The sequence below is a fragment of the Copadichromis virginalis genome, linkage group LG22 (genome assembly GCF_057382275.1).
Source record: "Copadichromis virginalis isolate Kocher_CV1m ecotype Utaka linkage group LG22, C_Virginalis_male_GT1.1, whole genome shotgun sequence".
NCBI lineage: Eukaryota > Metazoa > Chordata > Actinopteri > Cichliformes > Cichlidae > Copadichromis > Copadichromis virginalis.
The window spans coordinates 8824840-8896928 of NC_140638.1; the positions used below are offsets into that span (position 1 = coordinate 8824840).

Consider the following 72089-nt stretch of genomic DNA (forward strand, 5'->3'; position numbering starts at 1 on the left):
AACATGGAAACATTTAGGAGTTCTGATTCTACACTACAAAGACTACAGATTGATGTCTTAAAAATGTAAAGTTCACTTCAAAGCCAGTCCCAGGAAGCTTCGACCCTCAACACATCAACAGCATTTTCTCTCGAATGATTTTTGGTTAATGCACGTCTGTATGAGATTGAAACAGCGAGTTTTACATTAAGTCCAGTAACAATCAAAGCTGCATGTAAAGACTTTATTTACAGTAACACAAGAAACCAGTGAATCATCCTTTTCTCCCTTACTGCAGCTCAACACTGTTCAAACACACCGCCCAGCAACTGTAATTAATACCATAAATAAAATTAAAAAAAAAGGTGACACTTATAGTAAAAAAGTTTCCAAACGCCACATATAAAAATCTAAACACTGAAAGTAATGCATCTGAACTGTATAAAATGACGAGCTGATGTATTTAAATGCTTTAAAACAAACGAAGGCAGGTCGACCCCCTTTGGGAAAAAGTGGGGTCAAGTGTTTCGGGCCTTCCAAGTGCAGTCACCGCGCCTGTACCCCTCCTCTGACAGTCTTTTATTATGTGCTCAATCTTTTCAAGTAATTCCATGTATCAGTGGCAAACCCCCCCTAAAAAAAAAACCAACAACTTTCTTTCAGTTTTTTTTTTTTTTTTTTTTTTTTGATTGTTCCAGTGTTTCCTCTGTCCATCACTGAGGACCAGTGTGTACAAAAAGTGCGAAAATTACAAAGCTCATTGCTGCACAGAACTACAAACCTAACAAAAACATAATCCCAGTTTGGCTCATGAGGAGAGCTTGGAGTAGCTTGGTGGTGAAAATTTGCGCTTCAGGTATTTGATTATGTAGAGAGGAAGACAGCTGACGAGTGTGATGGCGGACACCTTCCACAGGAAAGGCCAAGTCGTGATGAAGGACGAGTCTGGGAGAAGGAAAGATAAAGACTTTATCACAGCGACATGATCGCGCTCTAAAATTATGTTGGTGATTGCGTATTGGTCAAAGCATGAAAATAAAAACTTAAACACGTGAGATGAAAACGACCCACACGACAAAATAAACCCAAGAACATAAGATGATGCAAACATACAGATGCAAGACCAGATACATAATATCAGAGACAGATGAAGGAGAAAGGGGTGTGAATTCACAGGCTGTACACCTACCAAGGAAAGCTCCCAACGACACCCTGCCTATGCCTGTTGCCGACACACAGAAGCAAAAGAAGTGCAGCAGAAACAGTGAGTGCAGTGCAAAAAGTTAGCAGTGAAGAAAGAAATAAAAATAGGACAGACAGAGAGAAGAAAAAGACTGAGGAGGGAATAAAAGCACAGAGCTGAGGGTTTAAACAACAGCGCAACACTTAGGTGCCAAGTAGTGTTACATCAAACTAAACAGAGCGGGCACAGCGAAGAAGAAGGCGGTTCCTTGAAGTACTCAGACCAATCAATACTGGACGTATCAAACCAAAAGTAAAAGCCTCACACCAACTGTTCAAGCTGTTCACAAGCAGGTTAGTTGACTATTTAGCAACTGAAAAATAGCATATTAGCATCACTCTTCATGGTTGTTCAGACTAAGGTTTTATTTTAATGAGAAAATATTCAGTAGATTAAAGTACAACAAGAAGTTCTCATACAAGCTTTCATATAACTATTTGATAGGATTTTTAAATATAAAGATATTCTATTATCTCCTGAAACCTTAAATGTTTAAAAGGTCAGTAAACCAGTAGTGAAAAACTCAGAGGAAAGGTATACCTACCAAAGTACTCGTTGAGGAAGGCGAGTGAGGCGAGGTAGCAACCCAGGCTGAAGAACTCAGCCACCACCATGAGCCAGTGCCAAGTGCGGATCGTCAGCGCCACCATCAGCAGCTCAGTCAGGATGAGCGCCGTGAAGGAGATGGCAACCACGTGAACGAACTCCGACTCAAACAGCACCAACGCGCCGTACATGAGGATGCCCCCTGGTGGCGCCAAAGGAAACATGCGGACTTTAAAAACTTTTTTGCGCGATTAGGTCTGGTCTAAGTGTCTGGGCTTAACTAAAATTACATTACTCATTATTCATTCAGGACTTGCTGTGCACCAGATCTCCCTTTAAGAAATCACGATTGTTTTCTAAAGATTAACTGGCCCAGTCTATCAGTTTCATCAACAGTGGTCTGGGACACTGAGTTAAGGATTATGGTGTCTGCAGATAAGGACTGATTCAATAACATTATTTATGAGGCTGAAGGATCCACAATGACTTCCAGTGTGTCTCACTCTTGAGTGTCCAGACACACACTCATCTTTGGGCGCCTGCTGTATCTTGATAGCCTTTCATTTTATCATAACACTACACAAATTGAGCTTAATAGCCTATAACTGATCACGTAATTGCTTTTTCATATTGGCTTAATACAGCGCATTCCACCGACTCAACGTCTGTAATAAATTATGCCCAATCAGTTCCTAATATTTTCTTCCTTTCATATTGCTTTTTTTCCCTTTCCACATACCGAGTATTGGCCTTTAATTAAAAACCTCGAGCTGTCAGGAAGTCACGCTTGAGCAAGAACATAGATCTTTCTCACTCGCTGCATGGCTTAGCGATTACAGAAATATCGATTTACTGGACAGACAAAAGCTTGCATGTAAAAGCGGATGGCAGTTGGAAACCTTAGATACTGAGAAACGGACTGTGCAAGGGTTTGAAGGGGCCCTGGGACTGTGCTACTAGACAATGCACAAATGATGAAATGGTGGCTGAAGAGTTGCTCTGACAGTTTAAAGATAGAATCACGCTGTAGATGGTTCTGCTATAACTTGAAAGTTGATTTTAGGAAGCAAATGTGAGTGAATGATAAGGAAAAACACACCTTGATAGACACTGATCAAAACCCAAATGAGGAAAGTCTTGAAAGACAATGAACGTCCCTGAAAGAGAGAAAGACATGTTGTTACTTGTTTAAATTCTAACGAAGGAAAGCTGTCAAAACCAAAGATTAAAAAAAAATGGGATTAAACCTTAGTGAGGTCCTTATAAAGCTCTGGGTAGAGCAGGGCCATTTCTGGCTTCACATCTTGGTCCAGGACCAGGGAGAATACAGGAAACATGGTGTAGATAGTCGCATACCTACACACAAAGTATAAAAAAAATAAATAAATAAAAAAAAAAGAGAAAGAAATGAGAGACGAAGACAGGAGAGGCAACAAAACTGAAGGTTATATGATCGAATACTGTAGAAGCTTGCATCAGGGTTATGCTGTTGTGAAGCTGTCCTTACACTGGCCCCATGAGACTTCAGGTACTCACCCGACCATGAGGAAACCCTGGTACAGAGGCACAGAGGCAAAGTAGAAGACGGAGGAGAAGACGGCCTGAGGACAGGACACAAAACTGGTGTCATAAAGTCACCAAATGAGGAATTTTAATGTCCCCGCTGTGGGGAATTTGTAATTTCGTTTTAACCGCAAAACAACTTTCATGATGAACTCATTAGGAACGATCAAAAGCAAAATATAGGCTCAAAATATGTAACAAGAAACATACAGCATTTGTAGTGTTTTGTCTGTGTTTTAATTTAACTATCGCTGTACCTGCATGGTGGAGATGATCATGCCCCTGTGCATGACAAACTGGCCAAGCGCTGCAGAACGCTTGTAGCTGTTCCTGCCGTGAACCATGAGCAGGCGGCCAATGTGCTTAAACTGAGTGATGGAGAAGTCTGCAGCCAGCGACGCCTGCTTCCCTTCCTATGTGAAACAAACAGAATAAAGATGCTAAGCTAAAGTAGAACAACCGTTTTCTTTTTTCTTCACATTTAAAGACATGCCACTTCGTTTTACCAGTTTTATAACTGAGGGATCTGAGTCAAGGTTTTTAGAGTTTTTATGACCAAATTAAGTTATTGGACCTAATCCAGGATAAGACACACAAGGTCTGAATGAAATGTGCAGCAGGCTTTACCTTTCCTTCAATCCCGATGCCACAGTCTGCAGCCTGGATCATACTGACATCATTTCCTCCATCACCTGCCACAAAATTACAAATTACATGATGCAGTTTCTAGAAGTAGCAGCTGGAATGGGCATTTTTAAATCAGTGAGTTTTCACTGCCATCTTGTGGACACATGCAGTAATACTCTGTCTAAGACCACATGAATCTTCCTCTAACCCAACTAAAATCAGTGATGTTAAATGGTCACATCTGGGATGGGACGGTTAAGAGACTGTGAAATTATGTGTTTTTCTCTGAAGCATTTTACAAACCAGTTCAGCTTGTATCCCAAACACGAGTATGAAATCGGTCTGGTTTAATTTGTCTGTTCACCAGAGTTTTATAAATGGTAAACACTTTCCTCTCGAAAAGATGGGGCTAAATTCACACAGATATTTTCTCCCGCTAACAGATTTTCCCAGGCTGTCCGTGGATCGTAGCCAAATGCCTTGTGGGCAAGCAGGTCTGCCGCCCCTATATCTGTCAACACTTACCTATGGCGCAGGTTCTGTTGGCTGTGTGCTGTTGGAGGAGTCTGACGATTTGAGCTTTCTGAGTTGGAGAGCAGCGACAGCAGACCACCGCCGGACACTGACACGCCAGCTCCACAAACTCGTGTTCATAGTACCTCAGACACACCTGTAGCACCACAAAGGAAGTAGCATACATTTAAAAAAAACTAACAAAAAAACCAAAAAAAACCCAAAGGTTGTGTGACATAAATTAACTTGTTGACCAGAAAACACAGTGAAAATGTTAAATTCCTGCTTAACTTCATTTTTTTTTTTTTTTTTTTTTTTTTTTAAAATTCAGCTCACTGTTCCAGTTGTTTTTATTATCTTTCCCTCTCCAACTCCTCCACTTCTTGGGTGAACTCCAAAGTGTTCGTTTTGGCTAAGAAGTACACCCTCAACATCATCGGCTGTGCAAGCGTCACTGCACTGCGCTGTAGTACCTCTAAGGAGTCTCCTGAGATGACCAGAGCACAGTCATGTTTCCTTCTGAAGGCGTTCAGCTCCAGATGGGCCTCTCCTCTGTTTGAGACCTGCTTGAGAGCCACACAATACAATTATCCACAAGATCATTTAGGCTTTTTGTTATCGCACATTTAATCTTAGTGAACAGCTATCTGTTTTGGAAAATGCAAAGTGGACAAGACTGCCATAAGCTTTCCATTTACTCTTTGAAGTTTACTTATAGACACATTTCTACTAATCAGGCAGGCAGGCTTCTCTTACATGCAGGTAGACAGTCTGTATAGAGGCAAAATGCAATCGTGAAATGAAGAGCTAACATAATATATATGCTTTTAGAAAAGTGGATAGAAAAGTACCGTAATTGTCGGGCTATAAGCCGCTACTTTTTGCACCAGCTTTGAACCCTGCGGCTTTTAGTCAGGTGCGGCTTTTCTATGGATTTTCCATGATTTTTGTCATATCGTAAGACGATTTGTTTTGTTTGTTCCGCTGTTGTACGGCACTACGTTGCCTGGCGGAAGGATCGGGGTTCAAGAGTGGTATGTTAGTCACATGTCCGTCCACCAGGCAACGTAGTGCCGTACGAAGTAGCGCGAAAAACAAACTTCAAAGTAGCGCTACGCATTCAGCGGGAGGCGTGGATGACGAGCGGCGATAAACTTGCGAAAAGCAAGTTATGCCCAACTCCACCGGTGGATTCTGACAGCGTGGAAAAGTGCGAAAACATCCACGATCACCAACGGATTTTGAAGGGCTGGACTGCTGCATGATGAAGAGGACGACACCGCCACGGCCCTTCTGAGGGTGTTCGACTCTGACACTGACAACGAGGATTTCTTTGGTTTTGAAAGTGACAACGAAGGAGAGAAGCGGAGAGTGGATGACGAAGCCATCCTGAGCCTGTTCGTTTCCGACATTGGAGAAGAGGACTTTGGTGGTTTTAGAGCGCAGGAAGAAGAGAAAGATGGTGAATGACTGACTTTTCTTCTTGTTAAAGCTGTGTCACTGCACCTGAGCCTAAAAGGTAGTCCGAATCTATTTTTCTGGTGTGCTGTAGGTTACTGTTATGTACTACATGTGCAAATATGTACCCATAACTTGTTTTTCAAAATATTAATAAAAGGGGTGTGTCTCCAAACAGCAATCTCTTTCCTGACAATTCCCTTTGTGCATATTCTCTTACATATGATAAGTCAACATTGAAACACCTGCGGCTTTTAGTCAGGTGCGGCTAATGTATGTACAAAACAGGATTTTCCCCTGATTTTAGCTTGTGCGGCTAATATTCAGGTGCGCTTTGTAGTCCGGGAAATACGGTAGTTTTTAATACAGCCATACACACCTGCCCACTCCCTTAGGTCTGCCAATCAGCAGCTCTTTAAGGTGCCAAACACCAAGGGTAAATTTAGAGGTGACCGTGCTTTTGCTGTAACTGCTCCAAAGTTGTAGCATGATTGGCCCTTGCACGTTAGGCAGACCTCTGCTCTTTCTGAGTTTATAACTCTTCTTAAAACATATTTATTTGCTGAAGCCTTTGGCACATTTTAAGAGATTGACTCTATTTGTTTTACTATTTTTTCTAATTCCCTAATTTTTAACATGTTTTATTGTTTATGCTATTTGTATATGTGGTTCAGGGGGTTTGGAAGCTCATCTCGTAACCTGAAGGTTGCCGGTTCGATCCCCAGCTCTGTCTGTCCTGGTTGTTGTGTCCCTGGGCAAGACACCTACTGGTGTTGGCCAGAGGGGCCGATATGGCAGCCTCGCTTCTGTCAGTCTGCCCCAGCGCAGCTGTGGCTACAACTGTAGCTTGCCTCCACCAGTGTGTGAATGTGAGAGTGAATGAGTAGTCGAATTGTAATGTAAAGCACTTTGAGGGTCTCGAAAAGCGCTATATAAATGCAATCCATTATAATTATTATTATTACAGCGATTTAAAACAGTAGTTTTATTTTAAACTGCTTTAAAAATAAAGGTGGTATGGTAACCATAATCTCTTATCCACCCTCCCTGAAAAACTGAGTTACACCCAGAGTGTGAAGCAGCCAACTAGCCGACAGGTCCTTTTATGCAAACACTTCATGTTTTCAAATAAAACAGCGTACCGGTCTGAAGACGTGGATGTCTTGGTTCCTGGAAACCAAATGAGAGCTTTTAGCGATGCACGTAGCCGTCTCAAGCTTGTCCCCAGTCAGCATCCAGATCTGAGAAGAAAACAACATGAAGAAACACAAAGTGTTACAGAAACAGCACAAAAATGGAGTAAAATTAAACAAATAAGATCTTCAGTTATCTCCAACACTTCATGGTTAATTAACCTGAAAATACATCAAATTCTGATTAGGTGTAATATTATAGTTTTCCTGCTTTTTATCCCTCCTGAAGTAATTATTAAGCAACTTTCCTTCAAGGTATCAATATTGTTGTTTAAACATAATGTTAACAAGCAGCAAAATGAATTTTTCTTCAGTCTCAATTGAGAAAAATTAAGTTGTTTTAATCTTTTAATTATTTCTTCCACCTTTTTCTTTTACTCCCTTGCACTAACACTACCATGTCACTATTACTTTAATAGTTTTGTTGGACTGCAACAAAGTAAATAAATCAAAGTGGAGATGATCTGACGAAAAAAAAAAAAAGCATCGGTCTGGCGTCCAGTTTTATTTCTGCACCGACCTTGATGCCAGCATTTCTAAGCAGCTCCAGCGTGGGCCTGACGTCTGCTTGTAGCTGGTCTTCCACACCAGTCAGACACAGAAGCTCCATCTCTCGCTCGAGACTCTCCACCACTGCTGCGACCTTCAGGGTTCGATCGTGGATACTCAGTTTCGCTTGATTGTAGCGATTCTGCACAAAAAAAGAAGAAAGAACAAAAATAACGAATAAAATCATGAAGCGATTCAGAGCTTCAGAACCGCAAATAGTGGACACGCCTGTTATTCTCCCTTTAGAGTAGTTTGAACTGCAGAGACTACAAAAACCAATAAATGTATTTACAGGCAAACATGAAAGTGATCTGAGGATTATGATGGGTTTGTGGTTGTTTACTAATGTCAAAGAATTCCTTTTTTTTATGAGTTACTTAAACATTTGTTTCATCTACTCTTCTTTCATTATGTTGTTTATGACAGTTATATCAGTAAGTGTAAGTTAAAAGTCCAGAGGAACCACAAACTTCACCCTCAAAAATGACCGTACAGTGAAAACACATATTTAGATTTTCATTTGGAGGGCTGTCAAAGCAGACTATATTAGATTTAAAGAGGTACACATCGTTCCTTATAAACCAACAACTGATAAACCTGCATACCTCAAAGTCCTGATATTGCTCCTCAGATAAACACTTCTTCGCCACCACCAGAGTCCTCAGGCCCTCTCTGGCCATGTTCCCACACTGAAAGGAAGGAGATCAGAGATCTATTTCAGGGGTGTTTTCAGTCTCAAGTATCTTTCAAAAGCTTCATCGCTCTTGACTGAAGTAGAAGATGTTGTGTATTTACAATAAATGTTTGCGAATGTTTCCCTGAGATGAATTTCAATCAAATCTAGGGCAGATAAGTTCTTTTATTAGAGCAGCTGCTGTGCAAGTACACCATGCAGACACTACTGTCAATAACAGCATATTGTTACCAACACCAAAAGAAATCAATATTGAATAACATACCCTGTGGTGAAATTCAGAGGACACAGTAAAACAAAGGGATGGATGGCAGTTTATTTTTGATATGAAACACCAATAGGGGCAATCTGTCCACTTGATTGGTTATTGACAAGCTGAGTAACTGCAGCGCGTTGATCTGACAACGGGATATTACGGCCAACAGGACATCATTAGCACCATTGTTCAAGAATATGACATACTGTAATTACTTCAACTTTATCTAGGTCACTAATTAAATCAAAAGCTGCCCCCGGTGCTAAATGACTCAATAATGCCAATATAATTATGAACATATGCGCACAAGACCTTCGACCACCAAACTGGTGTAGGTGGCCTGTTGATCTTTTGATGAAATGTCCCCATTAATAGAGATGCCATAAGCAGCTAAGCTCTCGTATATTTGTTATTCATGTTGGTTATTTTATTACTTCACATAAGTAGAAACAAATGAGAAAAATACTGGCAGAGTTCCCACATGTGACAATGTTTAAGACTTAAACAGTAGATTCAACATGTATCATCTTTATTATAGAAAGACTACATTTAGTATACATTAAATTAACATGCCTTTTTAAGACATGAAATTGCATAATATATTTTTAAAGCAGGTGTTTTTCAGCATAACTTTTATTTATTTAGTTTGAGTTCAACAACTGTATTTAAAATCTTTTATATTTAAAGCTCCACAATCCCTTAACTATTATGTTATGAGAGAACAGCATGCGTCAACAGTTCACACAAAAATGTTTTGAGGATGCGCACAGACTGATTAGAACACGATGTTTCTTGTCCCTGCTCCAAAACCTGTAATTATGCTGTCTGCCCATCATTTTACATAGACTGTAATTACAAGTAGCCAAGAAGAAAAACTGGTTACATCAGCCCTAACTCCAATTCTGAGCCAGAGATATTGAGAATTTCGGGCAGTGACAATCTAAAAGATCTACAAATCGGGGACCTATCCGGGAGTCAGTTAAACCAGGTTCCTTCAGCATAAGCAAAGTTATATTCAAGACCTTTTTAATGGTGTTTAGAATGAAACTGAATCTTAGAAAGACCAATCAGGTAACAGTCTTTATCTGGCACTAGCTGAGGCACTAATTTGACAAACTGCACCAATCCAAGCGTGCTGCCTTATAGTAACCGTGTGCAAACACATGGAACACTTAAGAGTGCAGGAATAGTGTCACCGACTCACTGTTGTGATTCTCATCCTGAACCAAAATTTGGTTAAGACTAACTTTAATGGAATTTGCGCTTCTTTGATCCAGTTCTGTCCAAACTATATTTACAGGAAGTATCCAGTAAAATCTTTAATATGACTCAAATTTGTACCTCTTCTTCCAACCAGTCGTTATACTGGACGATGCTCGCCATGGCAACATCAGCACCCTTCATGTAGAAAGTGATATCCCCCGTTGACTCCTCCTAAATAGTTGGAAAATAAAAATAGCTACGTTTCTTCTAAATTTGAAGGCATTACTGTGGAAACTAAGCTAAACAGAAGCAACAATAAACAGAATTACAAGATTAGGTTCAAACCTATCTTAAAAATTAGCCCTCATTATGTGCAGGAATAACAGAAACAGGCATGACTCAGACCACACAACAAGGAGGATATCATTATACACACCCGAACAATGATGCCCATCCTTTTGCTCTCAGAGGTGAAGGGGAAGATCTGCAGGATGTAAAAGGAGAGAATCTGTCCAGAGGGAGTCTTCAGCTGCAGGGAGGTCAGGTCTCTGTTCACCAGGGTCAAACCAACGCTTTCTGTCCACCGCACCAGCGCCACCTGAGGAAGATTCGATGCTTTGACTTTAATAAAACAGCAGACAAGATATACTTGTTCACAATGTTTGAGGATCAAATTAAAATACTTAAAATCTTTATTTTAGGATGAATGTTTACTAAAACTAACAGGTTAATGAGAAAATCACTTTATGTAGGAAAGAAAATGATGAAAGTTGACAACATGTAAGCTGATTAAATGTACTTTCACATGCACTTAAAGGATGAGAGTGTGTTACGGCATCTCCAGAGCTGCTGAGCTCTTCCCATTCAGCTCCACATAAGTGTTTTTCTGTTTCTCTTTCCTCTTTTTCCCCTCAGCAGGAACTGCGGCCCCCGAGTGAGTGTTCAGCTGCACACGACTCAATCCTCAATGGGTTCATTTTCAATTTGCTCACTCAAAGGTTGTTATTATACTCCGACCTACAAATTAGAACTTCCTGTTAATACCCCATCATTTCTCCTGCTCCCCCTTTGAGCTCCGTAAAAAGGCTGCCTATATTTACTTAACACACATCTGTGTGCCATTATCCTGTGTGTGTGTTCACATAGCTGCACATGGACACACATGAATTGACACACAACATGTGCTGACATTAAACAGAGTCCTTTTAATCTACTTTATCAGCTCTACAAAAACTATTTAAAGCTTTGTCAACTTTGATACAAATTGCATGTGATTCAAACTGCGTGTGTTACAACATTACTAAAAAAAACGACTGCTGCTGACTAGTTTACTGCAATGGCAGACGTTCTTAAACAACACGATCAATCATTTCAACTGTGTTCACTGTGTTTTAGCAGCCATGTAAATCACAATAGCGGCAAGTGGACTCTTAACAGTTAAATTCTTTTTTCTGCTGTAATGTCACTGGTAACATAAAAGGGTGCACCCTGAAGAGCTCAATTTATTTTGGGATCATTTGACACACTTTAGATTTGAAAGAGTATCTCAAGACAGAGCAGAAATTGTGCATCTGGATTCATGAGAAACTTCTGTTGGTAACTTGTTTATCCCAAATACAAAACTATAAATCGTCTAGTTTGCGTCTTCTTTTTGCATTTGAGTAAAAGTTCTTGCATAACCAGTTTAACAAACCTTCACAGCCGTCCTGCTATTTGTACACATTTTTAACTGTTATTGATAAGCACACAGGGACACATGCAAACTTAACGGGAAGGAAAAGTATATTTACTTGATTATCATTGTGGTGTAATCGACACCATTTAATTAGCGAGGAAGCATTGCAGTTTGGTGATTTTAGAACTGAATGAATTGAACCTAAATTCTTTTTTTTGTAACTTTGGAAATTGGATTTACCTGAGAATCTGCAAAGCTAAATTAAAAAGCAATGTCCCAGCATGTTCATATTGTTTACATAATGTATCTCACCTTTTTTTGACACAGAGTTATCTTCACAAAGCTTTTGATTTTAGCTCCAAATAAAAATTATCAACACTATGACAGAGTCTAAGAAGTCAAATATTAATAGCCAGTGACCACCAGCTCAGCTGCTTTTCAACTGCAGGAACTGAATGGATCCAACCTGGTGTTTCCCATGACATGAATCTTAGGGAGAATTTCACAAAGATTTCTCTTTTTCTTGGCTTTTCAACAGAATTTTGCAAACTTGGAAGGATCAGGCACTATCAAATTGACGTGCCTTGCATGTATGCCATTAAAAAGGAAGTAGCAAAGAAATATTTTTTATAAAGGAGAATATTAAATGTGAAATAGCAGCTGCTGCAATGCTTTTCTTTTCTTGCATTGGAGATGAAGTGACACAATTTTCCTGATCTTAATGACAGCTGAACAATAATTGTCAAACTTCTCAATCCAGAAAGACCAAGTGTGTAATTTAATACGAGCTCCTGAAAGGTGACAAAATGTAGGAAAGAAAAAAAAAGCCACACACATTTAAAGGCTACACTCAAATATTTTTTTCTAATCAGACCACAGGTCGGACGACCTTTGTTCTGATCCCAGTAGCTTCCACTTTATGACTGCTTATGATATCCGAAATGATGAGCGGGCCAAACAAACTAAGAGAAGTATAGCGGCTGAGATCGGATGCTGCATTCAATGAGACGAAGGATTCAAAAGAAGAGGGAAATGAAAGACAGAGAAAGAACAAAGGAGAGAGTGAAAGGGGAAGGGAGAGTTCTACCAACAATCACAGATCTACACCTCTCATCCTCCCAGTGAGAAAATTAAATATTGATCAATCCAAGCAGTGTGAGACAATAGAGGGAGGAGAGACAGAGCAGAAAGAGGGGATATAAATAAATATACCCATCAACTTGGAGGGAGGTAGTGCAGGTAAAACAGAAAAATTAGATTTATCTTTTAATACGCTTTTATCTTTATTTTGATTGCCAAAGGTGGCAGGGGGTAAAAAGAAACTCTGCCAGTCTCACATAGGCTTTACGAACCTTCACATGTCAGTGGTGATAAACATGCCAATAATGCTGCAGTGGGCCTTTAAGGGTAGATTAACTCCCCTCCAATCTGCATTAAACTACTGTTAAAAAAAACAAAACAAAACAAAAGCCTGACTTTTTTTGTCGTTTTCCTTCTGTGTTTTATGTGTTCTCCATGTAATCCAGCTCTCGTGTTACATGGAGAAAGGAAACACTGAGGATCCTCGTGGGGACCGGGCTGCATTCTTCCTTCAGTTACAGCAGTAAATTCTCAGGCAGCTAATATAGACAATTAAAAAGCTTAACCTCTAAAAAGAGTTCATGACCTTTGACTTTCTGCCAGTGAAATGATAATTATGACTAAGCAGGATTATTTAGGATGGCTAATAAATGACACAGAAAGAGATTAGAAATATTTTTACAATGAGTGTTTCAAAAGCAAAATCTCCCTTTTCCGCATCCTTTTGTTTAGTATATACATGTTTTCTCCTACAAAAATATTAAAAGGTGCTAAAATAAAGATTTAAGCTGACTTTAAAATATATTATGGGTTTTTCCAAAGACTCTGAATGAGCTGGGAATCACCCAGAAATGTCACTCATGACAAGGGCGGTATTGTGACAATTTGTCACACACAGATTATTTAAACACATCTGTGTGACTGTAGAAAAAATGGACTCTAAAAGGTAAAGAAAATAATTTTATGTAGTGCACTGTAATGTGTTCAATTCAGACAGTTATTCAATCTTAACAATGTGCTGATTTAATTCATTAGCTTTCTATTTTACGTTCCCTGCCAGCTTCCAACTCCAAATGTAATCTGCATCACAACAAGTTAACCTCTGTTAACCCAAAGTAGTCATAAAATATTGTTTTTGACAAGTGAGGAAAACTGTGACCCACCCAAATTAGATAAGTTTGCTAAATACGAGGTGGAAATAGAGCTATAATCTAATCTTTGACGACCAGGATAACCACTGTGCTTTATATCTACCTCATCTGGGCTGGAGGCTTGATACGTGCGGTTGTCATCACTGAAGTCCTGGTCGGCTTCTGCAGATTCAGTCTCCCCGTTTACTCCGGCATGCGACTCGTACACCGGTGTGACGTTGTGGCACAGGGCGATGGCTTTCACGGCCTCGTGGATCCGGCTGCTAACGCTCTTACGAACCTTTGGGCCTGATGCCTGGGTCTTCCGCGATGGCGTGGCACCAGTGGCACTACCACTGGATGGCTGGGAAGTTGCCTGAAGTAAGAACAAACAGTCTGCAGCTGACAACAGTTTCTGTCCAGACTTGTATTAAATATTTAGTTTTTTAAAAGAACTTTATAGATTTGGGCTCGGCTGTTCCTGTGTTATGGCACTGAGTAAAGGAACAATGGCCAGCATAGTGTTGCACAGTTACATGAACCTTTGAGCTGTTGTATACAAAATGTCATCACTTTATCCTTTTAAACATTTTTGTGAAATATTGAAATATCCATGTGAATTCATGAGTTATGGCTAAAAATGTGTTTGCAAGGTACCAGATCCAGTGCCTAAAAGAACTGAATCTGGAGTATATTTATATATATTTATCCCTGCAGACACAGTAAGAAACAGCTAGTTCTTATCAATCTGACACACCTGTTCAAGCTAGATGACACAGCGAGGAGAGGACTGCAGCATAGTCTCTATCTTGTTATATTTGGTTTGAGGGCTTTTACATTTTCATCTCTTTTGACAAGAACCATCAGTTTAAGTGTGCGATTACTGAGCATGACAACAGTCCACAGAGCCAGCTGTAGTTGACAGGAGGACTGCACTCTACTGAGCATTAGACTTTGGTTTATTATTAGACTTGACTCCTGCTGAGCAGAGAAAGGGGCTGACAGGAGTACAGTAAGTACACAAACTTTATCTAAAGGGACTGAAAGATCTACAGGCAGAGATTATTATGCCATTCAGCCAGATAAACACAGTGTCACAGATATAAATGGAGGATTTCTTCTAAATGTACAACAGATACTTGTAGGCAAAAGTTGTGATTAAATTAAGACCTTTAGGTGGGGTTTTTTTAGACTATATTATAAATGATCCTCTTTAAATTTTACACATCACTGTGACAGTACAGTACAGAAAAAAGTATTGTATAGCACAAATGAGAGAGGCACTGCTGATCAGCACTGCTTCAGCTGTCCTGCGCTAAAAAGACTAGTCATTTTTCATTAGCTGAGATTAGACATAAGGGTGCGGGGCAGATGGTTTCAGCCTCGACCAGCTGTTTGGAGCTGGCTGAGAGCGAACAATATCATTCTGTCAAGACTGCAGCCAGATCTGAGCCACCCAGTGAGGAAACACTTGCTTACAGTACAGGGAGTCTCTCAGGGACGCCGCATGATGAATGGACAATATGGGCTTCTTTCCTGGAAAACTTATTCTTAGCTCAATATAAAAATTGATTAAACTGATCCGCAGAGAGGGGCAGGAATAAGCGGGAAAACACTGAGGGAAAAAAAGTATTAATTTTAACTGGATACGCGCCCATGCTGGGCACAAATTTTCAAAAGTCAAGTAAATTGTGTACCCAGTGTCTATCGTTAGGCATATGTGTTATAGTTTTAAAGTAATACTGAGCGAACACTCACACTAAACAATCATTATTCTGAAATTTACAAAAGAAAAAAAAAGAAAAAAAAAGTCTTTTTTCATAATATGGATGCTAAAAAAATTAGTGCTAAAAATTTTTACATAGATTTTATTTTTAGTGAATTAAAATATTGGATGTTATTTTCATATACACAAATACACTCACACCAATTAATGCACACAAACAAATCAGCATGGAGGTGAGCTGAAGGCAACCAGACTTCTTTTTTAGGTTCATGAAGAGATTTTACCTCCAATCCAAAAGGCTTAAAAGTCCAGATGCCTTTAACTCTGGTGCTTAAGACATACACAGACTAACAGTAGCTGGGTTTTCTCAACCACACGTCATTAAGGTTGCTCACCTGTGCGTATGACTGGACTATATGGCTTTGGATCTCATCCATGGTGTCTGTGCCATAGGATACTGTTCCCAGGTGGAGTCGCTTGAATATCATTTCGTTTTGTGTCAGAGTGCCTGCAGTTCAGAAGATTATTTAGACATTACCATATAAAACAAACAGAACATCCACAGCACCTGAATCACAATTCAACAAACTCTCAAAAGATAATGTTTAAGACCCATCGCAAGTGTAGAATATCAGTACTGTGTTTACTATCATTATGTCATGTGTTTTAACAAGACAAGACATAAATAACATTTTCGGTACAAATCCGCAGTCTTTGTTATTGCTGGTCACAACTGTGATGAAATCCTCCCTGAGAGAAACTGAGCAGCTCCTAATTTGGCATCTCTGAACTCCAGCTTCTTGTATCATCTTACATATACACAGATACCCATCAAGCTACAACAGTATCAGATGCCTTATTTATTGTGCAAGCTCTAATCGCTTCCCAAAATTAATAGCTAAAATCGTCCTTGCTTTAAATGTGCAAGCAATCCCCTTCAAGGTTGACACCTTGTGCTCCCAGCCATCCTGCAAAGTTTGGATCACCACCTAGATCTCCAGAGGCAGGTCTGTGACTACAGCACAGAAAACAATCTGTTTATTTGACTATGCTTCTAAGAACCTTATGTTAGGTTTGTGCTCTATATAAATAAACCATGTCTCCACCTTATATCATCCAGAGTTTCTTATTACACAACTGTATACAATAGCAAAATTAAGAGAAATTCAGCCTTTCTGAAAGCTCTCTCACACACACACACACACACACACACACACACACACACACACACACAGCGGTCGTCTTCATAAGACCGTTTCCAATATATCATGGGACCTGCAGGGTAGTGCATTTGCCTTCTCACTGACCTAATCAGTACCAGTATGGACTGCGTGTCCTTTCTAACTATCAGACAAGACTGCATACAAAAAGACTGAGTGAATGTTCAGACACTAAAAGCAAAAGAAAAAAGAAAAATCCTTGAAAATGGGGGCAATGGCCTTGTTTAATGGATGTTGGTTGCCAGAACGTGTGCTGATAGAGCGTAAAGCTGATTAGAGGGCATCTAACTTCCAAAAACATTAGAGGCACAGAGTTAACCAATTCTAATGGATTGATTGTTTGTTCTTTTTTCCATGTACTTTAACTACCAACCTGGATAAATAGGCTCTAAAGCTAATCTATTCCTACCTAGATCAGTGGGGGAAGACAAAGAAGCATATTAGGACCCCAGCAGGAGTTTATCACTCTGACACACCGTCTAGAATTAGAAAAGAGCAGCCATTTGTTTATTAGTGAAACACGCCACAATAGGGAAATAAGAAAACTTGAGGACTCCTGAGAAGCACCTGAAAACGCTGGATTTTTCCTCAGTTCTCCGTTTTAACTCACACATGCCCACAGTGTCAAATGTTTCTACTTCAGTTATCATCAAATGTGCTTAATTCATAAAGGAAAAATTAATGTGGCTGCATTAAAGACTCATTCTCAGTTTTTTTTGTTTTTCCTTTTGGTTAATGTGCTTTGATCAGGTAACATCACTTTCTAATCTGCAAGTAGGGATCTAGACACCTTAAAAATGTTAACATTAAAAACCCATAAATGCTATAATACACACGTGTCACACACTTTGTGTAGACCTTCCACCTTCTTTGATGGTATGATAAGGCTTCCACAGTCTCTCCCATTTGAAGATGCACAGCCTAAACCAGCATTCAAATCATTTCTCCTCTTGAAGCAAATAATTTCAGTCAAACTCGGATTGTCAGTAAAATCTTAAACACTACCTGTCTTGTCTGTCAGCAGATAGACAAGCCGGCCCAGTTCCTCGGGGATGGTGCTGGTCCTCACAACAGTGCCGGGGATGTTTTCATCTTTCATTATCATCCAACCGTAGGCCGACTTTCCCATGTCCAAGTTTACACGCAAACTAAACAAAAAAAAAAACGAAATTAAATAAAATGACTGTAACCCACCACCAGTAAAACAACAAAACTGTATTAAAGACCAAATAAAAAGAAAAAATGGCTACAAAAAAAAAAAAAAAAGAAAAGAAAAGAGAAAGAAAAAGAAAAAAGGGGGAAAACAGATTAAGAGTTTTAAGAGTATCTTTGTCTCACCAGTCACAGTAAGGCTACATAAACTAAGAAATAAGAAAACACTGGCTAATTCTTTTTTCTTCTTAAATAACTTGTCCTTTTGTCCACTGTTCACTGGTTTTAGTAAACCTTAACTGAAATAAAAAGAGAATACTTTGAATTCAACAACTGAAGCAAAATAAATTCAACATAAAAAAAATCTATTTAACGTTGAACACAAAGATTTGATAGGAAATCTGTTTTGAATGTACTGTAAGATCAAGCTTCAAAATATTATTTTTTCTAAAATAATATTATTAAAAATAATATCATCATTATATCTATTTTGGTAAGAACATTTACACCTGCCAGTGTGGGAGGATCGACATCTGAGGTTTGTATTTGAGACTGTACCTGATGGGGATGATGTAGGAGAAAAGCACAACAAATCGGAAGAGATTGCGGAACCAAGGACCCACAAACCCTTGCAGTGCAACCATCACCACAGAGAGAACCACCTGGGCCAGGAACAGGGCTTTGGTGAGACGGTTCAGCTCCAGGTCCAGCAGGCCAACCTTTGGGGAAAAGATAGACGTCAAAATGGGCCGATTACAACATAGCTGTCATGCTTCATCGATTAGAGAGTAATTTCTGTAAAATCTGATTAAGTGTGGCATTTGTTTTTAGCAATTTTTCTCTAATGTAGGACACTTTTTCAATTAACTTGAAATACAAAGCCAGATAAAACATCTTATTCCTTTTCTGGCAACTTAAAAAGAAAAGAAAAGGGTCTTTGCTACTTTCCCATCTGCTACCAAAACCTTACAATATGCGACACATGGGCAAAAACAAAGCCAATCAAACTCTCAGCTGCAGGATTTTAACATGCAAACTGTGTATACAGCATAAGTAAGTTTATTGGTGCTGCCACTTTGTGCTAAACTTCAAATTGCATTATTGTCATGCTGAAGTATTGTCTTTCAGTGCAACAAATAGAAGGTCAAAAGGCCTCAAAAACAGAGAAAGTTCCCATATTGAGATGGCTCTCAAGAAAAACAGACAAAAAAGGGGGTCAGAATTGTCTTTTATTTTTCGAGTGTATCTCCCAGCCAATGAAGCATGTGGGAAAAAGATGTCAAATAAAGAAGCGCCCTTCCCCTTTCTGGCAGTGCTCGCAGCAAAGCCCTGTACACAGAGGGCTTTCATCTGACGCACCACGCTTACAAAAACAGCAGAACATAACATCTCTCCTCTCTCAAATAAAGGAACTGCTCTGAAAAGGAGGGGAGGGGGCAGGCATATATAAAAAGCAGCAAAATTCCTCCACTGCCTAAACCCCCACCAAAACCATTCCCCTGAGGACTGGGAGAGCTGGGAGACCAGTGTGACTGATTTATCAGTTGGTGTTAAACTCCCAGTAGCAGAGTGGGGAAAGGGGAAGGGGTCCGAGTGAGCGGGTGGGCATCTCCCCACCCCAGTGCCTCACTACATGGTTCATGGTTGAGCTATTGAGAAAAATAGCGGGTTTGGGTGGATTAAAATGAAGAAAAATTAAGACAGAGAGAACAGTGCACGCCTGAAAAGCAAAGGATCGCCTTCTGCTTGAACAATGGCTAGTCTAAATTTTCCAAGCCTTGCCGGGGATCAGATGAAGTCATTATTCATTCAGTCAAGGGGGGAAAAAGGACTCAATTACCTCAACCTAAAGATGCTATCAATGAATAAAAGTGCATATTTTACTCCATTCATCTCCAAGCCATTAAAACTGAAAGGAATGATTCGATCTGCCTGTGTGGCTTGTATTTTAGCATGTGTGTGAAATCTGATGACGGACTGCAGACGTGGGACATGAATATTCATGAAATTAAACCCAAAGAATATCAGAGCTTCAGTCTTAGTGAACGGTTAAAGCTTAGAAATCTGGCCAAGAAGAAAGTCAAGAAAAATAAAATTGATCTTTGAGAAATTAGTAAACAAGTTTAGGTTTCTATTTTTCCAGAGCAACTCGCCCTGAGAAACACACGAGGAGAGCTGAGTATTGGAACTTGGATATAAACTTCAAAGAATCCTTATTGAGAAGTGGCCTCTTGTCAAATGACAATGTTCTCCCTCTTTACTCAGACAGGAGTTTGTAACTATACTGCAACAAAGGGTGAATCTACGCCTGACGTCCTGTCAGATTGATCAAGCGCGGGCATCGTCCTGGTCGGTGTCACAACAGATTATATGAGACCAAAACGTTCTTGTGACTTTAGCCGCACTGTATCGACTTTCTCCCCCAATCTCCAGTCTCCATATTGGCACTTCTGACATCATCTCCTTGAAATATTGAATTCCTCTCAGCTGTCAGGCTTACACAAAACACTGGCCGGCTGTTCGACCGGCCACATCAGCGTTCTAAATAAAAGACACTGGTGTCAAAATGGTGCTGCAGCAGGACGGGGTTATGTTATGCCACGGAGAGCTTTAGTAGGTGACAGCTGGAAGTGACAACTTTGTGTGTTAAAGTCACTGCATGGTAGATTCAGTTTAGCTAGAAAAGGAAAAAACAAAAAAAAAACCTCTGAGATCTTGTTTATTGCTGCCTCTATCAGATGACCTCTGTCTATCTAGCCAAAACATCTTCCAGGTAAAATCGTATATTTAGCATAAAATTATTCACTTCAATCCGGAGACAAAACGCTCAATGGGGATTCTATGAGATTAACTTGGTGTTGAAAATGTCATTTAAATCCTCAGTTAGTTAATTTCCCTTTTGGTTAATTAGCAAATGGTACTGACCTTTCGCGCTGACAGGCCCAACTTTATCTAGAAAGTCAAGGTTAAAAAACCACCTTGTCGTAGTGATTGATTAGTGATCAGAGGTGAGAGGGAACGAGATGGCATGAGGAGAATTTGGGATAGAAGATACTTTGTTTGAGGTGATTTATCCACTAGAGCTTTTAAACGTTTATGATGGAAACACCACAAGGGGACTCCATGTTTCTGAGTTATACCTTGCAAGCTGGTTTAAAACCTATAGAGGATATGCTTACAAGAACATTTTATTTTGTCCAAAATTCTGCTGACATCAGCAATGTGACTTTAAAAACAGCCAAAATAAATCATTATTTGATACAATACAGAAGCACTTAAAACAAAACTAGATCCAGTGTAAAAAATTATGATTGTTTCTTCTGCCGTTTGTCTTCATTTTAGTGAGGTAACTAAATCAAATGGGGGAAACAGGAGGATCTTAAGCAAATTTCAGACATTTTTAACAATTAAGCGTTAATTGTAACAGTTTAAATATTTATAATTATATTTCTAGTATACCACTTGACATTATTTGTATAGGAAACTAGAAAAAAAACCTTAGATTCAAAGCTACAAAAAACAAAAAAAAGCATTCACCTTGTTCTTGGCATAGGACGTGTTCAGTACGCTTCTGGTCTCTTTGCCTGTGTAGATCACCACCCCTATCACCGTGCCTGCCAAAGATAGAGACAAGGAAAGTAATGCTGCTCATTAACTGAACCTCACCCCCACCATCTCACACGCACACGGACACACAAACACGCACACAACACACACAAATATGCATGCACACACTCATCTTGGTCAAGTAAGACGAACTGCATGAGAGGAAACACAATAAGGCTGAGCTGAGGCAGTTTTGTCTCATTGCCACTCAAGCCAACAGACAGGAGTTTAATACGCTTAGACACTCGGGGCCTTCAGCCACCCTATGGAAGCTCATAAAAGCTGATCAATACGCTGCCATCTTTATTTGCCAATTCATTACAGTGGCCTTATTAAAAAGGATTAATGAGTCATTAATATTAAATGAGCCTAATGGCAGAGCAAAGACACTAATAAACCTAAATACAGGCTCTGAAATCCCCAAACTATAAAAAAATGGCAAGAAAGTTACAAATGGATAAAAAAAACAAAACAAGGAAAGTAAAGTGCAGGCACAACAGAGACCAGCAGCCACAGGATCAGAGGAGAAAGGTGATGAATTGCTCCTGTTGACTTCTAACTCCAGAAATATTGAGCGGTGTGACAAATGGTCTGTGTGGCTCAGCATGCAGAGGGGCTTCAATCTGAATATGCGAGCAACTAATTCTCCTGTCACAGCTGGACTGAGGCCCGTAACCGTGTGAATACACAGTGATCTGGGCCAGATCAAACGCCCTGAACGCTACTGTAGAGGAGAGAGGTGTCTGTCAGGAAGAGTCTTGTGAGGGACAATGACATTTCTAAGCAGAGATGATGTAACGAGTCTAAGTCAGGCTTTCTGTGCCACTGTGTGTGTTTGCTCTTCTGGTCAAGGTCAGGCCAGAGGGGAGAGCAACACCACAGATCAATGCTGTGGCCATCACTGGGAGCGTCACAAACACTCTCAACTGACACAACCATTTCTGCCAGAATGGCTTGGCTGAACTGAAGGAGGACCACCTCCATCGTGGGTTTTATTAAGCAAATATCTATTAAATCAAACCGATTGCTCAAGGTTTAAACCCATGAATTCTCTTTGCAAAACTTGAGCACTGCACTCAGGAAGTGTGAGCAACAAATTTAGAAAATGCATAAAATAAGAGTCAGTGCATGTTTCTGAAAACATTTACACAGACATGCATTCACATCTTTAGGTTGATGTTTAGCAATAATAAAAAGTGTCAGAAGGTGAAATTAAACTGGAGGTTTTTAAAAAAAACATCCAGACAAGCAATATATTTGTGATTCACTTCAATTTAAAAAAATGAAAAGGCTACAATAGCTTTCATTTACTTACCAGATGCAACTACGGTGCTGGCCCAAAGAGTGTTTTCAATGCTGAGACTCTCATGGATCTGTGGGTCCGTGTCTTCCTGCAAATAAACAAATTGGCATAATTAGGACTTTAAATAACTTAACTGGTGGTTTGAAATGAAATTATATTTAGATACAAATTAAATTCTACATATTACTAGTACAAACTTAATATGCTTTTTGTTTCTTCCTTTTTGTGACACTTTGTTGTGTGTGAGAAAAAACAAAGCAAACAAGAATCCTAAGACATGGAAAACTTCAACCAAAGAAGCTTCGAGCTTCAAAGAAATACCTCGACGCAGTGAATTTATTTCTGCAATTAGCCACCTTCTAATTAGTATTTCTCAGTGTGGCCCTCAGGCAAACAAACACAAAAGTAGCACCACAGATGAATTTCACTCCAGTGACTTTAATAGTAAAAGACAATTTACTGCAGTTAAACATTTTATTCTCACCAAAAATAAAATAATGAAGACAAATTTTATTTCAACTTTTACAAACTGTAAAAAACATTAATCTGATTTCTAATAATTGAAATCTTTATTTTGTTTTGTGCAAGAGGCTCTAAGATCACCACTTTATTTTTTAATAACAATAATGATCTTAGCTTTATTACATAAAAGTGTGTACTATCTGATAACCATTATTTAATAAAATTGCAATGAAAAAACTACATTTCCCAATTGATTGATAGATTTTTTGACAATAATTAAAAGGAAAAAGCTGAAAAGTTTGTTTGGACAGAACAGAAATGGTTAAGAGACCCCAGCTCAGACGGTGCATAGTTTGACCAGGATGGCTGAGCTCTGCTGTGCCATTAATTTTCTCAAGCACCCTGCACAGTTGTGCCGACTATAGCAATACAGTAGTCCTCTTACCTATACTTTCACTAGATTTGGCATGGCGATAGAGGCTCCTTTAAAAAAAAACAGTATAGAGTGTTCAAGTAGATGAGATTTTAGTGATAAATAAGCCCCTTGAGAGCCTCTTGTTTCACCCTCCCCGTTTCACCCTTCTCTCTTAAATAAAGACAAATGCTGAAAATGGCTTGAGTCAGGAGTGCAGAGTCAAGGCTCCAGTTTCGGCTCAAATTGCCTGCCCGATATGATAATTATGATACCTAAGCACCCACATCCTGTCAATCCACTCAAACATGGGAAGAGGTGCATGAAAAATAAATGGCAGTTTGCAGAATGCTTGACCGCTCTGACATTGGCATCACAGTACGGTGTTCATAACTGCAGAGGGTCTCAATGAAGACCACAGAAACAAAGCCACTATATCCGTCTCAGGAAAAAAAAAGAAAAAAGAAAGAAACTCTCATAAATAGGTAAGTTCATTTGCTGCGGATCTGTGGGAACCCATTTTTTTCCCATCCTGCTCAGACTAAAAGCACACGCTATGCAAAGGAAGGCCGTGGAGGATGAATGAGCGCAGGAAGTGCTCGCTCACTAAGCCTGGTGTGTGGCCAAGAGTGAAGACGGACCACAAAGCCCCCCTTTGTACTGGAGCTCTCCTCTATGTGGGGGCTGCGCTAATCTGCTATTAATAAAAAAAAAAAAAAAAAGGAAAAAAAAAAATCACTGAGCAACAAGCAAGACAGGATGGATAGAGCTGGAGCTGCAAGAACCTGCCTGTGATGTAAGAGGCATGCCTGCTGGAGATAACAACAGGCCCAGATGGACACACAAGCCCCTATTGTTGTCACTTGTCAACACATTGCGGTGATACACATCTTCTATGTCAATCCACGTTCTATAGAAAAATCTGCATTTCTTTGAGATTTGTTTTACAGGTTATAAATATGTCAACGAGCTACTGTACCCTTGTGAAATTCCCCTCGAAACTGTGGATGTCCAGCTGAGGCTTCTGGGCGTAGACGTAGGCGCTGATAGAGAAGAGATCCTGAGACAAGAAGACACGACAGAGGTGCCATTTAATTAGTTTGAAAATGAGACACAGCCTCATTTAACTAGGTTATATGAGTGAGCAATTCTTCTGAAAACTACAAATGGAAAAGAGACCAGCTGTTTTCAAGGGAGAGTAAAAACTGTGTTAGCATTTCAGTATTTTACAGTCTGTTGCACGCAAACTAAACACCTTATTTGGAAGTGAAAATATGTTAGAAAAATATACTTTAAATTTGAAAATAAAAGCCTCACTAATTCCTATTAGAGCAGAATAATTGGATATTGCAGCAAATATTGTTTAAAATAACATTGCTGGAACTTAAGTCTTAGTTAATATATATGTGATGTACTATAAAGCGTGTTGTGTAATAATAACTTTAGCACAGTTGCTCAAATAAATAAGACCGATCTTGCTACACGAGCAAAACCTTTAGTATGATCTTTTGTTTCTTTGGCAAGATTTAGTAAAACAAACAGAGAATCAACAGAGTCAATGAAGGGAGTACTAAGATAACAGCACTTCCATAAATGTAGGATCTGGCTTCTTAACAAAAGAAGGAAACAACCTCAGGAAGTCACAACAATCACCACTGAATCACGACCATTCAATCATCTGTTCTCTCAGTCACCCTGACAAATAAGACTGCAGCCTAAGGCCTGTCAAGCACCCAATAGCAGCCTTCCCCCCTCTTAGTGGAACAAAAATTGATTGTAAATATTAAATTATTCAGGCAGGAATGCAGCGCGTGGAGCCTCGGCAGCAGTTAGGCAGGCCTCAGCTGTGCTCAGATAGTGTTCTCCTATCGAGAACATGGGCAGAGCGGTTAAAGAGGAGCAGGGAAGATTATTTTACTGAACCCCCAATGGAGAGTTATGTTGCTCCAGCATTTTAGAGACAAAAGCACAGAGTTGGTGCAGCGATGATTTAGAGACAGCAAGTGTGGATGGTGATGGAGGAACAATACATGACCCTGATGAAAGTCATTAGTTTAAATATAGAAACAACAGCATAATTAGCAGATGTTTTACTGGAGTTGTGAACATATAAACTATTATACCTTCTCAGTGGGTGTAGACATGATGATAATTTAGTGCTTATATTATAAAAGTTTCTACGTAAGATGGGGGGACATACTTGATTAGTTAGGACCTCAACTATTCAGTCAGCAACCCTTCTTGTTGTGAAAGCGCATCAAACCAATTTACTTTAGCTCCTAATATTCTCTGGCAAATGAACAATCTTTTAATGAAGTATAAAAGCGAGGCGTGTTAACAACGCGAAAACTGGCTCAACTAAAGACAGCTTGTGCCATCTTCGGGTGCCTTGAAACCCAATACAGAAGCCGTGGCTCAATCATCAAATGACTTGCTGAAACTTTAATTATCTGATTGCATTAAGTGGCAACAAAAAAACAAAAACTCAAATCTGAAGTGTTGGGTATCATCTCCAGTTAAAGGAAGCTGCTGTCAGGTTCAGACTGTTCCTGCCGTCTGTCATCAGTGATTAGGTTTCCATCACAGCACAGACATTCGATGAGCAGCGCTGTTAGTGATAACTCAACACTCATTCACAGACAGTTTGTTACCAGAGATTCACTAACGTATCCATACCCCTACTGCTGGCAGTCGTTGTGTGCAGCCAACAGCAACTTTCAGTTTCCAGTCTGTTTCTCCATCCAGCTGATCTGTTCTGATAAAACACGAACCTGGAAAAACACAAAAGCTCTCAAAGACTGCACAGTTGTTGTGATTGCATACTTTGCATTGCTCTTTCACACTGAAAGTGGGGTACAGATACTTATTCATGTAGCCATGCTTACTGGTTTGTTGTGTTAATTGACTTTCCCATATAAGACAAATAGATTATAACTCACGTTTAATCCAAAAAGCTTTTCTTCTGAAAATGACAATTTTTCTGTGGCATTTTGCATGTTTTAACACACATTATAATGTTATTACTTATTAGCAATAGACTTTTTTAACATTTGCATTTTTAGAAACCTGACAGTGACCAAAGTTTAAAAAGTATATCCTGTGGATTAAACAATTAAAGGCCAAAACCATGAGACTGCTTTGTTGAACCAAAAAACATGCTTGAAAAGCATGCTTCCACATTACCATGTGCTAAAGAACGTAAACATATTCGCAGCACATAGAAATTGTCTTAATCTAATAACTTGAGCATTAATACAGAACCTGTAGCACAACAGAAAGCCTCTGTGGTTGCTGTGAACACCGCAAAGCCTGATAAAAATTGAGCAGTGGTGACCTGTATTGATCTGAGGCAATATTACATATGAAACTGATGGATGAGAGCAACTATCTGACAGAGAGGGTAAAAGGGCAACTATAAACCATCCCTGGAGGGTAAAGTATCATGGAAAACATTAACACAAGTGGGATGATTCATGCTTTCCCTCTGCAGTAATGGCAGGTCAGCTTCTCACGTGACACCACTGGGATGTGAGGGTGTATATGAGTATGTGAAAGACAAAATATACGAGCCTGTGTGCGAAAGAGAAATATGTTATTTTATGTGGATGTGTGTGGGCGTGTGAGTTAGAGACAAAGACATCAACAACTTCCTGCCAAGCTTATTGACATATCAAAGATTGATGGAAATGATGCCACTCAGAAAAGAGCCAGGATCTGATGCAGTTCATTGATTAATTAGAATTTGCATCGTCAGTCACCCGAACAAATCATATGAATCACAGGGTGACTTGTCAAAGGACTAGAAGTGTAGGGAAAAGTCACATTTCTCACCTAAATACACTTGACTCAGCTGGCTGAACTGCCACAGAGAACACAAAAGTTCAACTGTAAGCATTCTTTGTGTTATTTTTTTGGAAAACATACCGTTACAGGTGTGTACAGGTAATGCTGATCTACTTGCGTCTCCAGCATATTTTGTCCTGCTTTACAATGGCTGATTAAAAAAATAAAAATAAAAAAATAAAAAAATAAAACAGACCCGGAGTTCATCTGCTCACCAGTTTTTTCAGATGTCCTCAGGAAAATCATATCTGCAGGAATCCTTTGGTTCTAGGAAAAGAAGAAGAAGAAAGGAGGAAAATGTTAAAGGTGGTGTGTCATTGAGCACTATCCCCTCCAAATCGTCCTGAATAATTAAATATGGTCAATACCCTGACGTGAACTTCACTTTACGTGAATCTAATGCACAGCAACGAAAATTTTAAAATGGACTTAGTGTGCTTTTCACCATTTTACTTCACATATATCACTGTAACAGTGGTGTATAGGAAAGGACCCAAAAGCACAAGTTTCACCCTAAACACTCTGTTTTAGACAGGTTTTTTTTATACTCTTGGCTGTGTTTGATGTCAGTGAGAGAGGATTTCCCTCAGACCGTTATTTCAGGTGCACAGCTCTGGGGTTTTGAGCACAGAAACCAACTCCTAGTAAACAAACCAATTTGTTTGGGAATAGCAGCCAATCAGATGAAAGTGGTCTAGAAAGACAGGGTGGCATTAAAGGAAGAGAAGGAAAAAAAATATTAAGAGTCCAAGAATAAAAATTTGGAGCTGGAATTGACCTAGAACCAAACATCACAAATTGATCATTTTTAATTAAATTTTTAGAATTGAGAATGTATCTTAAGTTTCAAAAAAATAAAACACATTTCCCACCGTACTGTTTAAATCAAATCCATTAATCTGTTTTATAATATCTGCCTGTTAGCAAAGATGCAAATGCTTATAAAATAAGCTCAAGCTAATGTTTTGAAGGATTTAGAACCTTTTTTGTGGTTGCTTTTACTTTTAAACAAACATCTTTTCATCGTATATGAAAATAAATTCCAAAAATGTCGGCTAAACTATCAAATTCCTATTTTATATATTTTAAATAGCTTAAAAAATGAGTCAAATCAGCACCTATCAAGCAAATACACCTAACTGAATCCTTCCGTGCAGAGGCATCTAGAGGTAAAGACAGGAGAGATTTACCTTCTCCACGATGATCAGGTCTCCAACTTGTATGTCTGAACTTTTCACTTGAATTTTACCTAAGGAAAAGCACAGAAATTGTGAAAGACTCTAGACTTGTATTCTGAAATACCTTCAAACTAAATTATGTCATGAAATAAAATGCAGATATTGATTTTTGGCCCATGGAAATGATGCCGACTCTTAAAACCACAGCCCACTTTTTGCTATTGCTCTTTTTTCCCCCCTTCTCACCTTCTAATTGATTATCTCCAGCTTGATAACGTAATACCCTTTTGTTTTCATCTCTGGTCAGAGTCAGACAAAAACAATGACATAGAAGGTCACTCTCAATTAAACCACCCCAATATCCGCTGAGAACCTTCCTCTTTCACTGTGATTACATGCAAACATGTACATATGTACACGGTGGCTGTGAAGTGCTACAATCAACACAAGGCACAGATCTTAGGTGTTTATAAATTTGAAGGAAAAAAAAAAAAAGACTCAATGCAATTACAGTGAGAAGAATGACTTCTGTTGCAAGTGTAAAGCCATCTTTTAATTGCATGGAGCCTCAATCATTGGAATAAGAGTCTTCATAATGTCAGCAAACAGCTAGACGAATAAGGTGGAAGGTGAATAGGTCTCTAGTTGTCTCACTAACCTCTCACTGTCAGTTTGCTGTAGAGTTGAGAGTTCATCTCTTTGTCTCGCTGATAACGTCTCACTTCGTCCACAGCCTCCCGCACCATTGTGACAGCTAGCACAAAACCCTGATCGACAAAGGAGTGCTTTAAAAACGGAGTTTTATCAATAATAAAATCCATTCATTTAAACTACACTGGCATTTGCTTAACATTAACAAATTGGAGCAGGTTCTCACTTAAAACTGTTGCAATAGTAAAAAGTGGAAAAATATGGGTTTATTCTCTTGCTGAATTCCAATAGTACGACTAATTTGGCTTCACTGTACATTTAATTTAGTTGCAAACAACTTGATAGATCAAAAATAAATACATAAAAACATTTACCAGAGGTGCCCAATATGTGTACAAGTATCCGATTTTCAGTGATGGCACAAACTGCGAGCAGGCCACCACTAGAAAATAAAGATTGAGGAAGAACTTGAACTGCTGGTAGAGAACCTGAGAGGGGACAGAAGACAAAGATTCAGCGAGGTGAGTGAACATGTCAGCAAGGTGAGTCAAAGATGACGACAGCTGCAGACAAGATAAAAGAGGATGCAGCAGCAGAAACAAACCAGACGGGATGGGTTACTGTACACGTTCCAAGAGGGAACAAGATACATGTTAATGCTGTTAACTTTACATTAACCTAATGGAAACTCTGACACTTTGAGAACGTCTGTTTCAAATGGCACGCAGGGTGCAGATTTCAAATGTAAGGGCAACTAGGTACGATGTCAGTGCCTAAAACTTTCAAGAATAATCCTGCACTGCGTGACCAAAGCTTCAAATGAAGGAGGAAAACAGGCGCATTGTGTTGATAAATCAACATGAGGTTGACTCAATCAGATACCATTTCAGGTGGAAATCACCAGAGACGCTCTTATATTACACATACCAAAGTAGCTCTTGTGAGCGGCTCAAGCTTCTTTGCTAATGTGCCATCTATCACCAGGGAGATCGCAGTATTCTAGTCATCTAAGGTCAAATTTTGAATAATGTTTGCAATAATGAGAGTCCAGTGTCTAGTCACAGATTATCAGAGACAATGGGATCAATGCACGACGCTCTACAGTTAATGAACCTCCTGACCTTTAGGGGAAAATGCATACTGCTAACTCAATTCGTGTGTATTTAATAATTCAAAGTGGAGGGAGAAAAACAGCCGTTTTGTTCACCGTCGACGAGAATATCTACGTCTCTAATAGACAGTTGACATTTAATGGCCTGGGCTGAAGGCAGCCCTCTTAATCAAGGAACCATTTGCTTTTTAATAAGTAACTCTGATGGATCTCTATTGTTCCCTACAGAGTAAACCCTTAACTTAATGACAGAATAGTTAACAATGAGATCCAGTGAAAGCGCCTGTGCATTACAGTCTGTTAATCAGTGAAAATAAATGACTGATTTCAACTGAAAGGATGAATTTGTACTGTAGACACTATAAAGACTGGGAGCATGGACTCGATAAAAGGAAAAACTGCTGCGTTAAGAGCAAAGATCAGGGCACGAAATGCGAATTCAGTTACCAAAGCAAGACAGTTCATTTGAAGCAGGCTACAGGTTGTGTGGGAGCTACTGCCACTCACCCCAGGCACAAAGGTGATGATGTTGTATTTCTGGTTTTTGATGGCATTTTTGGGGTACTTCTCTTCACACTTCTCAGGGCAGCCGAGCCAAACTGTCCTTGCCTTCAGCTCCTTCTTCCTCCGACATATATGAGCCAGACAGTCACAGCAGCTTACAAAAGAAGATGTCAATATGATTAAAAACAGACCAAAAAAAAAAAAAAAAAAGCAAAAATTACAACAACAAGACAGAACTGCCTTTATGGCTTTTTGGGGATATTTTTTTGTACCAGGGGAGTCAGAAAGTTCCACACTAGGTCACAAAATAAATTTAACAGATGATTAAAAGGAAACATCTTACATATATAAAACAGTTTATTTTTTCAGGTTTTTTCAAAATAAGAAAAAACATTTTTGAAAACCTAAAATTCAACTTAATATTTGTCACAGCAACCAGAGTCTAAAACGTATTTTCAGCCTTCTTACATTTCAGTAATCACTCTGTAACTGCGCGAGTTTGTTTTTAAATCATTATTGATGTCACAAATTCTCAAAATTTTCTCCGGACACATAGAGCTTAAAATAATAAAGATAAAAATATAACCAATAAACAGAAAATAAACTCTGTGGTAATACACGACTTTGAGGATCTCTGTCGAGTTTGCACAACACAGGATACAAATTTAAGCAATACATAGAAAAAGCGATTAAAGCAAATCTGTGATTTTGCCCTTCCTTGCTTACAATGCTTAAACAGTGCCAGCTCTAGCACTGTGCAGTAACGCCACTAATAGCTCCCTACTAATTATATCAGTACATGTGGTAATCCATTGGGCTTTTGTAACTGGAGGTGGGGGTTTCCAAAGTAAAGCCAGCTTCTTTGTGGCAACAGTGGTGCACACTGAGTGAATATGTCTATTCAAACATGTTCATTTAAATGAGGGGGTTGTGCAATGGGAGAGGATGGTATGGCTGCTGCTGATACATTGAGACAACACAACTGTCTTCCCTTAAAAATGAAACAAAAATTTACATTAGTAATACAAATGTGAGCGATAGAGAGACTCAACTAGCTCTATAAATATCAATAACTCACAATTCAACAGCAACTGTGTGTGTAAACATATATAAAAAAAAAAAAATACTATATATAAAAGAAAAACAATTCTTATCCAAACTGCAAACACGAACCAAACAGCAGGCCATCTTATTCTCTTCATTTATATTCTGCAATAAATAAAGAAGCAGAAAAAGACATTTTTACTTTTTCCTTAGATTCACCAGTTTTCTTGCATCTTTCACCAGTTTCCTGTTTTTCTGCAACTACAGTGACGCAACCGTGACGTCCACTTCAAATTGGTTTATTCATTCTCATTAACGTTCTCAGCTGTTAAACCATTAGTAGCCATGGAGCCTCACAGCTGTGTTCTGCTGCGTCCTACAGTACTGATGTGATTTATATTCCAGGTCTCATCAGTGTAAATTAGATCTTCAAGGCTTTTTTTTTGACCCACTTGTATAAAGAGGTCCTTTGCTTTTAACGCTATGAATCATCTAAAAAGGTTAGCATCTCTCCTGGTGGGAAATCCCTTGCTAATTATGTTAAAAGTCAGACAAGTTCAGAGCTGGATAATCAATTTAAGCTTAAGAGTCAAACATGTTGCATGTATATAAATTCCAGGATCTGGTTAATTACAATACATCCATAATTTTGTATAAAGCTTTTACTAAACTTTTACCGGCAAATTTACAAACTAGATTTGAAATTCGAGAAAAGGTTTATAATGTGAGAGGCTTTGGAGAATTCAAATTACCCAGAACTCGAACAACCCGTAAAGGCTTTTGTGTGTCTGTATGTGGTGTGAAAATCTGGAACAGTCTGAGTTTACAATTGAAACAATGCAAAAATATTCATAGATTTAAATTTCTCTACAAACAGTTGGTCTGGTCACAGTATACTCAATGATGGGTTTTAGTGTGCTCTGTAATGTCTGTCCTCTTACCATTGCTGGTATGGATTCCAAAATAAAAAAAATAAAATAAAGTGTGCGTATGTATGTACATATATGTACTTGTGTGTGTAGATATATATGTATGTATGTATGTATGTGTGTCTGTTACTTGTAGTTATTACTGCCTGTTACCTGTGGTAATGCAATTTATAATTTATATATTCTGTATTCAGTTATGAAGGCTCTAATTGTTGGTTGCGAGCTGCCGCTTAGATGCTTGTATCTGCCCGGTATCTGTTGATGGGTCTGTATGCAATGATGGGCGTAGCTGCGGGAAGTTTATTGTTTTTTTTTGTTGATGAGTGAGTATAGGGGTGGGATTTAATAAGTTTTCTTCGTCCCACTCCTTTTTCAGGCAAGTTTTGTTTTTTGTTTTGTGTATTTTATGTTCAATATAGGTATTTGTTGTGCCTGAAAATGAATAAATAAATGAATGAATGAATGAATATAACCAAACTACTGCATGAAATTGGTTGACACACATTAGTTTTGTTAGTTTTACCCAAACAGCAACCTCTGAGGTTAAAAAGAAGGCAACATAAAAAAAAAAAGCTAAAAACTGCAGTTCTACCAGTGGCCACTTGGGGCCGATTCAAAAAGTGAATCAATTCCCATGATATACATGTTAAAATGTAAGTTTGCAATCTGGTACAATTGGTAATTTCCTCCATCATAACAACTCCACACTGAATAATTTTTGGATACTATCAAGGCTTAAAAATAGTGGAGCGTTGCTTCGACTGACACGCGTGCCTGTGCCTTACTTTTACTGAACTTCCATTTTTAATATTTTATTAGTTTGGTACTGAGCACTGAGAAGCCGATATTTATGTTTATGTGTTGCACCTCCACAGTTAACAAATGCCAACACAGCAGCAGATGTAACAACTTGACTTTTATATGCAGTTTGTAGTTTTACCCCTAGTCCATTTCTGCTTGTATGCACTAACATCATTACCACCATATTATCAAAACTCAATAACGACAGACGGGTTCAGATTGACATTTACTTTTCAAAAAGTAAGTGACTTTCCATCAACCTGGTAATGACTACAATGGGGGCTTATCTCCCATATCTGATATCAAACGCAAACAGTGGCATAGTGTGCGGGTAAATTTCAATGAGAGCAGCGTGATCTGAGCATGACCTAAACTGGCACCTGGGGGGAAAGAGGGGAGAGTGTCAGTGTATACCGTCATGCTGAACGGCTTGGCTTTTCCACATTTTAAGCAACTTGGCAAAACATGAAACTAAATAAATCAACTTTGGTAAAAAGTCCTGTTTGTATTGGCCTCGACGTTCTCTGTCTCTGTGCACTCTGAGTCCAGATTCATAAGAGCGATTATTTGAGCAAATGAATGCTATTCAAATAATATGCCATTTGAACAGTCGGGGCTTATTCACTGTGAATTATTTGTGTTTTATAATCCCACACTATGCACACATAAAATTACTGGAAAGCATCAAACTGGTCAGCTGTGAAAAATCCGATTTGTTCATTAGTGGGGGGATGGGGAGGGGGATCAATATGCAGCTTCAATTGGACACGTACCACTACCAACAAAACTGAACTGAAAACCGAATATGCTATGAAATTGCAGCAGCGGTGAATGTTACGTTTTGGGCACTGGAGTACTACACAAACAAGTGTTTATAAATGTACACAAACAAACAGTCCTCTTAGCCTGAAAGGAGCGTCGTTAGAGGGCAAAACCTGTCAAATAAATCATTAGTCGGATAAACCACCCTGTTCTGTTTGACCTGAAAATCTTTTTGGACTGATGGTGCGCATCGAGGAACCCGACCAAAAAAACATGCCCTTATCCTCTCTTTGCACTTCATGCACAGCTACCGGTGCGTTTGAAATCCAAACTGATCATCACAAGCATGCTTGCTGACATTATACAATACGCTTGCATTTACAGAAAGACTCTCGGAAATGTTAAATGTCCAGTTGGACTACTCTAGTCTGTAGATTAAAAATAAGGCGACATCAGTAAAGCATTTGGCAAAACATATCCGAGTATTTTGCTATGAAAATATGTTATTTAGCAAAGACTACTGGGCTACAAGCACAATCCATTTTATATCCCAGAGTGAACTTGCAATCTATTTTTGTGTGTTTACAGATCTGTTATGGACAAGCTTCTATTACAAATATTATTCAAGTAGTCTAATTGCTAGAAACTTATATTACAGGTTCCTTTAAGTTTATTTAGAAAACATACAAGAAGGTGGTGCAGTGTTTGGCAGAAGGTAAAAAATATGTGGTTGCAGCAGAGGTCAGAAATAGAAACTTCACTAAAAACATGGTTAATCTATTTTTGCTTTAAAATGCTTTCATTGAATTTTCCTATTAAAAAATAGCAGGGCTTGAGTGAATAATCAGAAAACACCCAGATACATAAACCCAAAATGTAAACTATCAATATTTTGCCTAAACCGTCACTATAAAAAAATCATTAAATCAACATATTAACAACAATGGTGCAGAGGTACCTCCCACACAGAACTTTCCATCCTCCCAGGAGGAACCAGGCGAGGCCACTCTGTCTCTGATTGACTCTGGCCCGGGGTAGAGTCTGGTAGTCGCTCTCGTCATTCTCAAAGCCTTCCTCCGACATCATCAGGGGCATTTCATCCAAGTTAGAGGGCTCATCTTCTAAAGAGTATCTGAAAGAACAGTAAGCTGTGTTAGGAAGACTCAGTTACTTTGAACGAGGGTAAGTATGTGTGTTGGAGAACAATTTTAGAAACATGCTGAAATGGATAAACAATTTAAATATAAAATTATGACAACACGATAAAGCAACTCTTGTGCTTCATTCCTTTTTGTAACAGTGTTTTCATTTGTTTTAGTTGTAAAATTCAGCATCTCATAACTGTGCCAACCACTGCACATGAAGTCTGATGTGTACAACTCAATCTGTGGTCCCTGACGTGAGTGGCAAAAAAAAAAAAAACTTGTGTTCAGATTGTGTCCAAAAACACAAATGAATAAGGTCTTAAGTATTCACATTCTCTGCTGAGACTGTACTAAAAATAAATAAATTTTGAAAAAAAACTGTCAAAGTTCACTTTACTAGTTTAAAAAAAGAAAAAAGTACTCTATTCATTACATTAAACTCAACCTTTTTCATCTTAAATCGCAAAAACAGTATATCCAAGCAGTGTGAACAAGTAACAGCATCTATGACCAACTTTATACTTAAGGAAATCTCAAGGTAAAAAAATAAATAAATACTAAAAAAGCACTTCAAAGTACAAGATGTGCAAGATTCAGTGAGAAAAGCCAAGATTAAAGCTAGTTAGAAGGGCAGAGCCAACAGCACTTTCACATAATAAACACTAAAAACACCGTTGAGAAGATATACTACCTTATTCATGAGACGCTCTCTAATAAATGTCTAGATTCTTATAAGAAAAAAAAAAAACAAAAAACACATTGTGGTCACGTCAACCCTGCAATGACCTCAATAATATTTATAGTGACGTTGCCAGATTACGTGATGAAAATGAGGATGCCAATTAAATATAGCAGTAAAAGATTCAGTCTCATATCAGCAACAGGCAAAATAAAGCTGAAAAGATTAATAACATTTTTCTGATCAATGTCACATACAAGTACTGATCTTCCATGTATTATACTGAGGTGGATGTTCTGAGTAAATAAAATTTACTGTACTAAAAAAAAACCTAACAAACAAATCTGAATTAATTCAAATTTAACATCATTCAATTTTAACATTTGGGGAGGTTTGTGTTTTGCTTAGATTTTTTTTTAATTAAACTTCAAATCTCATTTTAGAAACCAGAACTTATTTTTATCAAATACATTCAGAAAAAAAAATACAATATAAGCAGACTGAAAGGTCACTCCACTGTACAAGAGTGTCCTTTATTGAAAATAAATAAATAAACGTGGACATGCGCGCAAGCAAACGTAGCATGAGCAGGATTAAGAGCTTAAGGTCCAAACTCACAGATGCGGCCCTCCCCAGCAGTAAAACATTTAGACGCCTGCTGTAGCCAGACTTTGTTTGAGCTGAGAGCGTCTGCAACTTTAGTTGAAGGACCGGAGATAATGCCACTTGGTTAAGAGGACTTTCTGCTACAAAACAACCTGTTACCTATTTATAACCCATATGAACAGAAACTCCCAAAGCTCTGTTTCTGAACAAGGGAAGAAGGTGTGCACCACCAGGCTTGGCTGGTTTATACATTCACTTCATTGTCTCCACAAAATCAACACCCTCTATGATGATGGTGTTTTCCATAAAATACAACCCTATTAACACAATTCAGCCTCACCACAAATAGAAATTTTACAAGAGTAAAATTCATCATACAAATCATAAAACAAATATTTGTTATAATTATTTCTTGTGTAGCAACTACTACCAGTTAATGTATTTGTTTTGGTTCCTCACTTCTAAAAATCACAGTTTGGACAGATCACAGTCCAGACCATTCCCCCCCCCCCCACATGCTTATAGTATTTGTTTCTTTATTTATCATTTAAAAAAAAAAAAAAGTATTTTCTGTCAAATAAAATTTGGTAGAACTAATCTTAAAGTTTGTTTCATTTATATGAGATTTTGAACAAATAAAAAAAAAAAAAAAAAAAAAAATTGCAGCGCTTTTTTTTGTAAGTCCAACAACATCTGAGCCAAGAGAAACATGCCGGTAACAAATGCTGTAACTTAGCCAAACAGGAATCTGTTCATGCTTATATCCTGTCATGATACACCCATATTTCTGCACAGCAAAGTGCTTATCACATATAGTTTGGTACAAAAAATAAAGTTCCTCATACAACATCCTGATCATTTTCAAATAACTGAGTCATAATGAGAAGAAAGTTCTCCTGAGTTGTTCAAAGTTTTCTTTTGGCACTTTGAGCATCAAAAGGAGGTGCCATTTATTCTAAGGGACTACAACAGGGGGGTTCATGAATATGGCATTTACTTTTTTTAAACACCAAAACGAGTATCCTACTCTTTCTGTTAAATGAAGGTAAGCTAAATAACTCTGTCTCTATATAGTAATGAAGTTCAGCTGCAAGCAATTAATTTTTAATTGTCATATAAGAGTGTAACCCAGTTCATTTTTGTAGCAACAATTTATAGATGTCCACTAAAAACACAAACAAACACACACACACTAAGTTATTATTTTAAAAGTCCAGTTACATGCATACACATACCAAATGTGTTTGAGTGATTACGGCTATTGAAAATATAAACTGCTTATTAAAATAACATAAGTGAGTGAAGGTATTTAGTATTGCAGGCCTGCTGATGGATGGATTAAATCCCTAAAGAAGTTTGATAAACTGTAACACCAACAAATGTCCTGGATTTGCAGCATGATCTCAGGAGCCTTTTTATAGCATGAGGCACTAAACTAAATACATTTATGTTCAGCTGTATTTGCAAGAACCCGTTTGAGTTTATTACTATCAGAAAGAACAAACCTAAGAAAAGAGTTTTTTTTAGGGTTAAAATTTAAGATTTAAGTCAGGATTTTGGCATTTAGTTGTCATGTCCAAAATTAAGGTTCTGAGACTTGGGAATGCAAGATTTTCATTCAATATCTTCACAAGCACAGTCAAACACATGGCTGCTGTCACTGTAGGGGAAATACTGACATTCAAGAACAACTTCTAGTGAGAAACAAAAGTAAGACCTGTTCATTCAAATGACTTCACACACTCAGCACTGCACTTCAGTGTCTTGTAAAGGTTGTGTATTGATCCTACACAGAGCTTTGCAGACTAGTATCCGCATGTTGCATCAGTGTGTTGTCATCAATGGTTATGTCAAAAATACAACTACTACTGGCTACTTTTTGTTTGTTTTGGGTGTTTCTTTTGATTACAGAAGTGAAAACATACAAAGAAACCAAATGTTCAAAACCACCAGAACAGTTCACTCCAAACACCATTTGTACTTCTTTATTTTTGACCTTTGATTCTTTTCACACTTTTTCCCCTTCATGGTGAACTCTGCTGTCAATCCATTGTTTGTTCAAGCAAATCTTTCAATCAATCAGCACACATCCTGTGCATAGCATCACCACCTTCAGAGTAAGCAGTGGTTTTTTTTGGTTTTTTTAGAGCACTGCATCCAAGGACACTTGCATTGGTCACATACCCCAAATCCTTCCCTTCATAGCCAAAGACCCAGCTATGCCAAGTCTGAACCTGATGAGCAGAACAGTCGATACAGGTACACAGATTTCTCAAGTTATAACTAAACAAACACTGATTGAATGACAATATGCAGGGAGATGAACTGTTAAAGAGGATAAGAAAAAAAAGACTGTTTTAGACAGATCTATAAACATAAAGGTAGTAGTGTTAAGCTGTAAATATTGTGCTCAAAGCTTTGAGTCATATGATCTGGGAAATGTTTCACTGTTACCAAAATGTGCGATATGTTTACACACCATTCGAACTTGCTAAAAAAAAAAAAAGTGGATTATTAGCCAGTGTTTCTTGCGATGGAACACCCACATCTGATTACATAATAACTCAAGCCTGTGGGAAACGTGGGCTGCTTTGTAAAAATGTTTTCTGCCTCTCCGGTGCAGCGTTGACGGTGTTGCCAACAGTTGCTCAGAGTGTCAGTGGGAAAGCATTCTCCATCAGCTTCAGGACAAATGCTTTGGAACAGTTTGAGAAAATCAGCTCTCATCATTCCTCTACAGCAGTAGTTCCCAAACTACCGTACGCGTACCCTCGGGGGTACGCAAGTGGCTGTAGGGGTTACGCGTGGGTTGGGGTTGGAGTGGGGATCAAAAGTTTTAAAAGCCGAAATTTGCGCTAATGCAGTTTTTTTTTGCCTGTCAAATACATGACTATATACCACCAGGGCTCTAGAGTGCGACCAATTTGGTCGCAAATGCAACCAAATTTTTCAGTGGTGCGACTAAAAAAAAATAATTTGGTTGCACCTGTGCGACCAACTGTTCGGGTAGCAAAAAAATAAAATAAAATAAAATCTGCAACCTTCCCTGTGGTCAACAACAGACACATTATGCCCCTATCATGGACTAAACCAATCAGAGATAGTCAGGGGCGGGACCTCTCTGATTGGCCGTGGTCCAGTTGAAAGTGCAGGTGGAAGTGGGAGGTGAGTAGCTTGAATAAAGCGATATCAATTCATTAAATCCTGAATCGACTTTTAAACATAACTGTGTTTTGCCAGAAACGCCAGATTCTCAGATTAAAGCTCACAAAACCATTTCAACAACAACCAAACAGCAGATGAGAGCAGGTACACGGACTCCACACAAAGACGTAAACACAGAGGACCGACGCTTCGTCTTTCTCGGCTTTCTCACCCGACGGCCCGTAGACGGACACGCTGTCGGAGCTCAGCAATCCTGATGCGTCCGGTCCGCGCTGTGTTTACGTCTTTTTGCGCTGATTCTGAGCTGCAGGTTTTGTCTCTCCAGCCAAAATCCACCGAGCCAGTAGCAAAAGAAGCAGCAAACTGCGCTTCACATCTGATCAATGTCGTCATGAATTTTGCTGTTTTGCTTCCACGACTATTAAAATCACACTTCATGCACAGCTAGCTCTCTCTCTCTCTCTCTCTGTACTTCAAGAACAGTTTCCGTCTCCAATCTCTGTTTTCTGTATTATTCATTGGCTTATTACCCACCAGTCTACTGTTGTTTACAGCGCTGTGGCTGCTGTCTTTTTCTTTTCTTTTTCACTTAAATGACCTCGGACAAGAAAGCCTATTTTTTCTGTTGTTCAATACTGAAGAAATTTAAACTTTATATGCAGAACATTGTAGAATATTTTTAAGGTTATCTGCTATAAAAAGCCAGACCAGGAAAATCTCCTTCATGTTTTTCTGTTTTATTCTCAGTTACTTTCACACAAAGGCATCTGCTGTGATGTTCACAATTCTGATGAAGTCAGTGCTGATAAATGATCAGAGTTATAATATTTCTGACTGAGGCAAAGTTGAATCGAATCGGGACTTTGAAAACCGGAATCGAATGGATTGTAGAAATCAGTGATGATACCCAGCCCTAGTGAGCAGCCTAGGCACGACAGACGTGGATGTAGCTGTAATAGGAAAATAACTATTGCTAACTTTTCTGTTAAGGCCTGATCCTTCTGAAATTCATAGCCAGTGCTCTGACACGGTGTCATCAATCTTTGAATGCTGAAAAAGCACAGTGTATCCAGAAAAACACTTTATATTATATCAATTATTAGAAAATTTGTGTGCGCCTAACTTTTGTGCCGGTACGCCTAACTTTAAAAAGTTAGGCGTACCGGTACGCCCATGGCAAAAAGTTAGTCTAGAGCCCTGACCACCCTCTGGTGTTCAGCAAAAAAATAGCTCTGACAAAATACATGGGCGTGATTTGCCCAAATGACTGACACCTAACAGTTGAAGTTGCCTCCAAGCATTCAGTGCAGCGCGAAAATGGACAAGTGGTTAACAAGAAAAAAAGGCCCTACCACAGAGACACCGGCCACAACAACCAATAAGCTCATATCTGAAGATGCATTTTCCAGTGACCGCACAGGTGATTGTTCAACAACAATGTGTTCGTCAGATTTGGATGCTAGCAGTGCTAGCAGGGATGTATCTGTGGTTACTAGCCAAGTGGCTAGCATAGCTGGAGCCAGCCATGTGGAAAGTGATGAAGTGTCTGATGCGGAGCGTCAAAGTGGGAGAAAGCATGACAGCACGGACTGTAACACAACCTCATCAAAGAAGCGCAAATATGATGACAATTATATTTCGCTGGGGTTTACGTGTATAAATATTGGTGGATTTCCCCGGCCACAGTGTGTTATTTGTGCAAAAGTATTGTCTCAGAACTCAATGAAACCTTCACTTTTGCGCAGACATTTAGAGACAAATCATCCCCATTTGAAAAATAAACCAAGGGAATATTTTGAGCGACAGCTAAAATCACTTTCAACAAGTAAAACCTGCATTCAGGTGCCAGATCTTATGAATAAAAACAGACTACAAGCATCTTACATGGTCAGTTACAGAGTGGCTAAAAACAACAAACCCCACACTATTGTGGAGGACCTCATTCTCCCTGCTGCTTTAGATATGGTAGGGACAATGTTGGGGGAAAAGGCAAAAAAGACGATACAGTCCATTCCATCATCAAACAATACTGTCTTACGGCGCATCAATGCAATGTCAGAAAATGTTTTACAGCAGCTACTTCTGCGCATACGCCACAGTGAATGTTATGCAATACAGCTAGATGAGTCCACGGATGTGGCTGGCCTGGCGCATCTTCTCGTATATGTGCGCTACATTCATGAAGGAACCATCAAGGAGGACATGCTGTTCTGTAAACCGCTGGAACAAAGGACAACTGCCGCAGATATTTTTCAAAAGCTGGACACATTCATGAACACACATGGACTCGTGTGGGACAGATGTGTTGGCATCTGTACTGATGGCGCACGGGCCATGACTGGGAGACACGGAGGTGTGGTTTCGCGTGTGCAAGCAGTCGCGCCAGATGCCTCCTGGGTACACTGCAGCATCCACCGAGAGGCTCTTGCTGCAAAGGGAATACCTGTCCGTTTGAAACATGTTTTGGACACGAGTGTAAAAATGGTTAACTTTGTGAAAGCCAGGCCGCTGAACTCCCGCTTATTTGCTGCGTTGTGCAATGAGATGGGCAGCGAGCATGAGACATTATTACTCCACACAGAGGTTCGCTGGCTATCTAGAGGGAAAGTGCTGACCCGTTTCTTTGAGTTGAGGGATGAACTTAAAGTTTTCTTCAGTAACCATCCCTTTGAGCTGTCTGAACATTTGCATGATGAAGAGTACCTTACCTGCCTGGCTTATCTGTGTGATATATTTTCTCGTCTGAACGAGCTCAATCTTGGATTACAAGGCGTTTCTGCAACTATATTCAATGTTCAAGATAAAGTTGAGGCCATGATAAAGAAGTTAAACCTTTGGAAGAACTGCTTGGATACAAACAACACTGAAGTCTTTCCTGTGCTGCATGATTTTCTGTGCTCTAATGATCTCACACTATCTAAAAGTGTAAAGCGCGAATGTAACGTGCACCTTGAGGAGCTGGCGTTGCAGTTACGCCGATACTTCCCAGAGACGGACGGCTCAAATGATTGGATACGTCACCCGTTCACCGCCGTGCCTACTTCGTTATCACCGTCTGACCAGGAGAGCCTAATTGAAATCGCCACAGATGGATCTCTAAAAGTTGAACACGCTCAAAAGAACCTGGCGGATTTCTGGATAGGGCTGCGCACTGAACAGCCCGCGCTGGCTAAGCGCGCTGTCAAGACTGATGCCTTTCGCCACCACATACTTATGCGAAAAGGGATTTTCTGCTTTAACAAACATGAAAACAAAATACAGAGCAAGACTTTGTGTGGAAAACGATTTAAGACTCAGCCTTTCCCAAATTGAGCCAAACATTGAAGAGCTGTGTGCCTCTGCTCAAGCACATCCATCACATTAAATAAAGTTCTGTTTAATGAAAGTTCATGGCCTTTATGCTCCCGACAAAAAAGTGAATTCTAATAAATCCTTTGATACACTGCTAGTATTAAGTAGTAAAGTTTGTTATTAAAACTCTGTCATTACTAAAAAATATTGATAAATTCATTTGGTGGTGAGAAATAATCGACTGTGCAGTATTTATCTTTATGCATGCGATATTGCAATGTATTTATAGACACTAATTAAGAGTCGTTCGTAGTAGGGGGTATGCGGCTGAGGGTGACATGTCTCAAGGGGTACGTGGCTGGAAAAAGTTTGGGAAGCACTGCTCTACAGGGATCAATAAACTGCCACATTAATTTCATCACTATCATGAGAAACGAGTTCAGCGTGGCAGAGGATTTTCCCAGGAAGTCCAAGTTTAAATGTACTTTTAGCCATAGTAGGAGATATAGTAAAATTAGACACAACTTACAGTTCTTAGAAACAAAGTGGGATTTATTGTCCTGTCCTGAATCCCTGCCCTCGTGGCAACATAGCCGTTTGCGTTTTTACACTGGTGTGCACTGGTGTTTCTGCTTCGATGCACTTCAAGTGAAACTAAGCTCTTTATTTTAGACTTGGTGCTGACAAATTTAGAGAAATAGACTCAGTCTAACATGAACTGCCAGAGCTACACTGGCAGAATACAAGCCATTTTATCGGCATAATAAGCAAGCTAGATACAACTCTACCATTTTTCTTTCAGTGAGGTACCATCCCCTCACCCTTCGAGTCAGTCACAGCAGATAGATGCCCCTTGCTGGTTCTGCTGGATATCTGTTCCTATTAAAAAGGAGTTCTACCTTCCTACTGTCGCCAAGTGTTAACCATAAGGGATCTGATTGGTGGGGTTTTATTTGTAATATCATATGGTTTTTTACCCTTGAATGTAAATGCCTTGAGGAGATTACTGTTGTGAACTGCAACTACAGGGAGTGCAGAATTATTAGGCAAGTTGTATTTTTGAGGAATAATTTTATTATTGAACAACAACCATGTTCTCAATGAACCCAAAAAACTCATTAATATCAAAGCTGAATGTTTTTGGAAGTAGTTTTTAGTTTTAGCTATTTTAGGGGGATATCTGTGTGTGCAGGTGACTGTTACTGTGCATAATTATTAGGCAACTCAACAAAAAACAAATATATACCCATTTCAATTATTTATTTTTACCAGTGAAACCAATATAACATCTCCACATTCACAAATATACATTTCTGACATTCAAAAACAAATCAGCGACCAATATAGCCACCTTTCTTTGCAAGGACACTCAAAAGCCTGCCATCCATGGATTCTGTCAGTGTTTTGATCTGTTCACCATCAACATTGCGTGCAGCAGCAACCACAGCCTCCCAGACACTGTTCAGAGAGGTGTACTGTTTTCCCTCCTTGTAAATCTCACATTTGATGATGGACCACAGGTTCTCAATGGGGTTCAGATCATGTGAACAAGGAGGCCATGTCATTAGTTTTTCTTCTTTTATACCCTTTCTTGCCAGCCACGCTGTGGAGTACTTGGACGCGTGTGATGGAGCATTGTCCTGCATGAAAATCATGTTTTTCTTGAAGGATGCAGACTTCTTCCTGTACCACTGCTTGAAGAAGGTGTCTTCCAGAAACTGGCAGTAGGACTGGGAGTTGAGCTTGACTCCATCCTCAACCCGAAAAGGCCCCACAAGCTCATCTTTGATGATACCAGCCCAAACCAGTACTCCACCTCCACCTTGCTGGCGTCTGAGTCGGACTGGAGCTCTCTGCCCTTTACCAATCCAGCCACGGGCCCATCCATCTGGCCCATCAAGACTCACTCTCATTTCATCAGTCCATAAAACCTTAGAAAAACCAGCCTTGAGATATTTCTTGGCCCAGTCTTGACGTTTCAGCTTGTGTGTCTTGTTCAGTGGTGGTCGTCTTTCAGCCTTTCTTACCTTGGCCATGTCTCTGAGTATTGCACACCTTGTGCTTTTGGGCACTCCAGTGATGTTGCAGCTCTGAAATATGGCCAAACTGGTGGCAAGTGGCATCTTGGCAGCTGCACGCTTGACTTTTCTCAGTTCATGGGCAGTTATTTTGCGCCTTGGTTTTTCCCACACGCTTCTTGCGACCCTGTTGACTATTTTGAATGAAAATGCACATCCCCTAACATGCTTAATTGGTAGTAGGCTTTCAAGCCTATACAGCTTGGAGTAAGACAACATGCGTGAAGAGGATGATGTAGACAAAATACTCATTTGCCTAATAATTCTGCACTCCTTGTATATAAAACTGAATACTTTTGCCTTTTAATATACTGCAGTTGAATTGCACATTACTACCACCCACTACAAAACACCTTTTACAGTTGCTGAGGTCTGTGATTTATGTGTGCACATGGGACAATACAATCCTTCTAAGGTTGTGCCACCTTCCACAATAATATGGGGTACATATTTTTACATTATAAAAATGTGTCATTAATGTGATATCAAGGATAGAGCTTAGTGCGAACAACAACAAGTGTAGCCCAGACATCTCTGACAGCAAGAGCCACATATCAGCCTCTGACGACATTTTAGAAACGAACTACTTCAACAGCCTCCAAAAAAAAAAAAAAAAAAAAAAAAAAAAAAAAAAAAAAAAAAAGCACAATGCTTTGCAGAATAAGCAAGAAAACTGTCTCTGCTAAAGGTGGAAACAAACTCGTTTCTCCACTTGAAGCAAAAAACACACCATCCAGTAAAACCAGGCTATGAAAGACGAGATAATAGCAGCTGGTGAGGAGTGACCCAAAAGTAAACAAATGACTCACTGGAGCACTCACTAGTTGCACTTCATATGACAGGAAGAGCTAGTGGAAAAGTAGGGTTTTAAGCAACTGGCTGATAAGTCTGACCCAAGACACAACATCCCCAAGTATAAAATATATTTTAATTTCAATACTGTGGAGGCTCCTGAGATGTTGCATGGTTTATTTGATTTAGTTATTGTTGAACTAAAGGATAAAGCATTTATGTTATAGTTTGACTTAAAATTCCCATTAAAAACACTACCTAGGCCACTTTTTTTTTTTGCTTACAGTTGATTTAAACTGTGTTGCTACATATAATGTTTTGTCACTGTTATTGCATTGTAATGTTAGTGCTGCTGTTGACACCTCGGAGCAACAAGTTTCAGACTTTGATTTAGGCAGTCTGTCATCAATGACTGAAGCTCACTGAAAAAGAAGGCTGGAAAATTCTGTTTACTTTGTTTGATGAATGATAAATTGACCTGTACCCTTAACCTGTACCCTCAGTAAACACTTTACTGACCCATTTATGGTTTCACTTAAGTTTTAATCCTTTCCACCACAACTTGATGTTTTTTGTAAAACGTGGTCCCTATTAGTGTAAAAAAAAAAAAAAAAAAAAAGAAATAAGATAAAGATAAAGCAGTCTTTTCACTACGGCATACCTGTCTTGTATTAGCAAGCAGTACCTCTCTGTTTCTCAGCCCATAAGGCATCTTAAACTGCTAAACCATCATGTACTACTAGAAAACCTTTAGTTTAGCTTTAGATTTTTATACAAGTCCCTGTTTTGATTACTTGATTACAGTGGTGTACAGCACTCAAAAATCTACCATAGGAATTCAACTAGGTTGTAATCTTGTGTTATTGAAACTATAACATTCTAATACTCATTAAACTAACCAGCCAATCCTTGTGCCCTATGGGTGGAGGCATTGTCATCCTAAAGAAGATCACTAGATGTTTTTCACCACAGGAAGAAGAGAAAATTTTTATTATTTTTGCCGTGACCAAAGGAGACAAGTGGACGTGAAACATACTAGGACATTTTCTACTTAAATCTTAACTTGGCCACCAAATTCTAACCCTGCAGGGGTCGAGGTTTTACCTTCCACCTTTAATTAGCCACTTGCCTATACGTTAACATGACCCAAAGCTATTTGCTGTGGATGCTCTTGAACTACAAGTACCTTGTTATGCGCCTACTTCGCTTCCTGTCCATTCCTCACCCTGAGGACTGTGTTAGCTCATCTTCCTCCATTCTGAAAGATGAGCAAGATGGTGAATCACGACTACAGAAAGTAACTATCTTCATATATCATGTGACGTAGTACGCCAGCACAGCTATCATGTGACTTTAAATGAAAAGCCCGAGGGAACACAGCAGATAACTATCACTAACATATGCTACACTGACAGGCTGAATTATGGAACTTGTAAAAAAGCAAAAGCACATATTGCGCAGGTTTCTAGCTTTACCTGGGGCGGTGTGATAAAATCAAACAGCTGTCAAAGCAGAAACCGCTAATGAGCTGTCAACAGCACTACTAGCAAAACAAGCTAACAAGCACGACCCCCGTACACAGATCCGAGCCCCGGGAAGCAAAAGCAAAGCAAAAACACATAAACGTGTCAGACAACAAGACTGTCGCTTTAGTGCGAGACAGAAAAAACAGCTCAGCTACCCCGTCCATACCTTGAAAGCCTGGCTGAGTTGTAATACGGGATTCTCTTCGAGTTCTTCCGCACCGGATTTAACGGGATGCTGTCAGCCATCTTGGCTGGGCAGTACCTATGCGATGCCACGCAAAAAGCGTAGGGATTTGTGCTGCATTCGCGTGGCATTTAAAAATGTCGTAGTGATGAATGTCAAGCCAGGAAAAAATTGCTTCACTAATTTAAGATTAGAGAGCACAAACTGGGTGGGCGGGGGGTTCATCTCACGCAACGCTTGTTTTGCGCAGCGTGTGTGCAAAAAAAAATAAATAAATAAATAAAAATAAACAAAGTGGGCTTTTTCTGAATGTAGCAATGCGAAAACTGCGCTTTCAAGATGTAACCGAAGGTTGCACGCGGATTTAATCAGTGTAGTGAAATAATAAATATAGCTTACGCTAAAATAAGACTTTGGAGGATGATACGATACCTTTAATAGGTGGTATATTTTGCATTTTGCATATGATTTTGAAATTATTTGAGAAGCAGCTGTTCTAATCCGAATTTATAGAAACTACTTAACAAAATATACGCCTTTATTTTGTTCCTAAAGTTTTGATTTGAAACTGGCTGACATGGTCTCCCTTTATGAAATCTAGTGTTGACTGCTGACTTACTTTTCTGTTATTTTCTTTGATTTAAATAATTACAGATAACACAACTCATTGACCTGTTTAAATACTACAATTATTATTATTATTATTATTATTATTACTGATGGTTGTTTTTAGATTTAATTGAAAACTTCAGACGTAGCTTTGCAGTTCTACTAAAATGATAAAATATAGTCAAGCTAAAGAATCAATTTGTTAAAGCTGTTAGTTTATGAGGGCCATTTTATTGTTTGCCAAAAAAAAAAATCCTTGCTGAAAGAGATAAAAGTAAATGAAAAAGCTTATTCTTGGCTGTGATTTCTAAGCAAAAAAAAAAGTGCTGTAATAACTAAGGAGTGTCACATATAGATCTGAACATACAGGTGGTGTGTTCTGATTTTTATTCGGTCCGACTGTTGTTTAAGAAAGACAATTTCTCACCATAACACTGACAACGTATCTTTTCAGTTCATAGATGTGGATGTTCACGAGCATATTTTGTGCTTTGCTCTCACTGTAGCAGCAGCGGGCAGGTGTCCAGAGGAGAAAGCAGACTCTTTGCATTATTGATTATCGGACATATGTTCCCTTCTTCAGAGCAACCATACATCTAAGGAATTGTCAATTACAGTATGAGTTGAACAACTTCTTTACTGTGTAGAAAAACACATTCACAAATGACTGCAAAGTAAAATAGCAAAATGTGAATAACCTACTATTCTCTGTTGAGTCATAAAAAGTTCTTTTTCAAGTCTATATATAATACATAAGAACAAACAAGGTGTTTTACAAATATTTTAATGTCCATAATAACTTGCATAATTTCACAACGTTTGTCTTTTTTTCAATTGATTCCAATTTCTTTACTGTCATCAATCAGCAGAGAAAAATGTCTGTTGTTTCCCAGGTCGATGCCTGTCTTGGTTAGACTGGTAATTGGACCTCCTGCGGTGCTCACTCTGTCCATGCCTGCCGAGAGGGGGTGAAGCTGAGGGATGCCTCTGTTCTGGATCACCGAGATCTCGTTGTTCTTCATGGCCAAGCTGTTGGTGATAGCTGTCGCGTAACGGTTCCAGAATCCTGGGTCTACATTCATGGCTCGAGCTGCCAGGTCCTTCTGAAACATCTCTCCAAACTTCACTGCCTCTCCACCCAGCAAAGCCATGGGGTTGTCCACAGAAAGCCGCCGGCCTCTCCTTGCCGGTGCATTGTTCCACATGTGAGTTCCCATATGAACCTGAAAATGGCATTTAAAGTGTTATGTGGTAATCTTTTTCAAAATACAAACATAGTTATATATCACCTATAGGACAGCTGACAGTTTATTCATGTTAGATCTTTTGATTTTTTTCAAACACACCCTGATGGTTCAAATACATTTATTTAAACGTCATTTTTAGGCTCTGACAAAATAAAAGTTTGAACAGCAAGTTTTTATCGTTTGATCCAGAATCGATTTGTTGATTAATAATTAATCAGAAACCTTTCTGATTATTCAATACTGTAAAATATTTGTTTGTTTTTGGACAAAAACAAACATTATGAAGGTGCAATCTGGGGTTCTAAGGAATTCTAATGGGAATTACTTTTGATACTTCTTAACATTTAAGAAGTAAAAGTAATAATCAGTTATGATTTTTAAGATCCAAGTGGTGAATAGCAGAGATTTTGTCAGTGTTAGTATGATGTTGCACTAAATGATGAACAAAGTTTTAATCCTACAGAAACCTGTATAGTCTAAGCAGTCTTTTATTTTGAAAGGTGCATGATTTAAGCTTCCATCGATATGCTTCCTAATTCGCGTTAATGGATTCTTATAAGCAAAGATACCATGTAGAGAAGAATATGTATGCTTGGTAAATGTTCTGTTTTCGTTTAGTTCATCTGTCTCTGTTTTTCAATATGGACTGTTTTACTTTTAGACACATTTGAACAAGAGATCCTCTGAATGCTTTGTTTCTCTAAAACTGAAACCAGGTTCTTGGTCTAAAGGATTCCCGTCCTGCAGGAAGTCTTGTCTTATCCAATATTCACCACAGTAAAATGAGTCCTGGTTCACCTACTGTGCACTTTTTAAAACTTAATAGCAATAGGGAACAGTTTTCCTTGATAAGGTCCTAACACAACACAACACAACACACCAGAAAAAACATCAGTTTTTATCTACCTTCAGATTGCCTTTTGTGGTGAAAGCTCTACCACAGATCGAGCAGATAAACGGTTTCTCTCCGGTGTGAGTCCGCTCGTGGATCTGCAGGGCGCTGGCTGAGGAGAAGTTCTTCCCACAGACATTGCAGTTGTGCTGCTTTGGGGTTCGCCGAGGAGGCGCAGGGCCTAGCAGGGAGGTCATACCTGGGCTACCAACTGACGGATACGCTGGGGTGATGTGGATGCTAAACGGAGGATGGTGCCCTTCCATCGGGGTGCTCGGTTGACTGTGACCATTCACCTCAGTTTTTATCAAGCCCGATGAAGTGCTGGTAATCAGGCTTGGAATACCTGCAGTATAAAGTTATCTTTACAAAACTAAACTGTTTTTTAAGGTTATTATAATAAACATTTACATGGCATTTTTAGCTTACCTCTCTCTCTGCTCAGCTGGAATGACATACTGTAAGGCATCTCCTCTTTCACACATAGTTTGCCGGGCTGTGTTCCTCTCGGCTCTTGGGCAGCTGCTGGTGCAGAGGCAGGAGACTCAAATTGCTCTCTCTTCACTGAGGCTGCCAAAGGCTCCTGGGATTCTGGCCTGCTGTTGTCAACTGCCGGTGATTTGATCGTCATGCTTTCTGAGTTGCTTTGAAAGGGAGACGCTGATACACAAGGCGAACAGGAGGACTCGGACACATGTGGGCTGTTTTCACTACAGTTCTCCACCCTTTTCTCTGATAAAGCGCCTTCAATATTGAGCTGGCTGCTGTCTTTAAAACCATTAATTAGGGGTTTTGTACCAAATGACTGGTTTAGGCTTACAGCAGAGTCAATCATTCTCATTTGTCTCTCCAGAGCTGCTATACTTGACACAATGGCTAAAGACTTGGGGGGAGAATTACAATCAGAGATTAAGGGTTTAGATGTATATGCGCCTTCCTCCATATTTTCCACTTCCTCTTCACCATCCTCATTATCCTCTTCCATTGAAATATCATCAATGAGGTCATTGCCATTGCTGCTCAGGCTGTCAAAGTTGTTCTCATTGAAAGACACGTTGCTGTCCACCTCCTGCAGCCCGTCCACCGCGGCTGACTCTGAAATCTGACCAACCATGTGCATGCGGATATGCTGCTGAAGAACAACAGCATTGGTGAACTTCTTCTGACAAATGGGACACGAGTGTTGCACCTGCACTGGGAGAGTTTCTCGGTGAACGCCAATGTGAGTCTTCAGGTTTCCTTTGGTGGTGAAAGCCCTGCCGCACACTTTGCATTTAAAGGGTCTTTCGCCTGTGTGGATGCGATAGTGCATCTTGAGCGCGCTCTGACAGCTGAGGACACGGTGACAGAGGACACACTGGTTGGGATCTGTAATCTTTTTGTCAATATTCTCCACCAGCTGCTGAAGCTTTGAGGTCTCAGATGTTTGCATAGAATCCAGGAGGCCACACGATGGGAGTCTTATTTCGTCTGAGTTTAATGAGAGAGAAGGAGAGTTGGAGGCAGGAGATGCTGAGGCGATGGGTTCAGGTGTGGTGGTCACAGATGGGATGGTGGTGCTGGTTGTTTCAGAGGCAAGGTTGGGTCTCAGATTACTGGTGCAGCTCTGGGGCAGGTGCACCCCCTCTGTTTTCAGCACACTGGAGGCTTCTAAAACGGGAGAGAAACGAGCCTCGCTGCCTCTGTGGTTAGGTGACACAGATACACATTCACCAGGAGCTGGCTCATAGGAAGATTTAACAGATGGTGTTACACTTACAGGGTCATTTGAGCCGCCGATACTAGTAATAGTGGAGGAAAGCGGAAGACCCAGAGTGGCTGGCAGAGTTGCTACAACCGGCTTGCTATCCAGCCAGGAGGAGACAGGTTTTTCTGGAGGGATGGACATTCCATAGGGAATCCCAGAACTTGTTGGCACATTATCCAGATATTCTGGCACTGGGAAGGGGTTCATCTGAATATGAGGATACTTCTCTTTGTGCCGTTGAAAGTGCACCTTTAAGTTCCCCTTTGTAGAAAATCGGTTGCCGCAGATGTTGCATTTGAAGGGCCGCTCTCCTGTATGGGAGCGCAGGTGGATCTGCAGAGCACTGTCGCTGCCAAACACTTTGGCACAGAACCTGCATTTATGCTTGAAGAAGGGCTCCTCTGGGCTGGGCTTCGTTTCGAACAAGGACACATTAGGCAGTTTCGCTTTCCTGTGCTTCATCAAGGCTGCGAGAGGGTCAAGTGCATTAGCTGTGGCGGCAATGCTAGCCAGGGGATTGGGAAAAATGACGCTGCTGGGGGGGCTCTGAGGTAGAAATGGCAGGCTAGAAGAAGAGCTGAGTAGACTGCTCTGTGCCAGCGAAATGGGGCTGGAGGAGCTCAGTGTCTGAGTACTGCTAACACTGCTGGTGTGTGAGCCTGTGTAAGGAGGCAGCAACGTGGAGATGCTGCTGCTGCTGCAGCTGGAGAGAGATGGGGTCGTGTTTTCTGAGGAGGCTGAGGTACATGTGACATCCTTAAATGTGGGCTGTCCACATATAGTTTGTGAGGGCAGGGTTTGCGACTTTTCAAGCACAGAAGACAAAGAAACAGCCGCCTGTCCGTTAATGGCGGAGGGAATCGTTCCTGACAGTGGCAGGACGGGAGGAGGGATGATGCCTTGTGAGGGGAAAGGGTTAGGAGCCAAAGACAGGGACCTGGAGACTGGGTTTAATGCTGCTTGTGTTGGTTGTCTGTTCATGACAGCTACCTGGCTGCAGATCTGCTCTATAAGCTGCAGCTGGTGGACCTGTTGTTGCTGCAGAGCTAGCAGGTGTTCCAGGATCACCGGGATAGCTGCTGAAGCTGCCTTCCCTCCTGGACCGCTGCTATTGATCCCCTGGGAAAACTGGGCAACAGCCACCCTGGTGCTGTGAAGGATCTCAAGTGTCACGTTGGTGCTCGGCATGCTGTAGCTGGCAGCTGCAGACATCTGGGAAGGAGTGGACTCAGCTGAATCCGGGGGATGGGGGCTAGGCGTTGTAGTGTATTTGTCCTGTGGGCAATGTTCAAGCTCCATAGCTTCATCCCGCTCCCTCCCTTCCTCCAAATTATCCAGACTGTCGTTGTCATTCACCAGTGTTTCTCCCAGCTCAAAGCCGGCATCCGTGGACTCTGCAGCAGATGAGTCACTGGACGCTACGCTGGGAACTGGAGACGGCCCGACAGGAGATTCCTCCGGTGCAGGCATCCCCTCGCTGTCCTTCACTATCAGCACCAAGGGATCCTCAGTGCAGACTTTGTGGTGCTCTAACAGTTCGGTCCAAGTGAAGAACTGAGCACAGCATTTATCACAGATGTGTGTTTCCTCACTGTCTTCATTGGCCTTCTCTCGCTCCATGCCAGCCAAAATCCCTGAGAAGGAAAAAAAACAAGAGTAGAATGGGAAACTGATAACTGAATGTCCCGATGTTTCGTCGGTGGGACGAATTTTCTCTATATCACCTTTCACCTATGGTCCCTTCCCCCTCTCACTCGTGCGCACACACACACACACACACACACACACACACACACACACACACACACACACACACACACACACACAGCGGTGAGTCCATCTTTCCAATCTCGTGTTGTGCGGACAACCATTGTTTAACTCCACTGAACGTTGAAATCCACAAGACACCCTGCAGCGTCCAAAGATAACAAACATGTCAAGCTGAAACGGGACGGTTTGTCAAGGAATTATCTAAAACAAATTTAGATTAAACTGCATATGTGCCGTAAACGTTATGCACACACGTGCATTTGTATGTGAGAAGAAATTATGAACCACAGGAGGAAAGGTATGGGGCATTTTAAGGTTTATTTTTAATATAAAAAACTGCATTTAACCAAAGACCATGCTCAGCTACTTCAAAGTTTACAGCTGTGGAGTGTGTGTTCATTTTTAATGAGACGTGACTCTAAAAGACTGCTTTTAAGTGTCTGACAGAAGTTTTCAACTCACACTTAAAGTAAAATTAAAGTAAAAGTAAAGAGTGTGTGAAAACACATATTTGTCAAAATTTCTATTTGGAAAAAGTGAAGTGAATTAACCTAAACTTAAAAAAACTGTTGTAACATTTAATAATCTACACAACCTGAAACACATGTTATACCCTGATTGTTATTAAAACATCGTGTTCGCTCTCAGGGTCTGATAAATTTAATTGTCTTCTCAAATTTCTTCAGGAACACATCTGTGAATCTGCATCAGCAACACATATCTCTTTTTTATTTTTGTATTTCATGCATCTAAATACCAAAAATACAAAATACATATAAAAATAAAAATACTAAAAAATACCCTGACGTGAACAGGACGTAAGAGCGTGCCTTGTCGTCCTCGTTTCCAGACTTTTCCTGATGTATTTTCTCATATTTTAGCACAATTCTTTATTTTGAAATCTTCATTTCATTTTGCCCCGTTTCAGTAGCTGATATGTGACATTCCTTATGACAGGATTTCACACTTTATGATCACTGTTGCATCTGTTCAGGTTTTGCCCCATTAGGAAACAGACAGTAATGCCAGATGGGAAGTTTTGGGGAAATCACTACTGAATTATTGCACATATATCCGGGTATTGCTACACTAATTTAAGGATAACAATTTTTAAAAACTGACTATTTAGACGGATGGATATTTTCAGGGATTAGGAACGACTGTAATTGGATTTTGTTAACTGAGTATCTTTACAAACTTCCATTCTTGTAAGCATCACACGTTAAAGACACGTTCACAGGGACTGTCAGCGTTTTTTCCTTAAGCAAACTAAATGTGAATTTTAAATAATTTTAGATTGAAAGATGTGTGTTTGTGCTAAATTTGACACGAACGTGTGTCTGTGTGGCCCCATATGTGCACATAATTCGTGTGTGTGTGCACACGCATGTGTGTTTGTGTTTCCGACTTAAATCAATAAACTCCAATTATCACATTTCACCACCTAAAAGAATTACTCCCAGTGTGCTGGAGCTAAAAGCAGCCGGAGACGTCTGTTATATTTACAATTATACGAACACACTGAACAAATCCTCACGCAAACACGCAGAACAATGTCTGCATTAAGGAGGAAATTAGTTCACTAACCTATTATAGACATGTAGCTCCAAATGTGGCACGTCAGAGATTTTATAAAAAGAATTTTTTACAGACTTTTTTTCAGTTTAAGAAGTAAGAGTGTAACCAGAGCAGAGTAGAAAAATCTATTTGAAAGTCAAACTTGTCATGGGTAAATAATCAGAGTCCTTGCCTCACAAAGTGGGTGGTCTGAGGATCACCAGGGCGATTCAGCAAACACAGGAGTGAAAACACTTCCACTGTTTTAGCACAGGATTTTGTCTGCTCTCTGTAAGATTTACTTCCAATGAAAACAAAGAAAAGATCGGATTTGATTTAAACCTTTAAATATATTTCCAAATGTAATAACACGTGATGGGAATTTATTTAAAAATGTCACCCTCACTCAATCCATAATGTCAGGAACAGTAAACAGATTTATGTTGGTTTCTTGTGTGGTTTGGCGATGAGAGGAGAGAGGGGGAAAAAAATCATGAAGCTGCAGCTGAAAAGCAAACAGATTCGCAGCCCAGCATTAATGCTTCTGTGACTCTCTGCGCGACCTCTGGGTCGCAGAGGTCAATGGTTCAGATGTACTAATTGTATTGTGATCCAGACATGGACCACTTGCCCCTCTCAGGGTGATGCTGCCAAAGGTTAAGTCAGCAGGCTCAATCAAAGCCCAGCTCATAGTGGCGGAGCCCCCTGCTTGGCTGGAGGGCGGTGGGAGGGCCCGAGTCAGGAGGGCCTCTTCCACACTCGACACCTTTTCACAGCCACGCATAAAAACAAAGTCACATATAATTCAATGAAAAATACGCAACAAAAACGGCAATGATGATAAAAATTGCGATTCCACCAGTGAAGCTGATTTTTTCATTTACAGGCCTTTTACTTTTCAGGGTTATGCAAACAATAATAAAAAACCCTCCATCAACATTAACATAATTAAAATAAGTCAAATGAATGATATTACATCAGCATTATTTGGATGAATTTATATTTACGTCCCTGGTGGAATGTAAAAGTATTTCAGCTGATTCTGCACCAAATTGAGAGGCCAAAGATTAATTTTAAAATTCTGTTAAATTTCAGTAAACATTTTGGCCTCTTCCAGCAGTTTAAAGGTTGATTTACACTTAAAATATTAATGCTGATACAATTTAATGCTCAGCTTCTTTGTTGATTAAAAGGTTGAATAGGGATTTCCTGCAAGCACACCAGATTAAATCCTGACACTGAAAATATACAAGATAAGAGTTATAGTGTACTCTAACATGGGATGGTCATATGTTTTAATGATTTTGTTCTGTTTACAAATGATATGAAATGCGCTGATAATCCCTAGTCATTATTTTATTCGTGGACTTCCCTAATGTTATAATTAAAAACTTTAAATCAATATACATATATATTTAAAAAAGGGTCTTGACTTACTTAAACGTCTTACTTTATTAAGAAGCTTCTTTTAAGACTATTTCTATTTGATTTATAATATGAATGTTTATCATTAAAAGTTTAATAGTTGGCAGGAGGACTTTGCCCCCCAAATTAAAAAAATACAATAAAATAAAATATGAACATAATGTGAAACAAAATATAAGATTTCCGTGCGTTTCTTGCTTCATGTGGGGGTTTTGTTTCGGCGCAGTCCTTCACAGCAGGTCCTGTTTCTTCAACATTTAAACACCAAGCAAATAAACTATTACATTGAACTTGGTTCATAAAGAAAAATGTTAAAAGATTTCAGTCTACAGTTGCTACTCCATATTGTGTCAACATCTTCTCCAGCTGTTAAATCTCGACCTGCACGAGTCAAAGTAAAGTTAAAACTAAATGAAAAAAGCTTCCTTGTGATCAAATCATGAACTTTTTCGGATTTTATCTTTAAAAAGTTTCCCTAATGAGACTTGAAAGCTAAACAGTGTGATACAGAAATAATGCTAAAATAATAGGTGTGTTTCCGCAGAAAATGGTAAGTAAAATTGTTTAAATTAATTTGCATTCTATTTTATTTTACAAATTGCCTAAAAAGTTTTTTTTGTAACAGAATAAATCATTTTGAATAAACCGTCTAAGACGACAGTTCTTCTTCACGCAGCAGCCTAAAACCCCCCTGAAAAGTCGTCCAAAGCTCCCCGGACACTTACCATTATTGCAGAGCAGTCCGGTCTGTATCGCCTCCTCATCTGACTTGAGGTGCTGCGGCTTGGCTTGCTTTCGCCGGGACATGTTGATCTGTTTGTGCGCCTCGCTGCTGCCTTTCGCCGAATCATCTACAAGCAGCGAATGGGACGCTTCGTGGAGAGCGGGTTCGGTGAAATAAGAGATCGGAGGATGGTGTTGATGCCCGAGTGCAGATTGCGCATGTCAGTGTAATTATGATGGAGGAAGGATAATGCTTTTACGACTCTAGCTGCCTTTCGATGGGTGATTGGCTGCCGTCCAGCCAACTCACGGTAGATATGGAAATGAGGGATGGTGTTTAATAATAATTAGTTCACTTCCTGTCCGGTGTGCGGCTGATTTTACGCACATCTCCGAGCAGCCAACATGGTTTAGTCCGATCTGAACTCCTGAGAGTCTTAAGCGTTTTGGAACGGTCTTGGTTTTAACTCTGTGGTCAAATGCTGCATCTTTAGATAGTCCGTTTGAGTCTAAGATTGTTTTATTTCCTTTCTCAGCTCTTGGATTGGCTTAGACATTCCACTTTGAGTTGACTCCTCGGGAGGTGGATGGCTCGATGTCCCAGCTGAATCCCTCACACACACTCGCGGCAAAAGCGTAACACTAGCAGGAGCACCCTCAGAGAAAATAGGCTGAACACCTAAAACTGCCTCAAGCCCAGAATCAACGCGACGGAAGAGGTAACTCCCTAACAGATCAGATTTCGCAGGATTGGATACGTGCGTAAAGTCAAACTTTGTGCGTAAAAATCTCACTCAGGTCGTACGTAGATCCGATCTTGCACTGGTGACTATCGGAAGTGAGATCCCTGGTTTATCCGAGCTACCGGCGCTCTCCTTGTTGCCTCCGCCTCCGGTCCATCATTAGATGCCCTTCAGCCGCCTGCGATAGGCTACTGCCAGGATACCACAGGAGGTGTTGGAGCCCTTGCTTCATTTGTTACGACCTCCCACAATTTGGCGCCATAATAGACTGAAAAATGTGTCGGAGAAGAAATCCTCCCTCGAGTGAGCATCAGGGAAGTGTATAAGATAAACCCAGATGAGCTCAGTTTGAAAATAAAACTAGGCTGAATACACCTTTTTTGTAGCTTGTATATATGTTTTACCGGTTGGTTGACATAATAGCAGCCAATACAGACCAGAGTTTAAACTTAAATCCAGCTCAGTTATCGATAAATTAAAAAATCCTTTAAAAAAGAAAGTATGCAAGAGTATGAGGTGTATAATAAAATGTGTTTGAAACCCTTCCACAGACTGTAGCTATTTCAAAGCTGGGAGAAGAATGAAGCATACTTCAGCAAAGCTGTAATCCCCTTTCACCAGACATTGTCCCCAAACTTGTAATTATGTGGTATTAAAAGATGCAGCTGGGGGACGACAGAATCAGCTGTTGATAATTGCAAGTACTACACAACAGCCTGGTATTGATCGGCATGTCTCCTATTCCCCTGCTATAGAGAGATAAGGAGGCCCCACTCTTGCTCGAATATAATTTCTTCTGACCTATCAGGTTTCTACAGACTTATGATGAATAGCCAGAGTGGCCGAGAACGCTTATCTAGAAACTCAACCCTCCTTGATTCGATATTGATTCTTTGTAACCAGCGTCAGCACACAAAATCAAACTAGCAACTACTTGACCATGATCTCTTCCAGATTCTAACTTGGCCTCCACCCGTGCAGACTCCACTCTATGCCCGAAGCACCACTTGATTTTAATCATTGTGAACATCTGTTAGACAAACAAATGTATCAGTTTATATTGTTTAATATGAGGAGGAAAGGTAATCCAGCTGAGCCACTTAAATAAATTATATTCATTAATAAATAAGTGCTGAAAGTAAGCAATTACACTAAAAATACACAAATCACTTAATTAATAATGAAACAAAAAAGGCACTTGGGAGTTATTCATGATGCTATTTTGGCGACCTATGCTGCTAAAACTGCTTCGCTTTTTTTCAGCAGGGCAGAAGAAGTCTCCAGTTAATTTTGGGGCAGCAGTAAGTGGAGTTGTGGTGTTAGATTGCAATACAAACACTGGCTTAATTTAAGAAACAAAGAGGTCCTGAATCCTGGATGAAGCTATTACACAGGATTTCAGTAGAATTTTTGTTTTCAGTGGTTTTGTTGGAAAAACAACTGACCAGTAGTATTCCAGGCTATTTAATGAAGAGAAGTCTAAAAATAACTTTTAAAGCTGTAAATACTGCAAAAATACAGCAATAGCATATAAGGATGGGTAAAGAAGAAAACAACATAAAGTACCTTTGTTTTGGTTTGGACCACAGCATCAGTGAGTACCTTTTAAACATGACTTTAAAGGCCATATCACATGATTCACAACACTTTTAAGCCACTATTGATTCATGCGGATGAAGGCATTGTTGTTCTGGAAGAGAACACAGTTAAAAGTGATCTTTCAGAACAAGTATGTATTCATGTGCGCTCAACCTTAATTTCCTCCTGCAACCTTTTTTTTCCACCAATCCAGTACCAGTGCCAAATCTAGAACCAGCTGTTTGCATTTCCAGTAAAAAAAAAAGACCTGCGCTGGTGCCAAAAAGCTGGCACAAGTACTGCACCACAAAATTGCTGGGCCCAGATTTGGACCCACTGAAGTAAGTAACTAAGGGAGGGGTTATGGCAAGAAACTCACAGATGATTTGCAGATTTTGTCCACTATAATTTTCATCACATGGATTTATGAACATGACGTTTTGCCACTTAATTCAATGTTATACTCAGTTCTTAAACCTGCAGAAATGTGGGCTGGTATAACCAGGCATCAGCATCACATCTGTAGAAACCAGGCATCATGGCACAAAGGACCCAAACCATTACCACCGGATGCCTCGCTGTCAGGGCCAGTGACTCATGGTTTTCTTTTTTTGTGTCATGCTTCCTTGTGTTACATAATGTTCATTTTGTTGTACAAATCAAACCGTACCCGCCTATAATTATATGCCAAAATATCTGATATAAAGGAGGAAGAGGATTAAATTTCCAAACATGGGCTGTTATAGTCAGTAATAATCATTCTAGCCTGATATCCACTAACAACTGAAAAAACACAGGAAATGTGATATCAGTGGCTATGGCATGAATAACATAGAAGGTATTTCTTTTCTTTCAGGAGCCTGGAAATGATAAATACCAACAAATCAACAAGCACATCTCCTAAAAACAACATCACATTTAATACAGATTACATTCATTCATGTTTTGTCCACTACACAAGAACTTGGAAAAGATATCAATTAATATAACAAAGTGTTTGCGTGTCTGAAAATAGGCCAAATACACTATTATGTTTGAATTAATATAAAATGAAAGTTAAAATCTGTCATTTGTAATGTTTAAGTTCTTTGCACATTTGCGTATCAGTCATTTGTGAGCAAGAAATTGACAGTGAGGTCGACGTACTCGCCAAGATTACAATTTGATGCTTCAGAATTGAGAAGCTTCTCTGCAGCCACATTTTCTGTATGAAAATTACAGTAGGCAGCGATTTACTAGCAACTAAAAGGAGGAGCAGATACACCAGCGGCTCATCAGCCGGTGCCAACTGAGGAATGCGAAGGCTGCTGTACAGAGCATGAGGCCACAGATGGAGATATGACAAGCTAATGGCCCCTGAAGACAGTGATCAGCCACGAGAAAAATGCAAAACTTTCCAGAGATATATCAGGCTGAAAGACACGGCAAGACTTTGAAACTATCTATTCATACTGAGGTATTTATGACTAACAGGAAAAGCCTCGCAGAGAATCTGCAGGGAATAATAAAAATGTTTATGCACAGATTTTTACCTAAAGAGCTTCAATGTGTTCACTGAAACTTGACTGGCCTACGTGGTGGTGATTGTGGAGCCAAAAACTGGTTAAACTCACTAAAATGTTTTTAAAATGTTATTTTTAATGATCCTAATATGAGCAGAAGATTTACAGTGAGCTTTAAAGTGAAGTTGATAGACTGTTAGATCGTCTTAAAATAATTTAATACATGCTTAGGAGGACATTGGTGTTAAATTCTTCAAATATTCTTTTAAAAGCTCTTTTAGCTAAGCCTGATTTCCTAAGAAGTTCATTGATAATGGACAAATCTACAGATCAAATTACATTCTGTGCTAATAAGGAAAGTAAGAGCCACATATGTTCTGTGGTATGATAAATATGTGAGGATGTAACCAGAGGATGCTATTGTTTGCCTTTTTTGACTTATTGTAGTGACTAAAATGACAGAGTGAGGTGATTTATTAGCTTTTTATATTTTATATAAGAACTGATATAAGACTGATATACTTTTTGTTATGCATGAAGAGGTTACTCTGACTCAGTAGAGCCGTTTTCATTGTCAGGCATTTGTATTTGCCTCCTGTCTTCTCTTACATCTGTTAGCCATGGCTCAGAGAAAAACATTAAAACATGGTAATTACAAGGGAACGATTGTGTTAAAATAAAGCTTATGATGTTAAAAAAAACAAAACTTGATGCCTACATAACTTTCCATTATTCTCACCATACCAATGGGACAATTCCTTTAAAAACTATAAAAAGTTAGAGCAGAAATGGACTGAAAAAATTGTGGTACAGTAGAAAACATCTTTTATTGTTAGAAATATCAGCTGGGTCATAAACTACCTCACTGGGTTACTTGAAGGTTAAACATTTCACAGCTGCCCAGCAAATACAGTGGAAAAACTGGACTGTACAGTTTCTGGAGAAATTGCTGTTGCATTGTTGCTACGCACAGAGATCGTTGCTTTGTCTCCTGTAGGTTGAGGTTAAAGTTTGGTAGGGTGTATGTACCCAATAAAATGGCACATACACCCTACCTAAAATGGCTAAAATGGTGTACCTAAAACGTGGCCAGGTACACAAGTGTGCCTAATAAAGTGGCCACGCACAGGTGTACCCAATTAAGTGGCTGACTCCGTTTTTACGCACACGGTGTACCTAATAAAGTGACCACAGGTGTAACTAATAAAGGGGACAGCCATTTAATTAGGCACATAAGTGTACCAAATAAAGCGGTCACAGATGTGCCTAATTAAGTGGCCAGCCACCTTTTCAGGCACACAGGTGTACGTAGTAAAACGGTCAGCATCTTTACAGAGCTCCAGGATGTCACAGCATCGATACCTGACCCACAAAATCACAAACAGCCAGGGACACTAACAGAAAAATAAATAGTAGCTTTATGTGGTAGGACTCGACTTAAGCGGTCAAAGAAGTGCAGGAGACTGATGCTGTCCAGTGTAGCAAGTGATTTATTCACCATTCTGTGGCCCAACAATATTTACAAAGAAACAAATAAGAAACTCAACTCTATAATTAACTCAATTCAAATAAACATAACTGAACTTAAATCAACGGAAATTAAGGTCAAACTGCACACAGCTACACTGACCTGAACCTTTCTTCCGAAACACCTGAGTTCGTCTGCTTAAATAGTCCCCTTAATCAAACACTTTCTCCTCTGGACTATTCCATTCAGTAGGTAGGTGAGATGAACATGATTATATTCATCCTCTACTTTCTCCTCTTGACTGGCAACATAAACTCTGGTGTAATCAATACATATCACAACATTAAATCTATTTCTTTATAAACCCTTTAAAATCAACTTTATTAAATTATAAGAATTCTTCCCCTCCTGCACTTGGTCCCTTCCTGTGACCTCAGATGAACCCAGAAGGTATAAAGCAGGAAGTAGAACTACATTTCCTCCTTTTGCTTCTGGAAGACAGGTAGGTAAAGGTAAGTTCAAACAATACAAATTAACAGTTGAAAGAAATAACTTGTTAACTTAACAAACTTGTATGAATTGATTTAAACCAAGATGTTATATTATATAATCTGTAAAAGTGCAGAACATAAACAAACCCGGGATAGTAGATGTTTGCCTATTGCAGATTACATGTGAAATATGGTTAAATCAAAACAAGAATGTTAACTAAGAATGTAGACAAATGGTCTTCTCACCCACTTTGTCACACTTTAAATCAGTTCCTGTGTGAAAATGAAGGTTTAGTTTAAAAATTCTGAAATTTTACATCATATTGGTCTTTGATTAAAAAAAAAAAGGACTTTTATTTAGAAATTTGACACACACACACTTAGTCCTTGTCAGGGCCTACGACTGTTGTCTGTTGTCCTTCTGTGTTTGTTTGTGAATGACAGTATTTTCAGTGTATTTTGGAACAAGCAGCATTGTGCTGCAAGTAGTTAACGTATGACATCATGAAAATGTTTGTCCAAGCGGCTTATTTTACTCAATCATTGTCAGTTTTACAGCCTTCTTGCTGACAAAGTCATCGCATATGGCTCGCCATAGCACACTGAAGTAAGGTGGTTCAGCTCAGGAGGCATGCCAGAGAGTTTCTTTGATTTATGACTGTAGTGTTTCTTCACAGTGACAGCGCACTGACTCAGTGTGGAAATATTGTTCTTTACTTTTAAGGTTTTTGTTTTGTAAATGACAGATTTGTTAAATGTTAAAGTTTTCAGATCACACTTGCACGTCTTTAAACTAAAAGAAGGGGAAAATTGGAGGTGTTTTGTAGGTAATTATGCAATGTTTTTACCCACGAGCGAGAATGAGTTTTAAAAGTATATTTTGGGAATGTAGTCAAGCTCATTAATAGGGCGGGATTTCTAAATTACCCACATTATCTAAGAGGTGCAATGTTGAAAGCCACAGGCAGCAGCCGCAGTTTGTAACTCATGAGTGTGTGGAGCCAGCTGCTTCCTTTGATTTACTTTTCATTGAAACCAACAGGATCATAACAATTTTTCTAGTTGAAAATATCTCTCCTGTGAGGGGCTTCAGGGTGGCAGTCTGTTTAGCCCTCCACCACTGGCACTGTGCTCTATAATATCTCTAAAAGAATTGCACTCACTCAGGCTCTGTTTCCTCATATAATCACACAAAGGGATTTTTCTAGAAAATGATCGTAAATCACAGGCTGGATCAATACAGCAAGCCCAGGCTGCACTAGCCTGATAACACAATCAATAGGGGTATTTGGATTTTAATTAATACATGGCGGCACCTCAGCCCTGAAACAGTGAAATATGACCCCAAACCCTTTTGAAATACACCCTTCAGAGCGTCACATACAACCCTGATATCTGCTACAACTCATCAGTTGTCGATGTGATCTGGTACCTGAGGAGCTGAAGGAACAGAGGGCTGCGGGAAAGAGGGGATGGGGGTGAAAATACAAGTGGACACACAGGATTTGAAAAAGAAGCATGTAAAACAAAAGAAGTCAAGATAGTAGAGACAGGATTCAGGCCAAGTGACTCTTTTAAATGCTAACCATAGCATGACAGTAGATAAATAGGGTAATATGAAGGTAATTACATTACTAATGGCATTTCCCATAGGTTTGCATAGTGTTAGTCTTGTATAGTCTTTGTATAGTCTGACATTTTTGTCTTTTAGACAAAATCTGTGAAATAGCAGGTACAATGTTCATCATGTTTGCCATCTTAGTATATCTTTAACTAGGTGCCAGACCAGGGGAGGCAACCTTTCTGATGGCGAGTGCCATTTAAAATTTTCTCAGAAGTCAGTGTGCCATATTATGTGCCATATTAGCAATAAATTTAATAATGCTCTATATGAACAATTACACAATATATAGAACCACTTTATAGAATCATATTTGTTTGCAGATGTTGGCAGCTATCAGTGAATAGTTATCAGCTATTTTGAAACAAAAAAAAAGACCAGCTGTCAGCTACTTAGAAACAGATCCTGGTGTTATTTGTCTCTCAGAAACAGTTCATAACTTCCCTTCAACTCATTCCTGTCACCTAAAAGGTAAACCTGTTTCTCCATCACCTGTTCAGCTCTGATGATTCAGTAAGGACATCTCCTGGTTTCATCTTCATGTTTCCCTCTCACCAGATAACCAAACCATATCATGACCAGCAGCTTTTTTGCAGCTGTGGCTCCAGCAAACATCAGCTGATACTAGAAATTAATATTAAATAAATTCTAACAACAGCTGATCAAGCTTAAACATGCTGCTGTTGTTTAGCACAACATCCGGCGGTTTCTTCTTTCTGGTGCAAAGTGGGCGATAAACAAACGAGAGAGAAAAGCCGATCAGCTGATCATTGATCAGTTTCATGATTGAAGTAGCAACAGGAGAGAGAGGTGAGAGAATGAGAGGAGAAGAGGCAGCTGTGCAGCGTAACGACAGAATAACTTCAGCTTTGTTTCTTTTTCCATCCTAGACAAACTGCGTCCCCTCTCAGCTCAACACGAAACGCATGATATTTTCTCTGAATGCGGGACGACTCCATCTTTTTACGGGACGGTTGGCAACTCTACTAACTAACCTTATGAATAAAATAAAGTTCACTATCAGTAACATCAAAGCACCCAACCAGCTGTATAGAAACTCCATCATGCTAGCTAGCACACAGTACGAGTTATTGTAACTGACTGTAAAAAGTCAGCACAACGAAAATAAACTCCACCTAAACTTGGTTTATATCTGACCCAGATAGACTGCAGGTCATAACTTCTTACCTGAAGTTCAGTTAGCCTGATACTCGGACCGGTGCTGCCTCGGGGCTGTCCTCCTCCTGCCTCCCCTTCCCTCATCCACCTGCTGGCCTCCACCACTTGCTAATTTTACTGAATCTGAGGAAGCACCGCCACAGCCACCACCAAACAACTTGAGTTATTTTTACACACCGAGCAGCATCTGGCTAATCCACCACCTTTCATTGTTCATACCATTACAAAAAAAAAATAAAAAAATAAAAAATCATCGGGCCACTGAGCAAATGCCCGGTATGCCCGATGGCCAGTCCAGCTATGGTCGTGCCATCAGTTAACCCTTCGCGTGCCAAGTGTGGCACGCGTGCCTAGGGTTGCCGACCCCTGTGCTAGACTAAAGGTTGAGCAGAGTATGGAGTTCATCTCTGGTAGATATTTGTTCGTAAACCAAAGTAAACATTTTTTTGACAATGATGATGATGAGGAATTAATTTTTACAATTGATCCCACTTTTTCCAAATGTATGAAAATATGCAATTCTTAGACCTCACCAGGAAATCGTCAGTAATGGTCGAAAGTGGATGAAACCACAGCTGCTCACATTGGAGATCTTTTGTATCATCTAACTCAACTATCTTTCACCTTTATAATCCAGAATATGGAAACGATTGTTGTACACAGAAGGAATTTGTTTCCTAGACATAAACTATATATAAAAGATGGGCTTACAGTAGCTAATTTGACATAACCCATTAGTTTTTATTTTGCATTTTGAATACTCAGCGTTAAGCTTCACCCACACTGGAAGCAACGCGGCGACAGGAGACCACATAAAGTGAATGACATTCAGCAACTTCAAGCAACTACGGATGAAAAAAACTGCACGCGATGGGGAAGTGGGCGGGACCTGAGATAACATTTTCTCAACCTCCCATCCAACAACTAAAGTGACTGCAAATCAGAGCGAAGGATACCACTGACTGACATATGACCTGGCAGCAAATAGATTAGCGGGTTACCAAGGCAACTGGAGCCTTGAATGTCTGCGAGCAAGCAGCCGTCAGCTTCAAAGTGATGCGCAACAAGCGAATTGCATCCAGTGTTCAACAGCATTTGGCTATATCTCCCTGTGTTGGAATACCCTCGATTCAAATAGCCATGCCTCTTACTCTGTTATCCCAATAAATTGACCCAATGACTATAAATATTAGTTTGTACCTGTAAACATGCTCGTTTTAAGCTGTAAACTTGGGAATCTATGGAAGCTGACTAAAGTTTTAAGGGGTCGCAAAAGGAAGTGCAGAAAATAAAATTCATTTCTGATTATTTTATTCCCTTATTTGTCACTGGAAATTTTTAATTTGTAAATCGTGGCACAATGTAGAGCAACTTAAAGCAGGATATCCTCCAGCCTGTGTTTCCCTGTGGCAGGCCTGATGTACCTCAATTTCTCAGTCATTCGTGAAGTTGGTTTTCTTGGTGCAAAGACAGTGACTCCAGATTGCTGAGGCCACAGTGGTTGTAGCCATCTTTTATATACAGTCTGAGTTTTTAACTTGACTAATATACAACCGATTTTTAAAAACCCAAATCATGCTTTTCCTGAAGTATGTCATTGCATAAATGAACTAAACAGAAAATAAAAGTATTAATGTCAAATTACACAAAAACTATTCTTGGCCCCCATAAACAGAAATTCTACTGAAATATATACAATCATAGATTTATTCCATTAAAATGAATGGTTTACATTGTACTCATGTAACATAATTACATGAAAAATTAACACGTACTCAAAAAACTTAAAGTAACCATTTGTGTATTTTAAATACTTTTGTGTATTTTAAAGTGAAGTCACAGTGGAGTCATTAGCAGTTAGCATGTTCTGGCGTTTATATTCACCTAATTAAACATTTGCCAATCACAAATACTGATTAAACCTAATGGTGACAAGTGAGAAGCTAGCATGCGTATTTACTTTAGATTATGACGCTCGGTTCAGAATTTTATGGCAATCGCCTCAATAGTTCTTGAGATTTTTCAGTTTTTCAGTAAAACTGAATAAAGTCAGACATTCATGTTCCTCTGGGGTCCTCCATGAACGTCTGTGCAAAAGCTTTTTTCAATCCATCCAGTAAATGCTGAGAAATAGTCTTATGGAATGACTAGCCAACACCACCATCTCTAACTGCTAGTTCTGCTTTAAAACAAGAGGCCCGATGACTCCACACGGTCACGTCCCTTAAGAGAAACCAGCAATCGTCAAAGCTGAGATGGAGACTCAGACCCAGACAGTCTCCCCTGCAATAGCCAAAACCTTCACTCAGCAGTTATTGTGGTTGAATGGGATCTGGTTCTTCATCCCAAAACACAAAGCAAACGGAGAATAGACCAAAAAGAAATCAAAAGCGAACAAAGAGGGATTGAACGGAGAGCGCAGAGTGACAGACAGCACCAAGGCAGGGCTGTTAGGTTATGTAGACTGAGGGCTGAGTGTCGGGGAAATTTCTGATCGCTTTAATTCACTACACCTAACTTGGCTCGGCTCTTTCCCCCCTTTCTGCTTTTATCTAACACTGTGTTTCTGTATTGATTTTTTTTCTTTATCTTCAAGGCTGGATAAGAGGACACAGAAGTGCGGGAGTGAGAGTGAATGGAGAACTTTCCTGAAGATTGCTGCTATTCTCCGGCTTATTGCCTCCTGTCCTTCATGGTTTCACATGACGTCCCGGGTGTCAGGATCGCCTTCAAGCTGGAAATGAGGAAAGTGATGATACCAGTGGGCTGGGATCAGAAAAGAGGAAATTGGCTAAGGTAGAAAAAAAATGACAAAATAAAGTTAAAGTGCAGAATGACATAAAATAGGTGTAAATATTTGTAAACTTTTGCTGTATGAGGAAACTCAAAGGGTGCACCCATTTAGAGGAGGATGAGAGAAACAGGGACACAGAATAAAACATCCCCTCAGCTGCTGTTTTCTTACACATAAAAGCTTCATAATGTAACTGTAACTTCGGTCGTTGCTGTGCTTTTTGGAAGTCGAATTTCCCAGAGGAACCCACCCGAGGGATTAATAAAGTTCTATCTTATCTTATCTTATCTTAATTATGTGTTTGGGGCTTTGTTGACATGAAAACCTACATGAAAAGCACCTAACGGCAAAAAAGCTGCAGATTTCAGGAAAAAAAGGAAATCATTCCTTCTTAAAACTTGCATGCAGATTAGAACAAAGGAGGCAATAAAACAGAAGCTAATTACAACCTTCATGCACATAAAATCTAAGGCAGGTAAAAGGAAGACTCAGAGTACAATATGCCTTTCCTTTCCTTGTGTGTTTCCTTAAACACACTGCCCTGTTGTAGGACAGAAAATCTTTTGTGGAATAAATAATTTCTTCGGTGAATTAAAGCTACAAGTGTTTGAATTGAAAGTGAAGAGAAAGGCAAAACCCCTGGGTAATAGATTTCTTAAAAGAAAGAAGAGGAGGACTTAAACGTACCAGCAGGATGCCCTTTTCTTATCTCTGAAACAATTAAGCAACACAGTTGTTTAGAATAAGAATAGATTGTTTCAGATTCAGGTCTTTTCCCAGCTGAGTAACAAAGCAGGCTACCTACAGCTAAGCCTTTTGTTTCACCGAGCATCAGCAGAAATAGATTTTCACATCAGCTCTCTTACAAATAATCCAGTTAGCTCTCTCTTAATCTGAAAAACAAGTAAAGCTGGCCCTGCCCTCACCCCGCTTATTATTCTCCAGCTGAGTTCGAATTTCAGCTCTTGCAGCAATGACGAGTGTGCGGACTCAAATATGGATAAAATAATGCCGAGTAAACTGTAGAAAGTCAGCGACGCCTTTTTCTTTTCACTAAAATGAGGTCAAATGCATTATCCCCTGATGATTTACATTTTTAAACTTGTCCTGGTTACAAAAGAGGCCGACAAGTTAAAGACTGTACATCTAAATTAACTTAAAAAAAACATATTCAAAAACTTTTTGAACTATTTTGCTTCCATAACGTATCTTCTTGCACTAATGGAAAGAATATGTCCAAAATACACATTCCAGTTTCAGAAGTCAGTGTACGTCTAATGAGACTATGCTTCGTTTGCATATCTATACATACACTTTTATAAACTTGGCCCTATAACACAATACAAAAGATCATTCTCATAATGTAAGCAATTCCCTAAACAAGTGTCAGGGTCATCTCTGTTCGAACAGTATTGGAAAAACAATGGAATTTAATAACACACATTAACAGAAGCTTTCTTAAAATGCATTAGTCTCATATTTGGAGCCAGAAATCCTCATTTAAGTAACTCCTAACTCTCCATTTTTCTTCTTGTTTAGGATTTTACACGAGCGTTTGATATATATCACTCCAAACCTGTTTTATAGAAAGATTTAATCCTTAAAACATTACTACTGTAGGACGAATGATGACTGGAAACAAATCAAAATGGAATCAGTTCCGACCTTTTGCTTTAATGCAAAAATGAAAAATGAAGACTTTGCTTTAGTCAGTATTTACAACTGTGTTTTGACAAATATGCAAATAAGCATTAAATTAAAAACATTTGCATTCTAACAAATATGCTAATTTTCAATATGCAGCAATTAAACTTTCAGAAAACCTACAAAATTTAAACTTAGCGTCAAATATTCAGCTGAGGAGGTTTGTTGGAATTTTAACCTGTAGTGTTTCTGCTAAATGTTGTTTAAGAAAAATCCCAAAATCCCTAAAAATATATAAACGGGAAATTCTGAAAATTTTGAAGACACATTCTAATGAGCGCTTTAAAAACCTAAAAATCCCCCCAAGTACTCGTCTGTTTCCTTTTTTCCCGTAGTCTCGGCTCGGTACTTTTACTGAACAGCTACAAGTTACCCAAAGATAGATACAGATAACATACAACCATATGATTAGTTTGTAAAAGTGCGACACACTTGAGAAGTACATGATTTATCTCCGACTTCTTCATCTGCTTTAATATCAGTAACAAAACTGCATTATAAAGGAAGTATTTCAGTATTAGTATCATAACAGTTTTGACTTAAGCTCACTTTCTTAATAAAGCTTTTAATCTAACACTTCTAGACATAATGGAGTACTTTCAGATCGCCGTATCACCTCCTTTTCTGATGTTAAAGATCTAAATACTTGTTCCACTGCTAGCAGAAAAACATACTGAAGCAGTAAGAGGAGCCCTGCAGGCGACTTTCACACATTAAAGCAACATATGTGAAGATTTTCTAAGCCTCCTCCTTCAGCGTGTCTCTCAGTGGGAGGCAGACAGTGGACAGAATAATTATTAGGAAACTCAACGTAAAGCACACCAGGAGAAACTCATGACTGTCCTCATAACTTAGACCAATAAATGCTCGTAGCCACAGCCTAAATCTTGCCATGCCACATCATCATTAGAGCACAAAACTGGACAAAAAAAGAAAAAAGAAAAACAGTTTCACATGCACTATTATATCAGCGTCAGAGGACTGCGTCACTGCTCTGAACTGTAATTCCCGTATAAACTAAAATAAATCATTTGACTTCTGTGTAATCGTAAATTAAAAGGTCTGGCTTACTCGTGTCCGTGAAAAGTTGCAGATCCTTGTGAAATTTGAAGGAAAACCTCACAAAGATCCTGCAAGCAAATAAAGGTGTTGTCTCCCAC

At 39.4% G+C, this 72089-nt stretch overlaps 2 protein-coding genes across 6 annotated transcripts; both read right to left on the bottom strand.

The window, feature by feature from the left end:
- Positions 1-209: 209 nt before the first annotated feature.
- On the bottom strand, positions 210-47950 carry atp9b (ATPase phospholipid transporting 9B). Of its 5 annotated transcripts, XM_085445453.1 has the most exons (31): positions 47862-47926; positions 47356-47427; positions 35372-35545; positions 30881-31031; positions 29637-29750; positions 29270-29378; positions 28624-28682; positions 27649-27700; positions 26267-26361; positions 24570-24650; positions 22729-22804; positions 21345-21421; positions 18366-18526; positions 17661-17803; positions 15831-15943; positions 13834-14085; positions 10261-10422; positions 9963-10055; positions 8277-8360; positions 7643-7813; positions 7072-7170; positions 4945-5037; positions 4484-4628; positions 3959-4023; positions 3589-3744; positions 3305-3369; positions 3016-3124; positions 2868-2925; positions 1767-1970; positions 1169-1201; positions 210-924 (listed from the first exon to the last, which is right to left on the bottom strand). In XM_085445453.1, exons 2-31 carry the CDS (start codon positions 47385-47387, stop codon positions 788-790), a joined length of 3363 nt encoding a protein of 1120 aa, XP_085301579.1. In that variant the 5' UTR covers positions 47388-47427; positions 47862-47926; the 3' UTR covers positions 210-787. The 5 variants fall into 5 exon arrangements, with proteins under 5 accessions (XP_085301579.1, XP_085301576.1, XP_085301575.1 ...); XM_085445450.1 differs by lacking the exon at positions 47356-47427 and having other exon boundaries at positions 4945-5034; positions 47862-47950; XM_085445449.1 differs by lacking the exon at positions 47356-47427 and having other exon boundaries at positions 47862-47950.
- A 911-nt stretch (positions 47951-48861) lies between these two features.
- sall3b (spalt-like transcription factor 3b) lies at positions 48862-58741 on the bottom strand. Its single transcript, XM_085446287.1, has 4 exons — positions 57852-58741; positions 51057-54008; positions 50642-50973; positions 48862-49711 (listed from the first exon to the last, which is right to left on the bottom strand). The coding sequence occupies exons 1-4, from the start codon at positions 57931-57933 to the stop codon at positions 49319-49321; spliced, it is 3759 nt and encodes a 1252-aa protein (XP_085302413.1). The 5' UTR covers positions 57934-58741; the 3' UTR covers positions 48862-49318.
- Between the last annotated feature and the right edge of the window lie 13348 nt (positions 58742-72089).

Excerpts from the sequence above, each read along its gene's own strand:
- atp9b (XM_085445449.1), bottom strand. The coding sequence starts at position 47,941 with ATGGCTGACAGCATCCCGTTAAATCCGGTGCGGAAGAACTCGAAGAGA. Across the intron at positions 29,751-30,880 it reads TCATCACCTTTGTGCCTGGG|GTTCTCTACCAGCAGTTCAA; the intron begins GTGAGTGGCAGT and ends GTCCCCTCTCAG. Across the intron at positions 10,423-13,833 it reads AAGCCTCCAGCCCAGATGAG|GTGGCGCTGGTGCGGTGGAC; the intron begins GTAGATATAAAG and ends AATCTTCCTCAG.
- sall3b (XM_085446287.1), bottom strand. The coding sequence starts at position 57,933 with ATGTCCCGGCGAAAGCAAGCCAAGCCGCAGCACCTCAAGTCAGATGAG. Across the intron at positions 54,009-57,851 it reads CGGACTGCTCTGCAATAATG|GGATTTTGGCTGGCATGGAG; the intron begins GTAAGTGTCCGG and ends TTTCCTTCTCAG. Across the intron at positions 50,974-51,056 it reads CCAGCTGAGCAGAGAGAGAG|GTATTCCAAGCCTGATTACC; the intron begins GTAAGCTAAAAA and ends TTTATACTGCAG.